Source organism: Schistocerca americana, chromosome X (genome assembly GCF_021461395.2).
Source record: "Schistocerca americana isolate TAMUIC-IGC-003095 chromosome X, iqSchAmer2.1, whole genome shotgun sequence".
Lineage (NCBI taxonomy): Eukaryota > Metazoa > Arthropoda > Insecta > Orthoptera > Acrididae > Schistocerca > Schistocerca americana.
In genome coordinates, this window is record NC_060130.1 from 312,857,348 (window position 1) to 312,929,436 (window position 72,089).

The 72,089-nt window shown below is 44.3% G+C and overlaps 1 protein-coding gene and 1 long non-coding RNA gene across 2 annotated transcripts in view; both read right to left on the reverse strand.

Annotated features, from left to right (window-relative positions):
* Positions 1 to 2,112: 2,112 nt before the first annotated feature.
* LOC124555590 lies at positions 2,113 to 44,654 on the reverse strand. Its single transcript, XR_006968567.1, has 3 exons — positions 44,448 to 44,654; positions 3,485 to 4,328; positions 2,113 to 2,934 (listed from the first exon to the last, which is right to left on the reverse strand). It is a non-coding gene; the product is annotated as an uncharacterized LOC124555590 (long non-coding RNA).
* An 18,668-nt stretch (positions 44,655 to 63,322) lies between these two features.
* LOC124555674 overlaps positions 63,323 to 72,089 on the reverse strand; it is a 14,094-nt gene continuing 5,327 nt past the window's right edge. The window contains exons 2-6 of the mRNA XM_047129669.1: positions 67,626 to 67,722; positions 66,582 to 66,662; positions 65,953 to 66,042; positions 65,743 to 65,844; positions 63,323 to 63,576 (exon numbers count right to left, since the gene is read on the reverse strand). Of these exons, the coding sequence (XP_046985625.1) occupies positions 63,391 to 63,576; positions 65,743 to 65,844; positions 65,953 to 66,042; positions 66,582 to 66,662; positions 67,626 to 67,722 (556 nt within the window). The 3' untranslated portion in view covers positions 63,323 to 63,390. The remainder of the gene's footprint in view (positions 63,577 to 65,742; positions 65,845 to 65,952; positions 66,043 to 66,581; positions 66,663 to 67,625; positions 67,723 to 72,089) is intronic.

Genomic DNA, 72,089 nt, shown 5'->3' on the forward strand with positions numbered 1-72,089 from the left:
GGCTGCATCAGAATGTAGCAGGTGCGAACACCAACTCAAGGTTTCTAATAGAGGACTTCTGGTAGCTGATTTCTACATCAGAATGTAATAGGTATGAACAACTCCAGGCTCCTACTACAGGACTTCTGATAGCTGTTTCAGGAAAGGAGTAAACACCTCTCAAGGCACAGAGGAGTAGTTGTAGCTGATGGCAGTGTCGGGGATATAGTAGGAGTGTGCGTCTCCTAATGGCCCCTAGTTAAAGATCAAGAGCTGCAGATTGAGTGGATGTGAGAAAGCAATGACTAACAGCTGCACACAAGAACAGTTGTTTCAGTACCTCTAAAATTTATTACGATAGCATAAGGAACTTCAGAAGATAGATGCAAAATCATCTGAAGCTGTTAATTTTTGAAACACAGAACAATAAGTAGTTGCTGTGTCATGTCTTCAGTATTATTACCACAGCTGAGCTGTTTGACCTATTCAACTCTGATAAATTCATGTGAATACTGATTTCTGTGTAAAGCAACAGAAGCAGCACAGTGCAACTGTATTTCGCAAGCACTGCCAGCAATAACACGCGAACTCTATTTTAAATCTCTAAATTTATTTACTATATTTTACATGTCCAGGACATTGAATTATTACAATACTGACAGAGCATTAACAACATACATATTGAGATTTAATACAGGGTGTTTCAAAAATGACCGGTATATTTGAAACGGCAATAAAAACTAAACGAGCAGCGATAGAAATACACTGTTTGTTGCAATATGCTTGGGACAACAGTACATTTTCAGGCAGACAAACTTTCAAAATTACAGTGGTTACAATTTTCAACAACAGATGGCACTGCGGTCTGGGAAACTCTATAGTACGATATTTTCCACATATCCACCATGCGTAGCAATAATATGGCGTAGTCTCTGAATGAAATTACCCGAAACCTTTGACAACGTGTCTGGCGGAATGGCTTCACATGCAGATGAGATGTACTGCTTGAGCTGTTCAATTGTTTCTGGATTCTGGCGGTACACCTGGTCTTTCAAGTGTCCCCACAGAAAGAAGTCACAGGGGTTCATGTCTGGCGAATAGGGAGGCCAATCCACGCCGCCTCCTGTATGTTTCGGATAGCCCAAAGCAATCACACGATCATCGAAATATTCATTCAATAAATTAAAGATGTCGGCCGTGCGATGTGGCCGGGCACCATCTTGCATAAACCACGAGGTGTTCGCAATGTCGTCTAAGGCAGTTTGTACCGCCACAAATTCACGAAGAATGTCCAGATAGCGTGATGCAGTAATCGTTTCGGATCTGAAAAATGGGCCAATGATTCCTTTGGAAGAAATGGCGGCCCAGACCAGTACTTTTTGAGGGTGCAGGGACGATGGGACTGCAACATGGGGCTTTTTGGTTCCCCATATGCGCCAGTTCTGTTTATTGACGAAGCCGTCCTGGTAAAAATAAGCTTCGTCAGTAAACCAAATGCTGCCCACATGCATATCGCCGTCATCAATCCTGTGCACTATATCGTTAGCGAATGTCTCTCGTGCAGCAATGGTAGCGGCGCTGAGGGGTTGCCACGTTTGAATTTTGTATGGATAAAGGTGTAAACTCTAGTGCATGAGACGATACGTGGACGTTGGCGTCATTTGGACCGCAGCTGCAACACGGCGAACGGAAACCCGAGGCCGCTGTTGGATCACCTGCTGCACTAGCTGCGCGTTGCCCTCTGTGGTTGCCGTACGCGGTCGCCCTACCTTTCCAGCACGTTCATCCATCACGTTCCCAGTCCGTTGAAATTTTTCAAACAGATCCTTTATTGTATCGCTTTTCGGTCCTTTGGTTACATTAAACCTCCGTCGAAAACTTCGTCTTGTTGCAACAACACTGTGTTCTAGGCGGTGGAATTCCAACACCAGAAAAATCCTCTGTTCTAAGGAATAAACCATGTTGTCTACAGCACACTTGCATGTTGTGAACAGCACACGCTTACAGCAGAAAGACGACGTACAGAATGGCGCACCCACAGACTGCGTTGTCTTCTATATCTTTCACATCACTTGCAGCGCCATCTGTTGTTGAAAATTGTAACTACTGTAATTTCGAAAGTTTGTCCGCCTGAAAATGTACTGTTGTCCCAAGCATATTGCAACAAACGGTGTATTTCTATCGCTGCTCGTTTAGTTTTTATTGCCGTTTCAAATATACTGGTCATTTTTGAAACACCCTGTACATATAAAAAATCAGTTACAGAGGAAATTCAGTAACATACAGATAGAAATTAATAACAGTAAAAATACAGAGAAAAATATGTACAACAAGAATTGATAAAATACAGACAGGAAGATTTAAAAAAACAGCAAGCTAATTCTCTTCAAATTCTGTGGAGAGCCCACTATTTGACAATTTTGGCTGCTTCCTTAGCTGCAGCAAGATCACTCTTAGTAGTGTGCACAGTAGGTTCCTGTTAACAGACTAATAGATGATGCTCCTGCAGGCCACCACAATGGCAAATTTCATGATCACTGCTGAAGCACTATTTTGTGAAGTTGACTTTGCATTGTGAAACCCCAGTGATCAATCTGTTTGGCATTTTTTCTTATCACATAAGGTAGGTCTGAACATGCCACTGGTTCTCCTCTGACATTTGTTTCGTGTGCTTTGGGCAAAAGATCTTGTCAAAGTTCCACTAGGCGAGCACCAAGAAATGAAGGCATTGCTGTAGTTATCTGCATGAAGCGCTTTCACAATTCTGGGTCCTGGTCGCCGATGCTCGTGGTCAAATAAGGGATGTCTGGAATCAGTTTTCTGTTTCTTCCTATCAATTTCTCAAGTTGGTTTCACGAGGATACATGTTGGAGCTGTACCCACAGTTCCGTAAAGTTTACTGACAGGAGCTGCCTCCACTGTGAGCAGATCCTTCCACTTCCAGGATCAGGATATCTAGAAAGAAACAGGTTTCTTGTAAAATTGATACTACACCAACATTTCTTAACAAAAATATGATTATATGTGATATCAGAAAAAAAACCAAGACTGAATTGCAGATTTCTCAGCAAGAAGAACACAGTCTGTTATTCTGGATGTAGAAGTAACTTAGGTGTATGCAAGGAAAAGTGTTGGGACCCTTGCTTTTCATGCTATATATTTATTACCTGGCACACAATATTATTAGTAACCTCAGAGTTTTTGCACATGATGCTGTTACCTCTGATGAAGTACCGTCTGAAGAAAGCTGCACAAATGTCCAGTCAGTTCTAGATAAGATTTCAAAGTGGTCCAATGACTCAACTACTTTTAAATGTTCAGAATAGTAAAACTGTACATTCATTCACAAAATGCAGGAATAAGACTACAATATCAAAGATTTAGAACTGGAATAAGTTGACTCATACAAATATCTGGGTGTAACAATTTCTAGGGATATGAATGGAATGACTGCATGATGTCATATCATTGTGCTCTCTTTAGCAACATAAAAAAAAATACATACCTGATTTCATAGGCGCCACAGTCCTCAAGTACTGACCTCTTACTTCTCCTTCTCCTTCCCTCCAGATTGCCATTCCAGATTATCTGCTACTTTGCTTGATGAAAGACATGCTTGTTCCATCTAATCACTGCTAGTTAGGTGCTTATAGTCCATCAAAACATCTCCTGCTATTGAAAACACTCCCAGAAAATTCCTTTCTGTGTTCAGCAGAAGAGTCGCTGATTTCTTGAAAACTAAGATCGACAGACAAGAGCAGAAGTTTTGAAATACTTCGAAAAGCTGCTAACTGGTGGCACCAGAAATAAGTTAGCATACTGACGGAAGGACCAGAAATCATGTACTCATTTGAACAATGCGTTCTTCTGGCATTGGAGTACCACAAGTTGGAACACAGTCCTACACCACAATGGCAAATTTCATCATCACTGCTGACACACTATTTTGTGAAGTTGACTTTGCATTGTGAAACCCCAGTTATCAATCTCTTTAGCATTTTTTCTTATCACATAAGGTAGGTCTGAACCAGCCACTGGTTCTCCTTTGACATTTGTTTCGTGTGCTTTGGGCGAAAGATCTTGTCAAAAGTTCCACTAGGCGAGCACCAAGAAATGAAGGCATTGCTGTAGTTATCTGCATGAAGCGCTTTCGCAATTCTGGGTCCTGGTCGCCGATGCTTGTGGTCAAATAAGGGATGTCTGGAATCAGTTTTCTGTTTCTTCCTATCAATTTCTCAAGTTGGTTTCATGAGGATACCTGTTGGAGCTGTACCCACAATTTGGTAAAGTTTACTGACAGGAGCTGCCTCCACTGTGAGCAGATCCTTCCACCTCCAGGACCAGGACATCTAAAAAGAAACGGGTTTCTTGTGAAATCGATACCACACTAACATTTATTAACAAAAAATATGATTATATGCGACATCAGAAAAAAAAATGAGACTTAATTGAGGATTTCTCAGCAAGAAGAACACAGCCTGTTATTTTGGATGTAGAAGTAACTTAGGTGTATGCAAGGAAAAGTGTTGGGACCCTTGCTTTTCATGTTATATATTTATTACCTGGTAGACAATATTATTAGTAACCTCAGAGTAACCTGCACGAGGTGCAGTTTTGTAACATGAGTTAATGTTTGGAAAGGACCTGATGGGAAAAGCATTCACAAGTTCTTCTCCAAATTCCAATTGACAGGCAGCAAGGTTGATGGTCTAGTGGGGAATGATTGGCTCAGGCAAGCTGTGGTTATTCCTGAAAACATCACAAAGGTTTCTAGTATTACTAAGCAAAATCCAAGGAAAACCATCCAAAGAATTGTAGCAGAGAGTGGTCTGAAGCATTCAAGTATGCAGAAAATACTGAGACAGAGCCCAAACATGTTTGCATTCAAAATCCAAAGCCAGCAGGACATACGTATATGAGCTGTGTGACAGACTTTGCAAACCAGATTTTCACAATAATTGATAATGAAGAAGGATTTGATGTTTGCTGCATCTGGTTCACAGATGAAGTGCACTTCCACCTGAATGAAAGTCATGAATAAGGAAAACTTGTTATTTTGGTGTTTCAAAAATTTCAATTTGCATGAAGCAAAACCACTGTATTCTCCCTAAGTTATTGCTTGGGCTGCAGTATGCAGCAGGGGCATTAGTCGCCCCTTTTTCATGCAAGAAACGATCACTAGTGAAGGTTACGTTGCAATTCTGGAACAATTAGTCTCTACACAGCTAGTTTTGGGAGTACTGACCAAGCACTGGGCAATCCATGCGAGATGGGGCCACACCACAAACCACTGAATGGGTGCTTTGCTTTCTTGATGAATACTTTGGAAACAGAGTCACTGCATTGGACAACTGCAAATTTACTGGTGCAGAGATGGAGTGTCCTCACTCCTTGTGACTACTTTTTGTGGGGCACACAAAGAAACTGTCTACTGTACCCATACTACCATGCTAAACAAGTTCGAATCGGCAACCTGTGCAGCATCTGAATCCATTGGCCATTGAGACATGGCAGGATATGATGGCAACTTTTTTTATTAGTATTTGAATTTATTGGCTTTCGGTTCATGCCCATGTAGCCATCTCAATAATAGAAAGATGATATGACAGCGTATTGGAGACAATACTCTTCTCATTTATGATGATACAAACATAAAGACAACACAACACCCACTCCAGGACTTGAGAAAAATCTCTGACCTGGCCATGAATTGAACCCAAGCCCTTTCAGTTAGCAGTATGCCTTGCTGATCGCAAAGGTACAGAGGCGGACAAATGATAAATTTCCTTGTTCTTTTGCGCCACCTCCATACTGCGAGTTGTGGACATTCTATAAATTTACAGTTTGTGAAAAATAATGATAACCTACATTAGCTATGACTGGAGATATTCAGTTGAAAAAGTCTCAAAAAAATTTTCCATGCAAGAGTTACCGACATTTTATTACTAATGTCACTTGTGTACACTGTTCAAAGACTTAAGCACGCAAATCAATGGCAAAAAATATGAACTTTGTATTAATAATGAGGTCCCATGACCTACAGTGGCAGAAACCAAGGGAGAAAACCACAAACAGCACATTCCAGACCAGGAAAAATGAAAACAAGTAAACAAACAGGTAAAAGGACCATTGGGGCAACAGGACAAGGAAACAACAGGAAAGTGGGGTGGAGCAGAGGATGGTAGATTCCTACTGAGTGAAAAATGTCATGTGGTGGGAGTCTCCTTGATTGCATGAAGTTTATTGGACAGGGGGTGGGGTTAGCCTCCCAAGAGTTGGCCCGCAACTGAGCAAAAAGGGATTTACCATACTGCTGCAAATCCACCTCTGGTGGTATAATGGGGCATGGTGGGGTAGGTGCCTACTACCCCCAGCCAGATGATCAGCCAGTTCATTACCCAAGACACCTATGTGGCCAGGAACCAAAAGGAAATCAACCAAACAAACAGCATCGCCAAGATCGACAATGTTGTGAATCGCAGATACCAAGAGGTGGCAGGAAAAACACCAAGTTATAGCCTGAAGGCCACTCATTGAGTCCATACATAATAAAACTCGGGTGAACATCATTTAATAAAGCAGAGGGGCCCAACAGATGGCTATCAATTCTGCAGTAAACACACCACACGTGGCAAGAAAGAGATGGTGTTCTGTGCCAACAGAAGACGTGAAGCCACATCCCACGTGATCAGCAGATTTAGAGCCACTGGTTTAAGAAACAATGGCACCCTGACATTCCCATAGGGGCATTCAGAACAAACAACACAATTGGGGTGATGGAGACTTTTGGACCCCGGAAGACATCCATCCGAATCCGGGGCCAAGGAACTAATCTGGGGTGGGGGGTTGGGTGGTGGAGAGAACATAGAGGAGAGGCCAAGGAGGAGAGATGGAAATCATGGCAGAAAGAAGCGAGGCACAGCCCAACCAGTAAACACACCCAAGGACAGGTAGTGAGGGCAGGCAACAGCCCAAAGCAGCAAAAAGAATAGAATAGAAGGGGTGAGCAGGAGAAGAGCAAATAGTGATGGTGTACGAAACCAGGAGCTCATACTGCCAAATCAAAAGGGGAGAGATGCAAGCATTAACCAGAAGACTTACCAATAGGGCTAGTGTGAAAGGCAATGGTGGCTAAATGGATACCGTGCTGGTGAATTGGGTCTAAGAGGAGCAGTGTGGAAGGGGCAGCTTATCCATAAACTTGAGAACCACTTTCCAGCTGACAGAACTAATGCCTGATAAAGGTGGAGAAGGTTGAATGATCTGTGCCCAAAGATGTGTGGGCAAGGAAGTGAAGGGCATTGAGTTTACGAAAACAGCCAATATTTAGATGACGGTCATGGAGCAACCAAGCAAGCTTGTTGTTAAAAAGGCCCAAGAAACAGAACTGTTGGGTGTCAAGGCAGAGCTCCAGATCAGGCTGGGCCATAGTATGGTGACAGAAATGCACCACCCTTGAGAGAATTGAAAACCATGCAAGTGTGTCCATGTTGAAGTGTGCCGGATGGACCCCTGGAGTTGTCGTTCCTCAAAGGCCACCGAGTGGGAGCTACCCCAAATACAGAAATCAGCCACATACAGAATAGGATGACAAACGGTCCATCAGAGGCCATAAGTCCATTAATAGGGATGAGGAAAGAAGTACACTAACACGGAGCCCTGTGGAACACCATTCTCCTGGTTCCACAGAGATTCGAGAATGGTGCCAACCTGAACTCTGAACAGCTGTTGGGATAAGAGCTGGCAAATAAAAATTGGGAGGGTGCGGCCTCAAAGGCACCACTCATGGAGTGTAAGGACGACGTGATGGCACCAAGCTGTGCTGTAGGCCTTACAAAGAGCAAAGAAAACTGCGACAAGAGGGTGGTGCACAGGTAAGGACATAAAATATCTAGAGGTTCAAGGATCCAACTTGCAGGGGACACTGATCAGGCTGATTGGCCTGTAACTATCAAGGGATGACAGAGTCTCACTGGGCTTACATACAGGACCCACAATACTGTTTTTCCATTGAGAAGGGAAAATGCCTTAAAGACAAATATGGTTAAACACAAGAATATTGGCATTGTGGAGGCATGAGGTGTTGAAGCAATTGATTATGGACAGAATAAGAGCCTGAGGCTGAATTGTGAGAAGAAGAAACGGCCTGAAGAAGCCCCCATTCAGTGAAAGGTTCATTGTAGGTTTCTGCCTGACAAGGAGTAATACATAGGCAGGAAGCTTCAGACTGCTGTTTCCAGAGGAGGAACAAGGCAACACCATACCATCACAAAATGGGTTGTGAGGTGTACCTTGAGAACTGATGGATCTGTACAAAGGCCACCTGGAAGGAGAAGGCCCAGAATGGAAGATTGCTGCTGACAACCTGGGAGGGTGCAGAGTGTAGCCTACACCCATGACGAGTGGACAGAAGAACCTACAGAAGAGAAAGCAATCCCAAACACACACACAATTGCTCCTTTTTTGTTTTTGTTATGGTTTTAGGGCGCAAAGCTGCTACGGTCATTAGCACTTGGTCTGTGACTTCGGGGGGGGTGGGGGGGGGTGGGGGTGGGGGTGGGGGTGGGGGGGAGACAACGAAACTGGAAACGAACAGCAATGGGAACAAAACTCAAAAAATTGGAAAAACTAAAAAGCTTTAAAAAACCACTATAGAATGGTGTTGGTTGTCCCCAAAAAGAGCTTCAAATGACTGACGTCATCTCACTGGCACTAATAAACTCGAGAACACGATCTGCTGAGCGCGTGTCATCTGCTAAAATGGAAGATATATCAGGCAACAGCTGTAGACGGGCACGTAACGGAGTAAAATAAGGGCACTCAAGTAAAAGGTGTCTTACCGTCCACAGCTGAGAGCAGTGGGGACAGAGTGAGGGAGGATCGCCACTTAAAAGATGTTGATGGCTAAAAAGACAGTGCCCTATCCAGAGTCTCGTTAAAATTACCTCCTCCCGCCGACGCGTTCGGGAGAAAGAGGTCCAAGCACAGGGAAGAGCTTTCACGTCCCGCAATTTATTATTGGGACGAGTCTGCGTGCCATAAGAAAGCAACACGACGACATAAAACACTCCGTAGATCGGCGAAAGGAATCATGCGAATAGCTGGCCGAAGAAGAGAGACTGCTGCCTTGGCTGCTATATTGGCCGCCTCATTTCCACAGATACCAACGTGTCCTGGGATCCAGAGGAATGCCACAGAGACGCCCCCCAAGTGGAGGCAGTCCTGAATCCGGTGGACCAGAGGGTGGACAGGGTACAGAGCTTGGAGACTGAGGAGAGAGCTGAGAGAATCTGAACAGATAACATACTGTATCCGCTGATGGCGACGGATGTCTTGGACAGCCTGGAGAACAGTGTAAAGCTCCGCAGTATAAACCAAACACTGGTCGGGAAGCCGAAATCGATTTGGGGTATCGCCAACAATATAGGCACTCCCAACACCTAACGATGTTTTTGAGCCATCAGTGTAAATAAATGTGGCATCCTTCATTTGTGCGCATAGGGCAGCAAATGCCCGACGATAAACAAGTGAAGGGGTACCATCCTTGGGAAACTGACAAAGGTCATGAGCAGGCAGGTCCGGGGATGGAGCCAAGGCGGTGCTGTACCCCAAGTTGTCAAGAAAGTTTTAGGAAAGCGGAAGGAAAGAGAATGGAGCAATTGACGGAAGCAATACCCTACATCCAAGGAGGCGTTGAAAAAAATGTCATGGGCCGGATTTGCAGGCATGGAAGACAAAAAAAAAAAAGATGGCTAGCATAACGACTCAGAAGGACAGCTTGCCGATTGGACAGCGGAGGTTCAGCAGTCTCAGCATAAAGGCTTTCCAAAGGGCTAGAGTAAAAAGCTCGACACTAAACGTAATCCACGGTGGTGGATAGATTCAAGACGACGAAGAATAGACGGCCGAGCGGAGGAGTAAAAAATGGTTCAAATGGCTTTGAGCACTATGGGACTTAACATCTGTGGTCATCAGTCCCCTAGAACTTAAGAGCTGCTTAAACCTAACTAACCTAAGGACATCACACACATCGATGCCCGAGGCAGGATTCGAACCTGCGACCGTAGCAGTCACGCGGTTCCGGACTGACCGCCTAGAACCGCTAGACCACTGAGGCCGGCCAGCAGAGGAGTAAACTATGCTTCCGTAGTCCAATTTTGATCGCACTAAGGCGCGATAGAGGCGGAGGAGGACCACTCGGTCCGCTCCCCAGGAGGTACCATTCAGGACACGGAGGGTGTTGAGGGATTGCAGACAGCGAGCCGAAAGATAGGAAACGTGGGAGGACCAGCACAGTTTTCTGTCAAACATAAGACCCAAAATTTAGTGATGTCCGAAAACGGAAGGTTGACAGGTCCTAGATGTAAGGAAGGTGGAAGAAACTCAGTACGATGCCAAAAATTAACACAAACGGTCTTACTGGGAGAAAAGCGGAAGCCGGTTTCGATGCTCCAAGAGTGGAGGCGATCGAGACATCCTTGAAGACGTAGTTCAAGAAGGCTGGTCCGTTGAGAGCTGTAGTAGATCGCAAAATCGTCCACAAAGAGGGAGCCCAAGACATCAGGAAGGAGACAATCCATAATAGGATTTATGGCAATGGCAAACAGTACAACACTTAGCACAGAGCCCTGGAGTACCCCGCTTTTTTGGGAGAAATTACGGGAGAGAGTAGTGTTCACCCGCACTCTAAATGTGCGCTCTGCCATAAATTCGCGAAGAAAAAGGGGCAGCCGACCTCGAAAGCCCCCAGGAGAGCAGTGTGCGGAGGATGCCTGTCCTAAAACAGGTATCGTATGCTCTCTCCATATCAAAAAATATTGCTACCGTTTGGCGTTTCTGGAGAAAATTGTTCATGATATACGTGAAGAGGGCAACAAGATGGTCAACTGCAAAACGGTGCTTCCGGAAACCGCATTGGGCAGGTGTTAAAAGACTGCGGGACTCCAGCCACCAAGCTAAACGGCAATTCACCATACGCTCCAAAACCTTACAGACACTACTCGTGAGAGAAATGGGGCGATAGCTAGAGGGGAGATGTTTGTCCTTTCCAGGTTTCGGAACAGGAAGGACGATAGCTTCCCGCCACCGTCTGGGAAAAGTACTGTTGGTCCAAATTCGATTATAAAGGTGAAGGAGGTAACGCAGACTATGGTATGGTAAATGCAGCAACATTTGGATGTGGATACCATGCAGTCCTGGGGCGGAATAGCGAGAAGAGAGTGCATGTTGGAGTTCCCCCATGGAGAAAACAGTGTTCTAGCTTTCGCGATTTTGAGAGGAGAAGGCAAGAGGTTGCATTTCCGCAGAGCGTTTCTTCGAGAGAAACGCTGGCGGTTAATTTGAAGAGCTCGAAATCTCAGCAAAGTGTTGACCCAATGAGTTAGAAATTGCGACGGGGTCCACTAATGTATCATGCGCGACAGTGAGCCCAGAGACTGGGGAGAAACTAGGCGCGCCAGATAACTGTCGAATCCGACTCCAAACTTCCGAGGAGGGAGTGAAGGTGTTAAATGAGCTAGTAAAGAAGTCCCAGCTTGCCTTCTTGCTATCGCGGATGACGCGACGGCATTGCGCACGGAACTGCTTATAGCAGATACAGTTGGCCAATGTAGGATGGTGTCTGAAAACGCGAAGAGCACGCCGCCGCTGACATATTGCGTCATGGCATGCCTCGTTCCACCAAGGAACTGGGGGGCGCCAGGGCAAGTCGGAGGTGCGAGGTATTGAACGTCCCGCAGCTGAAAGAATAATGTCTGTAATATGAGTGACCTCATCGTCGACACTAGGAAAGTGACTGTCATCGAATGTCGCTAGAGACGAAAAAAGTGTACAATCGGCTTGGGCAAACTTCCAGCGTCTCGGGCGCATATGTGGCAGTTGTGGCTGCAATCAAAGGACACATGGAAAGTGGTCACTCGAGTGTGTATCAGCAAGGGCGAACCATTCGAAGCGCCGAGCTAGCGGAACAGTACCGACCGAAAGGTCCAAATGAGAGAAGTTTGTCGTGGAAGCAGACAAAAATGTAGGGTCCCCAGTGTTGAGGCAAACAAGATCCGCTTGGTGGAAGACGTCTAGCAATAGTGAGCCACGCCGACAAGGATGTGGAGATCCCCAAAGCGGGTGGTGGGCATTGAAGTCCCCAACCAGCAAATAGGGGAGTGGAAGCTGACCAAGAAGATGAAGGAGATCAGCTCGTGCCATTGGTGTGGACAATGGAATGTATACAGTACAAAGAGAGAAGGTGTATCCAGAAAGGGTAATACGGACAGTGACTGCTTGGAAGGAAGTGTTTAAGGGGATTTGGTGATATTGGAGAGTATCATGGAGAAGAATCACGAGTCCTCCATGTGCTGGAGTGCCTTCAACAGAGGGGAGATCAAATCGGACTGACTGAAAATGGGGGAAAACAAAGTGGTCGTGGGGACGCAGCTTTGTTTCCTGAAGACAGAAGATGACAGGCGAGTAGGATCGTAAGAGGATCGTCAATTCATCCCGATTGGCTCGTATGCCGCGGATATTCCAATGGATAATGGACATAGGGTAGACAGAAAATGGAAGAATGGGACCAAGGTTGCCGTCAACTCAACGACTGCTCAGAGCTTGCAACCGACAGCGTGGAACAGTATTCAGCCGAAGGCAGAAGATCCTAATCCATAGGTTGTTCAGGAGCAGCTCCTGCCACCAGCGAACGGCCGGTTGATCGGCCACCAGCAGTGTGCCTCAGCGACACAGAAGACGGCCGAGGGCGGTTACTGACAGGTGGTGCTGTAGATGGGACACGCCGTGGCGGAGGAGAGGAACTGGGTTTCTTATTAGCCTTCTTGGAACCATGATGTTTAGATGAAGGAGGAACCGATGGTTGTGAAGTTGGGGTACGTAAAAAATCTTCACGAGTATGCTCTTTTTTGGAAGTCCGGGTGTCTGACTTTTGAGATCGAGATTTAGCAGAACCTGAGAACCCGATGAAGGGTGACCCATAGAGTGAGCAGGTGAAAGTGGGGATGTTGAACGGGCAATCTTTGCACTGGCCGATCTGACGACTGTGTCACTAAAGGTGAGATCACAAGTCTCCGTGGCCACCACCTTTGTTAGCCGAGGAGAGGCAAGGACAGTGCTGTATTTTCCTGTCTGACGCACAGTGGGCTTTCGACTGGCGAATAATTTTCGAGCAGCAAAGGTCGACACCTTTTCCTTCACTCTGATTTCCTGAATGAGCTTTTCGTCTTTAAAAATGGGGCAATCTCGAGAGGAAGCAGCGTGGTCACCCATACAGTTGATGCAACGAGGGGATGGAGGTGGACAAGCACCCTCATGGGCATCCTTGCCACACGTAACACATTTGGCCGGGTTGGAACAGGACTGGCTGGTATGATTGAACCGCTGACACCGATAGCAACGCGTAGGGTTTGGGACGTAGGGGCGAACGGAAATTATCTCATAGCCCGCTTTTATTTTCGATGGGAGTTGACTCTGTCAAATGTCAAGAAGACAGTATGGGTTGGAACGATGTTCATGTCAACCCTTTTCATGACTCTACGAACAGCCGTTACGCCTTGGTCAGACAGGTAGTGTTGAATTTCCTCCTCGGACAATCCATCGAGGGAGCGGGTATAAACGACTCCACGTGAGGAATTTAAAGTGCGGTGCGCTTCCACCTGGACAGGGAAGGTGTGGAGCAGTGAAGTACGCAGCAATTTTTGTGCCTGGAGGGCAATGACTGTTTCTAACAACAAGGTGCCATTCCGTAATCTGGAACAAGACTTTACAGGACCTGCAATTGCGTCTACACCTTTCTGAATAATGAAAGGGTTGACCGTGGAGAGGTCATGACCTTCGTCAGACTGAGAAACAACGAGGAACTGTGGCAACGATGGAAGAACTTTGTGGCTGAGACTCAGCGAACTTACGCTTGTGAGCAGACATAGTGGTAGATGAGGAAACCATTGCGGAAGAATCCCTCATGATTACCGGCGTCTCCGATGGCGCGCTCCTCCCTTGTGGGGACCCTATCTGAGGGCACTCCCGCCTTAGGTGATTGTTCACACCTCAGGTCACACCTCTCACAAAACGGACGGAGGGACCAATCGGCACTTTCGGAAGGTATCAGCTCGGGTAATCACCCCTCCCTGGGCCTGGCCGTTACCAGGGGGTATGTACGTGTCCTACCTGTCTACCCGGGGCGGGGAATTACGCGTTACCCCGTCACTGGCTACACATGGAAATGCGTGGGTCGGCCTTCAGACACGCACAGGGAGGAAAAAAGAGAAAGGGAAAAACAAAGAATGGGAAAGGAAAGAAGAGAGGTCTCAAACGCCGCAGTGGAGAAAGGGTAAAGAGAAGAGGTAAGGAAACGAGAAGGACAAAGGAAAGACGAAAACTTGCAAGCAGAGAAAGCGAAGAATGTGTTACATTTTCGAGCGTCCATCTCCGGACATAGGCACAAAACATACGCCCAGAGGGGGAGAAAGGGAAGGAAGGAGGCGGAGGGGGGCGGGGGGAGGGGGGGGTGCGAAGATGGGGGATGGGGAAGGATGCGGAAAAGGAAGGCATGCAGCCTGGAAAGGAAGGAGGGCCACATTAGCTCAGGGTCCCTTGTTCGCTACGCATGTATCCACAAAAGATTTGTGGACCCCCCGGGGGGGGACAATTGCTCCGTTTGATTAAGTAATGGACTTTGGTGCAAAGACATTTAAGGGTAATAAGACTGGCAGTGAACAGGCGCCGAACAAGATGTTGCAAGTCACGATGACGATCGCAGGTGGCGGTGGCAATGGCTGTGCTCCACCAGGGGACTGGCTGACAGAAAACAGGTCCCATCGAGTGGGGGACAGCAATATTAGCAGTGTGTATTATCTTATTGGACAGATTACATAATGACTTAATCAATACAATGTGACAAAGAAGGAGTAAACATGACCTGGGAGATGTATAGACACCAATCAGCATGATGAAAAGCCCAGTGGAGTAACCTGGCCATCAAGAGGGGAAGGAGAGAATCAACGAGAAATGGTCACTATCATAGAGGTCATCGCATTGTGACTCGCGTAAGGAAGGAAGAAGGGGAGGGGGAGAGAGTGAAATAGCAATGGCAGAGAAAGTGCCACATGCAGCACTAAAATTAGTGTGAGAACCCTCATTAAGAAGGCACAAGTTGTGGCCTACAAGAAATTGGTCAATGAGGAGCCCACAACTAAATGATAAGCACTACTCCACATAGAGTGGTGGGCATTAAAATCACCAACTTGGAGGAGGAGGAGGAGGAGGAGGAGGAGTAGTAGTTAGGGCACCACATGTAGGTGGACTGTTAGGAAGGAGATAAGAGACCGCAAACCACGACCGCAGAGTCTGAGTGGATCCGGACGGCAATTGCTCCCAATGTGGAACAAAGGGGGATCCATGTACTAATAACGCCCATATGGACCAACATGCAAATGCCAGCAGATGCCCTTGAAGTGCTGACCCAGTTCTGACAAAGCACAGAGCCCACGAAGGGTCGGTGAGTGAGCATCAGTAAAATGAGATTCTTTGAGAATGACAACTGCCAAGTAAAAGGCAATAAGGGATTAAGGCATTGCAACTCCAGGAGGTGATGGTAGTATCCATTACAGTTTGACTGAATAAGCACGGAGTGGGTATCCCAACAGGAGGCAAATGGGCTGGAGCCAATCATGCTGCCAGGTGTCACCATCTGTCACCGAAGATGATGTGGTGACATCCATACATAAGAGGTCAGAATCAGGTTGCGAGAAGGGAGATGGCATCTCCAGGGGCACCTAAGGGGGCGGGGAGGGGGGGGGGGGGGGAAAGTGAGGGAGTTTGAATGTCCTGTGACATGTTTCTACTTCTTCTCTTTCAGAGGTTGAGGAGGGCAGGGCACAGACAGAGAGCAGGTTTCTGCAAGGTCTGGCACTAAAAGAGAGGGGGAAATCTTGGGGCACACTGACTGTGTGTTACATGGCTGAGTCGTGGTAAGAGGCCTCTGACCCGAGATGCTGGGGCGAGAGGTCATGGGAGGGCGCCCCATCACCAGCAGATGCTGAAGAAAGGACACACGTCTCCAGCTGGGGAGTATGAGCAGCATCCAGAGGGGAGGTTGTGGGAACCAAAGGGGGGGGGGGGGGAGAGAGAGAAGAGGGGGGGATAGGACTTGGGTAAGGAAAACGGAGGAGTGGGAAAGGACATAACATTGGCAAATGCTGAAGTCATTGACACAGCGAAACCAATCATTTCTGATGAGACTCAGTGTAAGATAAACGATTGAGGGACTAATCTCCTGTATCTTCTTTTCCTTCTTATATGCCAGGCAATCTCGTGAGCGTGGAGAGTGATGGTCATGACAATTAACACACATGGACAGCGGCACACAGTGGCTTCCCTCGTGGAGTGGGTGTCCACATTCAGCACAGAGGGTCTGCCACACATTGAGAAGGCATGTGCCCAAAACACAAGCATCAAAAACATCTCATGGATGGTGGGATGTATGGCTTCACACGACACTGATAACACATAACCTCGATCTCCAGAAAGATCTCTCTTAAAAGCTAGAATTAGGGTGCCAGTGTCCTTACGGTCTTTCTGCACATGCCAAGCAAAATGAATGTCCTGTCATTCAAGATTGGCCCGGAGTTCCTCCTCAATGAGGTCCCAATAATAAAAAATGACTCCTTGAACCATGTTAAAAGACTGGTGAGCAGTGAGGGACAGGGGACATTGCCAAGCTGAGCATAATCACAAAGGGCTGCAAACTGGGCACCAGAAGTAGTTGTGATCAACAGCGAACACGACCGCATCTTACCAAGAGCCTCCACTTTGCCTAACTTTTCTTCGATATTTTCCACAAAAAAAGTGAATGTGTCCCCATCCATCCTAGTGCAAACCAGGTAGCCCCCAGGGTGTAGCCAGGAAAGGAAAGCTGCAGGGTCATAAGAAGCAGCATTCAATGATCCATTACCAACTGAAGAAATGGTCATAGAGGAACAGCCAGTTTTTTGGAGCTTAATAAATTTCATATGCATCCCTGATACCACCCACTCCAATCAAGGGCTTTCCCCCACGGGTGCCACACAGTCACAGCAAGGGCCTTCTGGCTCCATGGCTACTGCCAGGCAGTTCTTATGCTCCATAATGACAAGCAACACTCCTACGCATACATGGGGAGGCAAAAGCTCAGATATCAGAAGTGTAATCCCTTGCGTTGCCAGGGAGCTTAGTCCAGATGGGTACATAAAAGCCCCACCACACGAACTAGCTACATATGCTTGTTTTATTTTGTTTTAGGGCGCAAAAACAACCAATGTCATAAGCTCCCATGTCCTAACCCTAGAACATTAATAAGAAAAATAGCTAAAAGTGACTATACGTTAAGCCCAATCGACGGAAGGAAAGAGAGCTAAGAACAAGGACTTCCTTTTGGGGAAACATCCACAAAACACACTGTAGAGACAGCAGAGGTCCCGAACTAAATTAAATATCCTTCGCCATACTGCTACAACGGATAAAAAGTAAAACGTGGTCAACAGCCCATGTGCCATTCGCTAAAATGGCCGATAACTCAGATGGCAAATATACACTAGAACATATGTGGTTAAACAAGGGGAATTCGGTCAGGAAATACAGAACCATCAAAGGTCGACAGTAATGAACACAGTGGTGGGGGATCACTACCTTAGAAATGATTATGGCTAAAAAGACAGTGCCCAATAGGCAACCTAACTAAAATGATCTCCTCTCGGCAAGAGAAGGTTGGCCAAGCTACTGGGAGAGGTTTAATTCCCTGGAGCTTGTTCCCATGAAAACAAGACCAGTGCTGATGCCAAAGTGACACTACATGTCGACAGACGGCAACAATGAGCTCATCAAAAGGAAAGGAAGAGCCAGCAAGCTGAGGTAGGAGGACTGCAGCCTTGGCAACAACATCGGCAGCCTCGTTTCCTGTCAGACTGGCATGACCAGGAACCCACATAAACATCACAGCGGCTCCCTCAAGAGCAAGAAAGTGGAGGCTTTTTTGGACCCGTTACGCTAAGGGATCGAATGTGTACGACATACAGAGGCCCTGAATAGCACTGAGACAATCTGTGTATGTTCTTGTTGTCTTTAGTCTGAAGACTAGTTTACTCTATCCATGTTACTCAATCCGTGTGAACCTCCATCTCCGAATAACTACTGCAACCTACATCTTTCTGAATCTGCTAACTGTATTCATCTCTTTGTCTCCCTCTACAGTTTTTACCCCCAACACTTCCCTAAAATACTAAATTGGTGATCCCTTGATGTCTCAGAATGCGGCCTATCAGCCAAGCCCTTCTTTTGGCCAAGTTGTGCCACAAATTTCTTGTCTTCCTATACTATTCAGTATTTCCTCCTTAATTACATGATCGGCCCATCTAATCTTCAGTGTTTTTCTGTAGCACCACTTTTTGAAAGCTATTTTCTTCTTATCTAAATTGTTTATTGTCCATGTTTTATTTCTATATATGGCTACACTCTAGACAAATACCTTCAGAAATGACTCCCTAAAGCTTAAATATATATTCAATGTTAACAGATTTCTCTTCTTCAGAAATGCTTTTCTTGCCAGTGCCAGTCTACTTTATATCCTCTCCACTTGTTCCCATGAAAAGAAGACCAGTTATTTTGCTTCCTAAATAGCAAAACTCATCTACAACTATTAAGTGTCTCGTGTCCTAATCTGATTCCCTTAGTATCACCTGATTTACTCTGACTACATTCCATTATCTTTGTTTTGCTTTTGTTGATGTTCATCTTATATCCCCTTTCAAAACACTTTCCATTCTGTTCAACTGCTCTCCCAAGTCTTTTGCTGCCTCTGACAGAATTACAACGTCATCAGCAAACCTCAAAGTTTTTTTATTTCTTTTACCTGAACTTTAATTCCTACTCCAAATTTTTCTTTGGTTTTCTTTACTGCTTGTTCAATGTACAGATTAAATAACATCAGGTATATAGGCTACAACCCCGTCTCACTCTTTTCTCAACCACTGCTTCCCTTTCATACCCCTTGACTCATAACTGCCATCTGGTTTCTGTAAAAATCGTAAATAGCCTTTTGCTTCCTGTATTTTACCCCTGCTACCTGCAGAATTTGAAATAGTGTGTTCCAGTCAACACTGAAAATCTTTTCTAAGTCTACAAAAGCTATAAATGTAGGTTTGCCTTTAATCAACCTCATGTGTTCTTTGAGTTATCTGAAATCCCACCTGATCTTCCCTGAGGTCAGCTTCTACCAGTTTTTCCATTCTTCTGTAATGAATTTGTGTAAGCGTCTTGCAACCATGACTTATTAAACTGGTAGTTTGGTAATTTTTGTACATGTCAACAACTGCTTTCTTTGGAATTGGAATCACCACATTCTTTTTGAAGTCTGAGGGTATTTTGCCTGTCTCATACATCTTGCATGCCAAATGTAAGAGTTTTGTCATGCCTGGGTCCCCAATGCTATCAATAGTTCTGACAGAAGGTAATCTACACCCAGGGCCTTACTTCAACTTAGATCTTTCAGAGCTTTGTTAAAACTCTTACTGCAGTATCATATCTTCCATCTCCAGCCATGTCCACTTCCCTTTCTATAATACTGATTTCAATTTCATCTCCCTCTCTATACTCCTTCTGCCTTTCAGGCTTCCCTTCTTTGCTTGGGACTGGTTTATCAGTCCTACAATGGTAAACCAATCAGAGCATATGAGAATTAAAATACTCTGTATCACTACATGTACTGTGTGGCCTGATACAGGGTGAAGATCTCTACTGTAAATATTGACCAGTGTTCTGGAAACTGATACTGAAAATGGTCAGTGGCAATGACAAAGGCACACCGGACAAAGGTCAGTCTTAGAGCCATCAGCGTACACAAAGGTGCTATTGCTAATTTGTGTACGTAGGTGGAGCAACTTACAGCGACAGAATCAGGAGTAGTTTCCTTAGGAAGCAAATAAAGTCAAAGATGAACATGGGTGTGAATCTTTCACAAGCTCGGCTTCGCGCAAAGCCAAGGTTGAGAAGGTTCACACCCATCGTGAATGTGGCAGGTAGCATGAAGTTAAGCTGCTGGAGCAATAGCCAAAGGCAAACTCTGAGAGGTAACAGAGGAGGACACACCCCATACTGGTGGTAAAGGGAGTCATCAGAAAAGGAGGCATAGGATGAGTGGCTAGGCATGGCAGACAAACAGCCTGCATCTGGAGCAATAGCTAAAAGCGAACTCCGGGGAGAAGAACGCCATGCCCATACGATGGCAATAGTTTGGCAGCTTGTGCAGAGACTCAACAGGGCTAGTGTAAAAGGCGCCAGTGACCGAACGGATTCCATGATGCTGGATCGTATTAAGATGGCAGATGGATGGACATGAGATGAATTAACGAAACACCCACAGCGTAGTTTCGAACGGACATAGGATCAGTACAAACAGAGGACGGTGGTCTACCTGCTCCCCAGGAAGTACTGCTTAGGACACATGCGACACTGATGGACCGGGTATAGTGGGTGACCAGGTAAGACACATGGGAGGACCAAGAAAATTTTTTACCATGCATGAGCCCCAGAAATTTCACAGTTTCAGTGAATGGAAGAGCAACATGCCCAATATGTAAAGAAGGTGGAAGAAGTCCACTGCACCACCAGAAATTCATACAAACAGTTTTGTCAGTGGAAAAGTGAATGCCATTGTTGATGCTCCATGTGTAAAGATGATATAGACATCGCTGCCTCACAAGGAGGCATGTTCATGGAGAACTACAATAGATCACCAAGTTGTCGAAGAAAAGGGAGCGGCAGCTGCCCAGTGAGAGATACTTCCATAATAAGGTTAATGGCTATAGCAAAGAGAACACTGAGGTGAAGCCTTGAGACACACTGTTCTCCTGGGTGAAGGTGTCCAACAAGGTCGAATCTTCAAGTACCTTGAAACTTTGGTCTTTTAAAAATTCCTGAAGGAAATGGGGCAGGTGGCCTCAGAAGCCCCACATGTATAGAGTGGGGAGGATACCAGTGCTTCAGCAAGTGCCGTAGGCTTTCTCTAAATCAAAAAACATGGCCATAGTCTGGTATTTCCACAGAAAACCATTCATTACATGGGTTGACAAAGTGACGAGATGGTCAATTGCAGAATGGCGTGCTCAAAATCCAAAATGTGCAATGGATAGTAGATTGCAAGATTCAAGCCACCTTACCAGCAGGCCATGAACTATACATTCCATAACCCTGCAAACACAGTTGGTGAGAGAAATGGGGCGGTAGTTAGAATGAAGGCTTTTGTCCTTACAGGGCTTAGGTATGGGTATGACAGTGGCTTCACGCCAGGTTATGGGAAACATGCCATCAGCCCAAATGCAATCATACATATGAAGCACGATTTAGCTCCTCATAGTAAAGGCAGCATTGTAGCAGTCACGATTCTGAGAGGAGAAGGCTATCATCTGAGCCTCCTGCACTCATTTACAAGGGAGGAAGGTGGGGTGATGGGCGGAGTTCTAAATCTCCACAAAGTAGTGACCTAAAGTGTTAGAGATAGTAGTGACCTAAAGTGTTAGAGATAGCAACAGGGTCCACAATAACATCACCTGCTATAATTGAGTGGAAATTGGGGACTGGACCTTGGTCCCAGAGAGCCAACAGAGGTTGCCTCACATGACAGAAGAGGGAGTGAAATTGTAAAAAACCCTAGTAAATGAAATTTAGCTAGCTTGTTTGCTATCCCGAAGAATGAGATGACATTGCGCATGCATCTGTTATAATGAATACAGTTTTCCATCGTAGGATGACGGTAAAAATATGGGGAGCACGTCTCCACACGTGAATCACATCATAGTATACCTCAGTCCACCAAGGGACTGCGACACGATGCGGTAAAGACGAAATGTGAGGTACGGAACGTACTGCAGCAGTAAGGATAATGTTTGTAAGGTACTCAACCTGGTCATCACAACTGGCAAAATGTTGTTTGTCAAAGGTTGTCGAGTATAGCCTTCAGGTGGCCTTAGGAAGCTGCCAGTTGGGTTTTCATGTATGTGGGTTAGGCGTCAGCAACCGGATAGCACACAGGAAATTGTTACTTGAGTACGTGTCAGACAGAACGGAGCACTCGAGATGACAGGCAAGCTAGCCAGTGCAGAATGAGAGGTCCAAGTGGGAATAGGTGTTGCGAGGAGTCTGAAAGGAACGCGGCTACTCCAGTGTTCCGACAAATCAGGTTGAGTTGATGGAGGTCAGCCAAGAGGACACCTCTCAGACAGGTTATGGAAGAGCCCCAAAAGAGGATTGAAGTGCATTAAAGTCACTGAACAGCAAAAAAGGGATGGAGACTCGACCAATAAGCTGGAGGAAGCCTGCCCTGGTGACACCAAATGATGGAGGGATATAGGCATCACAAAGAGGAGAGGTGAAGCAAGGAACGATTAGGCAGACTGCAAGAGCTTGCTGCCCCAGGTTCAGTCAAATGGTTTGGCTATGATCATCATCCTGGATGAGCAGCAAGACCTCCTCTCCCCCCCCCCCCCCCCTCCCCATGAGATGGAATACCAAGCGGACCATAATGAAATGCAGACACGAGGATGCGATTTTGTTTCTCGGAGGCAGAAAACAAGCAGACATTAAGATTCCAAGAGCAGCTGTAATTCCTCCTTTTTGGATTTAATGCCACGAACATTCCATTGGAGAGTCATAATGGGGAAAGTGGAGGAGGGAACAAATAAATGAAGGGTTGTCACACCTCAGCAGTCGCCTTTGAAGACTTACTGCTAAAGGGTGCAGAGGCTGAAGGATCCTGTTCCCTGAGATCTACAGAGGCACTGGCATTCTCTCTGGGTCAGCCTGTGGATTCCAGGGTAGAAAAATGGTAGGCAGTGCACACCAGCGAAATGGAGGTTGGCCAGTTGAGGGTACCACATGGCGATGCCGTTTTAGAGGATCTTCGAGTCATGGTAGATGAAGATAGAGATGTTTGTTGGTTGGTTGGTTGATTGGGGTTGAAGGGACCAAAGAGCAAGGTCATCAGTCCCTTGTTTCAAAGGTGGTCCATTCGGACAGATTTACATCTCATCTCAGAAGAGTCATAACGATAAAAGGTAAAAGGCTGTTGTTGTTGTTGTGGCCTTCAGACCTGAGACTGGTTTGATGCAGCTCTCCATGCTACTCTATGCTGTGCAAGCTTCATCTCCCAGTAACTACCGCAACCTACATCCTTCTGAATCTGCTTAGTGTATTCATCTCTTGGTCTCCCTCTACGATTTTTACCCTCCAATACTAAATTGGTGATCCGTTGATGCCTCAGAACATGTCCTACAAACCGATCCCTTCTTCTAGTCAAGTTGTGCCACAAACTCCTCCCCAATTCTATTCAATACCTCCTCATTAGTTATGTGATCTACCCATCTAATCTTCAGCATTCTTCTGTAGCACCACATTTCGAAAGCTTCTATTCTCTTCTTGTCCAAACTATTTATCGTCCATGTTTCACTTCCATACATGGCTACACTCCATACAAATACTTTCAGAAACGACTTCCTGACATTTAAATCTATACTCGATGTTAACAAATTTCTCTTCTTCAGAAAAGCTTTCCTTGCCATTGCCAGTCTACATTTTATGTCCTCTCTACTTCGACCATCGTCAGTTATTTTGCTCCCCAGATAGCAAAACTCTTACCACTTTAAGTGTCTCATTTCCTAATCTAATTCCCTCAGCATCACCCGACTTCATTCGACTACATTCCATAATCCTCGTTTTGCTTTTGTTGATGTTCATCTTATATTCTCCTTTCAAGACACTATCCATTCTGTTCAACTTCTCTTCCAAGTCCTTTGCTGTGTCTGACAGAATTACAATGTCATCGGCGAACCTCAAAGTTTTTATTTCTTCTCCATGGACTTTAATACCTACTCCGAATTTTTCTTTTGTTTCCTTTACTACTTGCTCAATATACAGATTGAGTAACATCGGGGACAGGCTAAAACCCTGTCTCACTCCCTTCCCAACCACTGCTTCCCTTTCAAGCCCCTCGATTCTTGTAACTGCCATCTGGTTTCTGTACAAATTGTAAATAGCCTTTCGCTCCCTGTATTTTACCCCTGCCAACTTCAGAATTTGAAAGAGAGTATTCCAGTTAACGTTGTCAAAAGCTTTCTCTAAGTCTACAAATGCTAGAAACATAGGTTTGCCTTTTCTTAATCTTTCTTCTAAGATAAGTCATACGGTTAGTATTGCCTCACGTGTTCCAACATTTCTACGGAATCCAAACTGATCTTCCCCGAGGTCCGCTTCTACCAGTTTTTCCATTCGTCTGTAAAGAATTCGCTTTAGTATTTTGCAGCTGTGACTTATTAAACTGATAGTTCGGTAATTTTCACATCTGTCAACACTTGCTTTCTTTGGGATTGGAATTATTATATTCTTGAAGTCTGTGGGTATTTCGCCTGTCTCATAAGTATAGACCCTCCATATCCTCCTTCCACTTTTGTGCTTTCCCTTCTTTGCTTATAACTGGGTTTCCTTCTGAGCTCTTGATATTCATACAAGTGGTTCTCTTTTCTCCAAAGCTCTCTTTAATTTTCCTGTAGGCAGTATCTATCTTACCCCTGGTGAGACAAGCCTCTACATCCTTACATTTGTCCTCTAGCCATCCCTGCTTAGCCATTTTGCACTTCCTGTCAATCTCATTTTTGAGACGTTCGTATTCCTTTTTGCCTGCTTCATTTACTGCATTTTTTATATTTTCTCCTTTCATCAATCAAATTCAATATTTCTTCTGTCACCCAAGGATTTCTACTAGCCCTCGTCTTTTTACCTACTTGATCCTCTGCTGCCTTCACTACTTCATCCCTCAGAGCTACCCATTCTTCTTCTTCTGTATTTCTTTCCCCCATTCTTGTCAATTGTTCCCTAATGCTCTCCCTGAAACTCTGTACAATCTCTGGTTTAGTCAGTTTATCCAGGTCCCACCCCCTTAAATTCCCACGTTTTTGCAGTTTCTTCAGTTTTAATCTACAGGCCATAACCAATAGATTGTGGTCAGAATCCACATCTGCCCCTGGAAATGTCTTACAATTTAAAACCTGGTTCCTAAATCTCTGTCTTACCATTATATAATCTATCTGAAACCTGTCAGTATCTCCAGGCTTCTTCCATGTATACAACCTTCTTTTACGATTCTTGAACCAAGTGTTAGCTATGATTAAGTTGTGTTCTGTGCAAAATTCTACCAGGCAGCTTCCTTTTTCATTTCTTCCCCCCAATCCATATTCACCTACTATGTTTCCTTCTCTCCCTTTTCCTACTCTCGAATTCCAGTCACCCATGACTATTAAATTTTCATCTCCCTTCACTATCTGAATAATTTCTTTTATTTCATCATACATTTCTTCAATTTCTTCGTCATCTGCAGAGCTAGTTGGCATGTAAACTTGTACTACTGTGGTAGGCGTGGGCTTCGTGTCTATCTTGGCCACAATAATGCATTCACTATGCTGTTTGTAGTAGCTTACCCACACTCCTATTTTTGTATTCATTATTAAACCTACTCCTGCATTACCCCTATTTGATTTTGTATTTATAACCCTGTATTCGCCTGACCAAAAGTCTTGTTCCTCCTGCCACCGAACTTCACTAATTCCCACTATAACTTTAACCTATCCATTTCCCTTTTTAAATTTTCTAACCTACCTGCCCGATTAAGGGATCTGACATTCCACACTCCGATCCGTATAACGCCAGTTTTCTTTCTCCTGATAACGACGTCCTCCTGAGTAGTCCCCGCCCGGAGATCCCAATGGGGGACTATTTTACCTCCGGAATATTTTACCGAAGAGGACGCCATCATCATTTAACCATACAGTAAAGCTGCATGCCCTCGGGGGGGGGGGGGGGGGGGGGGGGGGGGGGGGGGAAGTAGGCAACCCCAAGGCTGTGCTAGAGGCAGTAAATATGCCACCTCTGATGCAGTACAGGCAAGACCACCTGCTATTCAAAAGCATTCAACTGCTAGAATGTAAAAGTGTGTATTGTGAAAGGAGACTAACCAAATCTAAAAAGTGATAAAAATAGAGTAAAGGGGAGAGAAAAGAGGATCTTGGCCAGGGAGAGGAGTCAGGAATCTCCAAACACAGCTTACAATGGGAGACACCCCAACCCTCACCACCCTGCCCCTACTCCAGAGGGAGATTACAAACCTTAGAACTGAAAATAAAAACCACTTTCACGAAGGAAACAGAGAACCAGTTCAACCATCTGGGAATCGTCTGCCAATATTAAAGGTAAAGTGCGGGGAAGTCTGTACTTAGTACGCAGAGCCAAAAGAAGGGGACATTGCACCAAAATCTGGGCTACTGACTCGAAGGCTCCACAACCACAAAGTTGGGGTGGCTCATTACGCAAAAGAAAACCATGGGTCAGCCTGGTATGGCCGATGCAGAGACGACACAGGATGGTCGAGTCCTTTTGGGAGAGGCGGAAGGAAGAACGCCATGGGACAGGTGTCTCACCTTAAGCGCTCGAAGTTTATTAGACAGGGAGGTAGCCTCCCAAGAGTTGGCCCATGACTGTGCGAAGTGGGATTTGATATGAAGCCGTAAATCTGCCACAGGAGGGGTTACAGAGAAGGGGCGGGGGGGGGGGGGGGGGGGGGGGTAAGTGACTGCTCCCGCAGCCAAATGATCAGCAAGCTCATTACCTGGGAAACCCACATGGCCAGGGACCCAAAGAAACTCAATGGAACAAGCAGCATGGTGAAGATAAGCGAGACGGTCATGGATGGCCGAGACCAAGGGATGGTGGGAAAAACATCAGTCAGTAGCCTGAAGGCCACTCATTGAGTCCGTACATAACAAAACGCAGTTGTGTTGGGACTGTTAAATAAAGATAAGGGCCCAGGAAATTGCCATCAATTTTGCAGTAAACACCCCACATGCAGTTGGCAGGAGATGATTTTCCATGCCAACAGAGGACGTGAAGGCATATCCCATATCATCAGCAGACTTAGAGCCATCGGTGTAAAAAACAACAGCATCTCTAAACTCCCATAAAATTTGGCAGAAAAAACAATGGAACACCATCGGGGGAACGGAATCTTTCGGACCTTGGTGGAGATCCATCTGAATCCAGGGATGAGGAACTAACCGGAGGGTGGGGGGGAGGGAATGTGGGAGACAGGACAAAGAAGGAAGCTGAAAATCGCAGTGAAGAGACGCAAGGCGGAGCCCAACCGGTGAACTTGCCCGAGGGCGGGAATTGAGTGGGTGACGTCCTTGGTCTGGGAACAGGATAGAATAGGAAGGATGAGTGGGAGAGGAATGGACAGTGATTGCATAAGAAACCAGAAGCTGGGACCGCCGAACAGAATGAGGGGCGGGGATCCCAGCTTCAACTAAGAGACTATCAACAGGACTAGTAGGGAAGACACCAGTGGCCAAACAGATACCACAATGGTGGACCAGATCCAGGAGGCGCAGTGTGGAAGGAGCAGCTGAACCATAAACTTGACAACCATAGTCCAAGCGAGACAGCACTACAGCCCGATAAAGGCAGAGAAGAGTGGAGCAATCAACACCCCAAGAGGTGTTGGCGAGAAAGCGAAGGACATCGAGTTTACAGAAACATCCTATCTTCAGAAGCCTGATATGAAGCAGCCAAGTGAGCTTGTTGTCGAATAGAAGACCCAGGAAATGAAACTGTGGGACCACAGGTAATCGTCGTGCATCGAGGTAGAGCTCCGGATTGGGATGGACCGTAGTACAGTGACAGAAGTGGACCACCCATGATTTTAAAGGAGATAATTGAAACCCATGTGAGAGGGTCCATGCAGAGGCATGCCGTATAGCAGCACCCTGGAGATGCCGCTCTACAGAGGCCATCGAAGAGGGACTAACCCAAATGCAGAAATCATCCATATACAGAGCAGGGGTGACCAAAGGACCGACAGAGGCCACAAGTCCATCTGTAGCAATGAGGAAAAGAAGTACAATCAATACGGAACCCTGTGGGATACCATTCTACTGGGTCCATGGAGAACTAAAAACAGTACCAACCCGAACTCTGAACGACCGAGGGAACAGGAACTGGCGGATAGAAGTCAGGAGTGGGCCCTGAAGACCCCACTCATGAAGTGCAAATGGCGACGCTGGGAAAAAGCCTGCCGAACTGTGGATTCCAATTGAAGTAAATGATCAATCTGAGACCGTACCCTCTCAAAGCCACCCTGGTAAGGGGACAATAGATCCCGAGATTCGAGGACACAATTGAGCCAACGGGTTACCATCTGTTCAAGTAACTTGCAAACAACGCTTGTCAGACTAATTGGCCAATAGCTTTCGACAAACGGGGTTCTTACCAGGCTTAAGAACGGGCACCACGATGCTATCCCTCCACTGACAAGGGAAATCACCTTTGAGCCAAATACGGTTAAGCACCCGGAGAAGATTTCATCGTCATGTAGCAATTGGGTATGAATGGAGTCTGGACCAGGGGCCATATCATGAGAAGAAGAAAGTGCAGAAAGAAGTTCCCATTCAGTAAAAGGTTTGTTGTAAGATTCTGACTGACAAGGGGTAAAACATAAGGCGGAAGCATCGGCCCGCTGTTTCTGGTGAAGAAAAGCAGGCGGATAGGAGGTTGTGCTGATGCTGTTGCAAAATGGGTCACAAGATGTTCCGTCAGAATCAACAGGTCCGTGCAAAGGCCATCTGGGAGGGCAAGGCCCGAGAGGGTAGACTGCCAATGGCAACCTTGGAGAGAGCAAAGTGTAGCCCATACCTGTGACATAGGGACAGTAGAACTGCGGGAAGAAACAAAGTGTTCCCAACGCACCCGTTTGCTCCATTTAATTAAGTAACGGCCTTTGGTGCAAAGGCGTTTAAAGGTAGTAAGATTGGCAGCGGATGGGTGCCTCTTAAGGTGTTGCAAAGCTTGACGGCAATCATGGATGGCAATGGCCGTACTCCACCATGGGACTTGCCAGTGGCAAAATGGTCCAGATGAGCATGGGACGGCAAGGGTAACAGTGCGAACAATCGCATCACACACATGATGTAGGACGTCATCAATACAACCCAACAAAGAGGGAGAAAAAATGAACTGTGCAGTATATAGAGGCCATTCGGCATGTTGGAAAGACCAACAAGGTAACCTGCCCATCAGGGAGCGAGAGAATCAATAGGAAGGGGTCACTATCATAAAGGTTGTCGTGTGGCGACCAGTGTAATGAAGGGAGGAGGGAGGGAGAATTTTTTTTTTTTTTTTTTTTTTTTTTGGTGGGGTTTAAGGGCGGTCAACTACTGAGGTCATTAGCGCCCAGTCACTGTTGTTAGAGCACATGGAATCTAGTAAAACTCAAGGGGATGGGGGGACACCAGAAGGACCTGACAAAGATGCAGATAAAATAAGTAAGAAGGTTAGATGTCTTTGGACAAGCCAGTCAAAGTTATAAAACGCAGAATACGAGCAGCTGCTCGAGCGTCATCAGCTAAAACAACTGGTAAAGTAGATGGCAGGGACAGGACAACACGAAATTGACTAAAACGGGGACACGACAATAAAACATGGCGCACTGTTAATGCCTGACCACAAGGGCACTGCGGGGCTGGGTCACCGGAGAGCAGGTAGCGGTGGCTAAACCGGCAATGCCCAATCCGCAACCTGGTCAGAAGGACCACCTCTCGCCGAGATGGTCGGGAGGATGTTGTCCAAGCAGTTGGGAGTGGTTTTACTGCCCGGAGCTTGTTTCCTTGGAGGGATGACCAAGCATCCCACCACAACGACACAAGCCTCTTACATACATCCCCACGAACGTCAGATGACGAGAGACAATGGGAGGCTGGCCGAGGCAGGAGGACGGCAGCCTTGGCTGCAGCATCAGCAGCCTCATTCCCAGGCACTCTTACATGTCCGGGAACCCACAGAAAGCTGACAGGAGAACCATTATCAGCAAAAGAATGGAGGGACTGCTGTATCCGTTGAATCAAGGGATGGACTGAATAGGGAGCTCCAAGGCTCTGAAGAGCACTGAGTGAGTCAGAGCAGAGTACATACGATGAATGGCGGTGGCGGCGGGCATGCTGAACGGCCTGATGGAGAGCAAAAAGCTCGGCCGTAAAGCTGGAACATTGGTCGAGGAGCCGGTATTTAAAGGTGGCGGCCCCGACGACAAAGGCACAGCCGACACCATCGTCAGTTTTGGAGCCATCGGTGTAAATAAAGGTGTGACCGGCAAGTCGAGCACGAAGTTCGACAAACCGTGAGCAATACACTGCAGCTGGAGTACCCTCCTTCGGGAGTGAGCTGAGGTCGAGATAAATATGAACCGGAGCCTGGAGCCAAGGTGGTGTCGGGCTCTCACCTTCTCTGAAGGTGGTAGGGAGGGCAAAATCCAATTGTCGAAGCAGGCGACGGAAGCGGACTCCGGGGGGCAGCAGGGCAGACACATACAACCCGTACTGACGGTCGAGAGAATCGGCGAAGAAGGACTTGTAAGAGGGGTGGTCGGGCATAGACAACAGCCGGCAGGCATACCGACACAGCAGTACGTCGCGCCGGTAGGTCAATGGTAATTCGGCAGCATCAGCATAAAGACTCTCGACAGGACTAGTGTAGAAGGCTCCGGTCGCAAGACGTATCCCCCGACGGTGGATGGAGTTGAGCCGGCGTAAGAGGGATGGCCGAGCGGACGAGTAGACGAAGCTCCCATAATCCAGCTTCGATCGGACTATGGACCGATACAAGCGAAGCAGGACAGTGCGATCCGCTCCCCAAGATGAACCGCTAAGAACTCTAGAGGACATTAAGGGAACGTGTACAACGGGCCGCCAAATAAGAGACATGTGGAGACCAACACAGTTTCCTTGTCCAACGTGAGCCCTAGAAACTTAGTTGTTTCCACGAATGGGAGAACAACGGGACCGAGATGTAAGGATGGCGGAAGGAACGCTTTATATCGCCAAAAGTTGATACAAACCGTCTTCTCTTCAGAGAACCGGAAGCCATTTGCCACGCTCCATGAGTAGAGGCTGTCTAGACAACGCTGAAGGCAGCGCTCCAGGAGGCATGTTCTCTGGGCACTGCAGTAGATCGCGAAGTCATCGACAAAGAGAGAGCCTGAGACATTAGGTGGAATGCAATCCATAATTGGATTGATCGCGATGGCAAAAAGGGCTACGCTCAAGACGGAGCCCTGAGGCACTCCGTTTTCCTGGAGGAAGATGTCGGACAATACGGAACCCACACGTACCCTAAAACTTTCGATCCGTTAAAAAGGAATCAATAAAAAGGGGCAGGCGACCGCGTAGGCCCCACCTGTGCATAGTGCGGAGGATACCTCCTCTCCAACAGGTATCATAAGCCTTCTCCAAGTCGAAGAACACGGCTACCGTTTGGCGCCTTCGCAAAAAGTTGTTCATGATGAATGTCGACAAGGTCACAAGGTGGTCAACAGCGGAGCGGTGGCGACGAAAGCCGCATTGGACATTAGTAAGTAGCCGTTGAGATTCAAGAATCCAGACTAACCGAGCATTAACCATGCGCTCCATCACCTTAAAGACACAGCTTGTAAGAGAAATGGGGCGGTAACTAGAAGGGAGGTGTCTATCCTTCCCGGGTTTGGGTAAAGGAACAACGACGGCGTCACGCCAACGCATGGCGACCTGACCTTCGGTCCAGACGCGATTGTAGGTACGAAGAAGGAAGCTTTTGCCCGCCAGAGAAAGGTGTGCCAGCATCTGAACGTGAATGGCATCTGGCCCCGGAGCAGAGGACCGGGACAGTGCAAGCGCACGTTCGAGTTCCCGCATAGGAAAGGGGGCATTATAAGTGGAAGGAAGGTCGCCGAGCCTCTTCTGCCTCTTTCTTGGGAAGGAAGGCAGGGTGGTAATGGGCGGAGCTTGAAACCTCCGCGAAAAAGCAGCCAAAGGCGTTGGAGACAGCCACAGGATCAACAAGGACCTCATTACCTGAGGTCAGGCCAGGTACCGAGGAGTGGGCCTTAATGCCAGACAGCCGGCGCAGGCCACCCCAAACGACGGAAGAGGGAGTAAAACTGTTAAAGGAGCTGGTGAAAGAGGCCCAACAAGCTTTTTTGCTGTCTTTGATGACTCTACAGCATTGCGCTCGGAGTCGTTTGTATTCAATACAATTCGCCAACGTAGGATGGCGGCGAAAGGTGCGTAAAGCACGTCGTCGAGCACGGATAGCGTCCCTACAAGCCTCGTTCCACCACGGGACGGAAACGCGACGTGAAGAAGAGGTAGTACGAGGAATGGAACGTTCAGCAGCATTGATGATAACAGCCGTGAGGTATTCGACCTGACTGTCACAACTGAGAAAATCGTGGTCCGGAAAGGTCGCCAGGGAGGAGTAAAGTCCCCAGTCAGCTTTCGGTATGTTCCAGCGCGAAAGACGTGGGGATGGGGTGTGGTGCAGGAGACGAACGACACAGTGGAAGTGGTCGCTCGAATAGGTGTCAGAAAGGACATACCACTCGAACCGACGGGGCAAGAGTGGATCGAGAGGTCCAAGTGGGAGTAGGTATGAGTAGAGTCCGAGAGGAAAGTCGGGGCGCCGGTATTGAGGCAGACAAGATTGAGATGGTTGAAGACATCCGCCAAGAGTGAGCCTCTTTGACAGGATGCAGGAGAGCCCCAAAGGGGATGATGGGCATTGAAGTCGCCAAACAATAAAAACGGCGGGGGAAGCTGAACGATCAGGTGCATCATGTCAGCCCGACTAACAGCAGATGACAGTGGAGTGTAGATGGTACAAACTGAAAAAGTAAAAGCAGAAAGAGTAATACGGACAGCTATTGCTTGGAGTGGGGTGGTCAATGGGATGGGATGGTAATAGACATCGTCCCGAACGAGCAACATGACCCCACCATGAGCTGGGATATCGTCCACAGGGGTGAAGTCATACCGCTCCGAGGTATAGTGGGTAAAGGCAATACGGCCAGTCGGGCGCAACTTGGTTTCCTGGAGACCAAGGACAAGCGGACAGTGCAGGCGGAGGAGCAGTTGTAATTCCTCCCGATTAGATCGAATACCTCTTATGTTCCAATGTAACAAGGCCATCGCTAGTCAAAAAGTTGGGGGAACAAGACGGGGGAAGAGCTGGTCACCTCGACGGCCGTGGAGGGCCAGGTTGCGAGGGAACAACGCTACAACCGACGCGAGGCGGATCCGGTTCCATCGAGTCGTCGCCAGCTGCGGCCGCTGTCCCTGGTTGTGTAGGAGGGGCAGCATCATTTGCCGACGAGAGGCCAGCTGAGCGCCTGGCAGCAGAGCATCCCGGCGAAACTGAGGACGGCCGGGAGCAGCGACTCACGGATGGAGCGTCAGACGAAACGCGCCGGGGTGGACAGGGGGATAGAGACATCTTCTTGGAGGCCTTCTTGGAAGGCCCAGGAGGCACAGGGATGGTGGGCTGGACCCGAAGAAGGTCCTCACGCGCGGGGTCCGTTTTGGAACGCCGGACCTCGGAAGCTGGGGTCCGGAACATTTCCCTGATGGACGCCTGAGAAGAGGATCGCTTCTCAGGTGGCAGGGGGAGAGGAGGAGGAGGAGGAGGAGGAGGAGGAGGAGGAGGAGGAAGGGTGGCCCCTGGGGCCGAGGGGGCGGGGGCCACGGGGGAGGATTTGGAAGGGAGGGATTTGGGAGGCGGAGGCAGAACCCCCTGATGGGTGGAGGAGGCGGAGGGGGGACAGGATAGGGGTGAGGATACCGCGGAAAGAGTGGACACAACTGAGGCAAACGAAGTTGTCAACGTCACGGGATGGATGCGGTCATACTTCTTCCTGGCCTCAGAATAAGAGAGCCGATCCAAAGTTTTGAGTTCTTGTATCTTCTTCTCCTTGTGATATGCGGGGCAGTCTGAGGATCTAGGCGAGTGGATGCCAGGACAATTAATGCACCGAGGTGGTGGGGTGCATGTATGTTCCTCACGAAGAGGACGTCCACAATCGCCACAAAGGGGCTCAGCCTCACACCGTGACGACATGTGCCCAAAGCGCAAACACCGAAAACAGTGCATAGGAGGCGGGACGTAAGGTCGCACGTCGCACCGGTAGCACATCACCTTTACCTTCTCTGGGAGAACGTCCCCCTCGAAGGCGAGGATAAAGGCCCCGGTGTCGATGCGACGGTCTTTGGGGCCGCGCTGGACTCGCCGGACGAAATGCACGCCTCGGCGCTCCAGGTTGGCCCTGAGCTCATCAGATTGTAGCAGGAGGTCACGATGAAAAATAACCCCCTGCGTCCTATTTAGTGCCAGATGCAGGACAATGGACACTGGGATGTCCCCTAGGTGGTCGCACGCCTGGAGCGCTGCCGACTGTGTGGCGGAGGTGGTCTTGATAAGAACGGACCCTGAACGCATCTTGCTGAGAGCCTCGATTTCCCCGAAGATGTCCTCAATGTGCTGAACACAGAACATGGGCTTGGAGGTGGCGAACGTCCCCCCATCGGTTCGAGAACAGACCAAATAGTGGGGGAAGTACTTCGCCCCAAGCCGGCGGGCCTGTCCCTCCTCCCAGGGAGTGGCCAAGGGGGAAAGGGCAGGAGAACCAGAACTAGAAATGGTACCTTTTCTTTTGAAAGACTCGGCCGCAGAGCGACCTGATACGTGTTGACGTTTCATCTGCGAAACGTCCGCCCCGATACCACCCACTCCGACCAGGGGCTCTCCCCACGGGCGCCACCCATCCTCAGCAAGGGCCACCTGGCAGGATGACCGTTGCCGGGAGTCCTGATGCCCCAAGGAGACGGGCATCTACTCCTTGGCCGACGTGGGGAGGGTGCAGCTCAGGTATCGGCAGTACGATCCCTGTGTTGTCAGGGGGCTACAACCTAGAGGGTACATGACGACCCCACCACAACGGGCTGGCTACCGTGCTGGATTTCTGGTGCCATGGAAAGTCCATCATGATCGCTGGTGCAGATGGGGACGCACTATGGGCGTAACTTGTACAACCCATCAGGCGTTTAGGCCCAATTTGAGGAATAGTGGGTATGGTTACAACGCCGGTACAATGCTGAGTGCCAAGGTCTTAGCGCACTTAGGACCAGTGGTACACCACGTAAGGTGTCCTTCCCCAAAAGGCTCGTACTGCTGTAGAATTTTGAAAAATGGAGGCCAAACCCCAAGGGGGGCCATCACATGGAAGGCCGAAACGGTTGAAACTCCTTTTAGTCGCCTCTTACGACAGGCAGGAATACCTCGGGCCTATTCTTACCCCGGACCCGCAGGGGGGAGGGAGGGAGAAGAAAGACAAAGATCAATGGCAGAAAAGGAACCATCACTGGCACTGAAATGGGTAGGTAAGAAGGCACATGTCGTGGCCTGCAAGAAACTGGTCTATGAGAAGACCCCGACTAGATGGAAATCCACTGCCCCACAAGGGATGACGAGCATTAAAATCCCCGAGAAGGAGGAAGCTGCTGAAGAAGGGCAGTTAAGGCAGCAGGTGTGAGAGTCCTGCCAGGGGGGAGGTAAAGATTGCTAACTGTGACCCCATAGTCCAGGTGGACCCTAACAGCAACCGCTTCCAGAACCACACAAGCTGCAGAGTAAAATGAAATAAGAGATTTCAACTCCGGAAGTTGATGGTAATATCTATTACAGTTCCAATGGACACCCACAGAACAATGATTCAAATTTGGGGGGGGGGGGGGGGGGACAAACAGGCTAAAGCCAGTCATGCCACTGGGTCACCATCCACCATCCATCACCAACAAGGAGGGGGCGACATCTAGCAACAGCAGGTCAGAGTCAGGTTGCAAAGGTGGGGACGGGACCCCTGGCAACACCAGAGGCTCCTTGTCCTCAGACTTACGTTTTTTCTTCTTTTCTGTTTGAGATCGAGGAGGGCTGTGCTGCAAAAAGGAGCCAGCTGCAGCAAGATCTGGAACAAGAAGAGAGCGGGCGACCTGGGGGCCCACAGACCGTGGTTCTTGTGTTTGTTGCATGGCAGCAGACCTTTTGCCTGGAAGGTGCCTCGACCAGCAGACGCCGAAGAAGTGGGACACTTCTCCGGCTGGGGAGGGGGAGCGGCACATGGAGGGGAGGGGGGAGAGGAGAGGGGTGAAGATGTAACTAAAGCATAGCTAGACATCACTGACACAGGATGAAGACGTGCATACTTCTTACGAGCCTCGGTGTAGGTTAGATGATCAAGGGACTTATACTCCTGTGTCTTCTTTTCCTTCGTATAAGCTGGGCAATCCGATGAAAGTGGAGAATGACTGCCATGACAATTAAAACACACAGGAGGGGTAACACAGGAACTCCCCTCATGGAGTGGACATCCACAGTCACCACAGAGAGGGGTCTGCGAACAGTGGGGAGATGTGTCCAAAACGCAAGCACTTAAAACATCTCATAGGTGGTGGGATATACGACTTCACATCACATCAATAAACCATTATCTTGACATTCTCAGGGAGGGTATTACCTTCAAGGGCCAAGATAAAGGCACCAGTATCAATGTGATAGTCCTACAGGCCATTCTGAACATGCCAACAAAGTGAACACCCTGCTGTCCTAGCTTGTCCCCAAGTTCCTCATCAGTTTGAAGGATGAAGTCCCTGTGAAAAATTACATCTTGAACCATATTCAAAGACTTGTGGGGGGTAATGGTCACAGGCACAAAGTGCCACAGACTGGGCAGCTGAAGCAGTTTTGATCAATAAAGGACCCGACCACATCTTGTTCAGAGAGTCCACTTCACCAAACTCGTCTTCAATGTGTTCCACAAAAAAATAAAGGTTTGGTATTGGTGAAAGTATCCCCATCAGTCCTGGTGCAAACCAGATAGCGGGGAAAAGGTTTTGCCCCTAAGCTGACAAGCCTGACCCTCCTCCCAGGGGGTAGCCATGGAAGGGAAGGCCGAAGGGGCAGGAGAAGCAGCACTAAAAGAATCATTTCAATTCAAAGAGACGGCCATAGAAGAACGGCCAGAGTTCTGGACCCGCATGCATTTCATTTGCATAGCATTTGCCCTGATACCACTCACTCTGACCAGGGTCTCTCTCCACGGGCACCACCCAACCACAGCAAAGGTCGTCTGGCACGGCGGCCATTGCCGGGAGTTCTGATGCTCCAAGATGACAAGCAACCACTTCTAGGATTACATAAGGTGGTCACGGCTCAAGTATCAAGTGTGATCCCCGTGTTTCCAGGGGGCTCAACCAAAAGGGTACATAGCGACTCCACCACACGGGCTGGCTATGTACCCTAGCATCAGACAACTACGTGAAGGAAAAGATGGAAGGACTAGGAGGGCACATGCTGGAGACACTAGGTAAGGTGCTCTTCCCCAAATGGCTCACATTACAGAATAGAAATTTAGTAAACAAGGTCAAACCCCAGAGGGGGACCAAAGAATGCCAAAAGGATGAGGTAATTAGTCAACAAAACCAACTCGCAAAGCCAACATAACCAGGAGGGTAGCAGGGCCAACATAAACAAGGACACCAAAAGAGGGAGAGGAGAGGGTGGAGAAGGAGCAAGGAGGGGAAGGGAAAGGAAAGAAAATGCAGCCCAGGAAAGGAAGGAAGGCTGCAATAGCACGGGGCCCCTTAGTCACCACACATGTACTCATGAAAGGACCGTGAGCCCCTTGGGGGGGGGGGGGGGGGGATGTGTGTTGACTGGAGGGACATCATAGGAAGTTTCACGAGTGTGTTCCATTTGTCCTTTCCGGCCTGCTGTTGCGGAAAAGATTAGGTGGCTTGTTGCACATCTGGAGGAGGAGGAGGAGGACACTGGAATGATATGGTGATACTGGGCTACTTTACAACTGCAGTGCTGAATTTGAAGTTTCAAGCCTGTGGGGCCATGTCCTTCATGGAGCTAGGAGCAAGGAGTAGCAAGAACGGTACCTGATGGTAAAATGCAGGGCTTTCAATTAGCCAACAACTTGCAAGCCACAGGGTAAGGTACTTTTTCCTTCTCCCAGACCTCCTGGATGGCCTGCTCATTGAGATACATGGGACATTCTCAGGGTGAGGCTGGAAGGTCACCACTGCAACTCACATAGCGGGGAGAAGGTGGCAGGCAATAGCCCTCTTGAGTATCCTTCCCAAAAGTAACACATTTGTCCATGTTTTCAATAGGACATGTGAGTGTGGTTCTAACACTGACACTGGTGGCAATGCATTGGGTTTGGAATGTACGGGGTTGGACCATGATGATTTCATAGCCTGCTTTGATCTATAATGGAAGTACTACTTGATCAAACGTGAGAAAAAGACTGTGTTTAGGCAGGAAGGGTGCACCAACCTTTTTCATTACCCAATGGACTGCAGTGACACTGTAATGGTTCTTTATTTACGTGACCATTACGGCCCCAGTTCTCGATACCAATAATATCTTACTACTTTTCTGCGAAGTAACAGACATATTTTTGGGACAATATTCACATTTGGTTTTATTAATGTATAGGTACTACGATGTATCGATATATTACAGTGATATGGTTCTTGTGTGTATTCATTTCTGTGAGACTGTCATAATCTTTGACTTACTTGTAACCGTCTTGGTGCGAATGCGCACAGAGCAGTTTTTGTTTCACTTTGCAGAAGTTAAGTTGTTATTTCGCTTTGTAAAAGAACAGTCAAGTCTTGTGTCTGGTTAAAGTGGAAATTCAATATATGAAGATTGATACAAAACTGTTTTCTTGATGAGGTGGCAATTAAGAACTATATGTGAATTTACAAGAAGTTTAATAAAAATGTGGATCGTGAACACCAAGTCAAAAATTATTTCTACCATACCATAGTTCTGATCTGGGATTGTTTGATCATTAAGAATTTCCTGAAAAACACATTTGTTAGGTCTTCAAATATTGCTAAAATACAGATCTGGACCTTCTAGCAGTCAAAGTGGAATCATTCTAGAATCAACAAGATGAGCCATAACAACCTCGACGAAATCTACGTGGGAATCCACTCAAGATAAGTGCCAAAATTAATGACTTTTTTTTTTTTTTTTTTACAGTGACTTTTTCTGACAATACCATCCACAGTCAATAACTTTGTTGTTGCCCGATAAAGCGAACATATGCTGCATGAGCAACATTATTAAATCTTATTTCTAACCTACTTTGCAACTGGTGGTACTGTTAGAACACACTGATCAGAGAGGTTAGTTTTGATTTCTCCCTCAGTCGGACCATCAAGCAGCCAAGTGTAAATAGCACCTCACAAAGAATTCAGCATTCAAAGAGCCTCAACGTGAACAGGATAGCCACGGAGGAGCAGAACTGTGAGCAGTTGTTGGGCTTGAAAATCACAACTGGACTCCAGAAGCAGAGATATATTATGTAAACGAGAGCAGCACATCACAGGACTGGCAATTGCATGAACAGCTTTCTGAATAATAAACAGATTAACCATAGCAAAGGACTGACCTCCTCCATTATGTGATACCACAAGGAACTGAAGTGCAGCTGGGAGATTCTTTGAATCTTTAGCCCGATTCCATTTATGTTTAGAAAACACTGAGAGACTGAGGCTGAGATGATGACTGGCTCATTGTGACAAAAATCCCCACGACTGCTAGTGTCTCCGATGGCCCGCTCCTTCCAATTGGCGGCCCCTCACAGATGGGATAACCGGTCTTAGGTGATTGTTCACACCTCAGGTCACACATCTCGAACTCCTGACAGAGGGCCAAATGGCAATTTGGAAAGGCAACAGCTCAAGCAATCACCCCTCCCTAGGCCTGGCTTGTACCAGGGAGTACGAATGACTTGTACCTGTTACCCCAGGTCTGAGAATTACACATTACCCAATCACCTGTTACACGTAAAACAACATGGGCCAGCCTTCAGGAGCGCACAAGGAGGAAGAAGAAATTGAGAGGAACCTCAAACAACGATGCAGGGGAATGGTAGAAGATGAAGAACGAAGGAAGAGAATCTACATGACGGGGTTGTTCTCATGTCATGCTATTAAAACCTCAGAACACATTCCCAAAAATGTTCCAGACGTGTCCCTCCAAGGAAGAGGAAGAAGAATACCAGAATGATAAACATGCAGCAGGGAAGGGGTGCTGCAAATGTTGGGGCCCTGTGGTAGCCGAGCACGAACTTACCAAAAAGTGGTGAGCCCCCCCCCCACCATAGGTACTAGGAAAGGAGTTATTCCCCAAACGGCTCACACTATGGAGAAGTGGCAGTCAAACCCCAAAGGGGAATCAAAAATGAAGGTGAAAAAGAAAAGGCATAGGGAACAAAACCAGGTGGATAGCCAGGTCGACATAAGCAAGAACGCTAAGAGAGGGGAAGCAGGGGGCAGAGGAGAAGGAGTGAGGACAGGGTAGGGAGGGGCATGGGGAAGGGAAATGCAGCCCAGGAAGGAATAGCCTGGGCCGCCATGTGCGCCACACACGAACTCTTGAAAGATCCGGAGCCCCTGGCAAGGGGAGGGGCCTTGTAAAGGCAATCATAGTACTCAAGAAAGAGTAAGTATATTCCATTTCCCACATGATGAAAATGCAAGGAGAAAATGGGTAAGTGCAGTTCATCACAATAATTTTATGCCTACATACGATTCTGTGGAAAGCAGCAGCTTCAGTAAACAAATACATTAAATATTTTTAATTAGTTCAGGCATTAACTGTAATTTATAAACATAACCTATATATGGGAACTGTTTTGTCACACTAATGCAAGCTACTCTATTATTTTTAACAGTTTTGTGAGTGGCACTTTCATGCACACGATACAGAAAGAAGTACATCAGCATATGAGGCTAAGACTCGAAAATTTATTACAGCACCTCTTGACCATCCACAGCTAAGGAAAGGTTTGCTGGGTGTTTACGGACTGTGTTACGATAGATAATTAGTGAATTAATCTGTTGACCTTATAACGTATAAGGTAAGATAATGGCAGTTAATATATTTATTACAGGTGCAGTACCATCACTATTACTTGGAGGTCCTGGATATTTATCTACACCTTCAACATCAAGAGAATCTCCCGAGGACTGAAGACAGCATATAGAAAATGCTTACATCATTTGTGTTCTAAAGGAAAGTTTGACTAGTCATGAAGAACATATGAAGTCTGTATCCTTCTCAGCCCTGAATGAATCAATTATAAAATTAATACTTTTGATTTGAGTGAGTCGATCTGTGTTAAGAAGACTGTTGTACATTTCCTTTTAATTAGTGAAGTGTCATTTCAGAAAGTTTTTTTTGTCATATTAGGGCAAACTTAAGTCTCACTGTTCATGTAAATGATCTGCAGACTGATCAAATTGAGAATTTCAAGTTCCCAGTAACTGTAAATAATACGACACACTTAACTACCATGCTTAATATGGCGAACTTACAATTTAGCAATAGAGAAGACAATAATACTACTGAGAGTATTCATTTTATATTTACTGTTTTGAACAATTTATTTGAAAAGTTACCAGATAAACAAGAAATAATTACATTTTTGAAAGAACAGCTTTCAATGCTAAAATGTAAAAAGAATAGGGCAAGATATTCATGGGATATTTTGGTGGTATGGTCATTAGTTCGCTCAATTTCTCCTCACTGTTTGTCTTTAATAATGATGCCTTGTCCAGCTACTCTGACTAGAATATGTATTGGATTTTCTATTAATCCTGTTCTTAGGCAAGTTTCTGCATATTTTCTAGAATACACAGCTAACAAAGTGTCATTTTTGACTAAACAAGATTGAACAGTCCTCATCTTGATGGAAGGCATTTAAAATCACTAATGCATTTCAAAAGGTGTTATATTGTGGGTCAGGCCCAAAGTAGCAGTAGTAGTAGAAGTGAATGTGCATTTACAGCCTATGTATCTATGGTGTGTCATTTGGATACACAGTACAATGATGTAGCTCATGATCCACCTGTCAAAGCCATGCAGGCCCCTGCTCTTTCCACCTTTCTTAAAAAGGCTGTATTGAAACTGCAGAGCATATGGTATGATGTTCTTGGTAACGATAATGACATCAATAATAAGGCTGTATCATACTTCAGTGATCCACCTGAACTTAAAATTAAGTACTCAAACCCTTCTCCAGGTGCTGGATGTAGCCTTTTGTATTTTCTGTTTGATAGTGTGCACCTATTGGAATATATACATAACAACTGGCTAAATCAGAAAGAAGAGATTATAGTTTCCAGATTTTAACAATGAGGCTTATGGCAATTTGCATTTTTAAGCAGTTGGAAATCTCTTCAGTCACTTGAAAAGGAAAATTTATTGCAATTTGCCAACAAACTGTGTCTTAAATCACAGTATCCATCAACCACAGAAAGGGAGAATGTAAAACTTGCTCTTCATATTTTTCACCACAATGACAGTGCAAATTTCATTGAGATAATTTGCAAGTGGTGACATACAGTTAACATTCAAACTTTGTTAAAAGGTCAGAGGTAATTAAATATGTTCCAAGAGCCAATAACCAGGAATTCTAAACACACACTAGAGTTGCTACATCAGTTTGCAAATTGGTTAATGATGGAACATTCAGGTCAACCGAAGCATCCAATTCCACTCATCTGCTTTGACACATGACGTAATGGAGTGGTGTGTGATGTCATTATGATGCGGAGTATTTGAGTTGGTTGTGTCTGTAGAGGTTGTGTTGTATTTGATGGTGCCCTCTGGTGGTAGTGGTGGTGGACGTGCTGAGTTTAACTTGTGGCATTGGGTTCATTTGAGTTTTGCTTGTCATTGTGCTAACATGGTTTAAGTTTAGGTACTTGGTGCGGTAACGAGGGTTGTGTACGTGTTTTCAGCGAATGATTATGGTTCTTTTTTGTTTATGTGTTTGGCATTTTTATTAGGCCTGATTAGCTTGGTGTTTGTTGTGCAGAAAGAAGTCAAGTTTTTATTGCTGTTTCATTTGGTATGGATATTACAGTGAAGTTCATGGGGGTATCATTATGTTCTGAGATGTGTGATGATACAATGTCTGTCATTCAGTTTGCAGATGTTCGGTCTTATGCTGAACATGTTAGGTATTACGTTTGGAGGGGGGGGGGGGGGGGGGGAGAGAGAGAGAGAGAGAGAGAGAGAGAGAGAGAGAGAGAGAGAGAGAATAGTTCCTAACAGGCAAGGTTCAAGCTGATGATCTAGAAAGCAGGTTTGGGAAGTATCGTTCATTGAATGGTGGTAATTACCATGTCTCAATCAGAAGATTTTTGAGACAGAAAGTAAATTAAGGGTACAAAGCTGTGTGTCATTAGTATTAAAGTCACAAAAAAATAAGTGAGGAAGTTTTCAAGAATGATATTTGGTCTAATGAGCGAGATAAATGACCTTTCACAAGTGACATTTAATTAAGAATTGAATTTAGTTGTAGATGATGCTAACAAACAGAGGTTAGATGAGGACATGCGGCCTGTACTTCAGTACATAGATGGCTACTGCTCATATTGTCATTAAGAAAAATAAATTTAATTATTGTAAACTGTATCTAATAGCACACGATGAGGATGTGAAAGATAACCAAAATCATTAAACAGCTGTTATCAGTAGAGGTGGACTGTATTATCCTCATCAGGATGTTTTAACGTGTAGAATATACATATGTTGCTGCACAGAAATTACTTACACACAAGAGAGAGAGAGAGTTGTTTCTTCACGAAAGATGCCAAAGAAATGTATTGTTTTGTGCATGTTGTAGCAACTTGCCTGGCGATATATTTGTTGGGTTTGATTGTACTGCAAATTGCACAGTACATGAAATCATCGACTGTATACTTGGTCCTGAGGTCAATATTCTTTAAAATAATAAGGGGCTTATTTTATAAATAAGGGTTACTGATACTGTAAATACCAAGTGTTACAACACCCTAAAGAGTATGAGAAAAATTACTGAAAATTTGGTTCTGTGAAGATTTTTGTATTTTTCGGCACAAATAAAAAATAAATAATTGTGTAAATATAAATACTAACTCATTGCTTATCGAATTTCCAAACATTTCATTGATTTCCCGAAACACGTATTTGTACAGATAATTCAAAATTTCACTTAACTTCAAATTAAGTTTCAATGTGATCTTACGAAAGAGAGACAGTGTATCGTAAAAATAAGAGAAAAAAATATTATTTGAAGTATCGGATTATTTTTTTATTTATTTTAGATAAGAATTTGATGAGCGTCACGATCAATATAGGCTAGCAGCTAAAAGCTCCTCGCGCAGCAGTACGACCACTGGCGATGACGTCATGCACGGTTGTGGACCTTTTCCTTTTAGTCAAGACATATTATTGTATAGAAAGTGCAATCTGAAAAAATTCTGTTAAACCAATAACTTCATGTACGAGTATTTTCTTTTTTGCTAACAAAATTGATTTACACGACAGAAAGTAGTTGTATAGGTGTATTGACAGCATCTTAGTATAAAGGGCTTGTAAAACAGTTCAAGACAAAAATAAAAACACATAGCCTAACCACCCAGCACAAAGGTAACGACATCCAGCAAATAACATGTCAAAACAACCCTTACCTCGTATATACTGGTATTAATATTCGTAGACTCTTCCATCTCCTGGTTTGAACTGGAATCTGAATCATTAATGTCGGCATTAAAACTGTCGGAATCACCACACAATTCAATTAAAATTGAAGAAAGACCACAATCCTCTCAGCTATTGCCTCCAGTTTGAAGATATGGTTTCTCGTCTCTCACCAGAGTGTGTGGGTTCTCGTTCGACCATAGATACTGGTAGACTGGCCTTGCTGTGCAGAAGCTATAGGGCTGGTGTGGCTCCAACATAAACCACGTGACTGTTGGCAAAACGTGGCGGGATTTCAAATCAGCGGTCTGCCATCCTATGTTTGTATCGTATTTTACCCACATTTCTCAGTTCACTGCCAAACGCTTCCAACAAAAATTACTTTTTTATTTGCGAAAAATTACGTCAGAACTACATTTAACCTTGATTCCATTTGTAAAATCTAACAAATTCATCGAACGCCCCTGTGGTGGGCAGAGGGACGAAATTACTATAAACTATCAATTAAAGTAAAATGTCGTTAAAATTCTATTAAACAGTAAGAGTGGGCTCGTGTCAAAACTTTAAATATTGGATTCGCCGCGTTTTGAGCTATAGTCACTTATTAGAAAATGGGATATGGGAATTATGTCAACTATAGGTGCCAAAATTGTCGACTTTACGAGCAGGTCCATTTTAGGGTATCAATTTTAGGTGCACTTCAAAGGTTCAGTTCCTACTATTTTTACAAAAGTTTAAACTAACAGTTTAAAAAAATGATATTTTAGATGAAAGGTGAGACTTTGAAGTTTCAGAAAATAATTTTGGAGCCTACATTTATTTAATAGTATTAGAAGGTAGAAAAAATTCTCTTCATGTGTCGACTATAGGTGCTCTTACCTTATTATAATCTCACTTGTATATACAAAAAGGCGCGTATGTGCAGAGGGCTTAAAGTTTTCCCGTTTCAGGGCCTGTATCCAAAGCTGCCTTCAATATTCATCCTTAGTGAACCTATGCGTAGGAACGAGAAACGGTTATACTTACTTCTGTAACCGAATTATCACAGATACTTTCCAAAATGTAATATGAGTCTGACTTTACAGGCATCACTTTCAACACTTTAATTTACGTGATACTCTATTTCAAGTGTGAAAAACATATAAAAGTCACTTCAGCAGATTTCAATAAGCGCATCTGCACTATCACAGAAACACACGTGAAAGGTAATGCCATTTCCCCCGACAAAACGCTGAGTACAGCCACAAGCGCAAGACGAAACAACCATGTTTTGCCAACATTCACGTGACTTTAGCCCAGAGTTGTTGGAGCCACGAAAATGACGTCAGGGCCAGTCTGTTATATTTATGGTCGAAGGGGTTCTCATAGAAACGGAACAACATTGTGCTGCTATCTGTCATCAATTAGACAAAGTCGTTGCATCAACTTGTGTACATCGGGGTTATCTTTGCTTTACTGTACTTGGTTTGAAAAATTCAAATTTGAGTGTTACCGTTCTCTTTCCCCATATCCTTCAAATACTGTGATGTGACTGCAAACACTATTTGCAGAGGAAGACTTAAATAATTCACGCTGATACTGTTCGAGCTGCATAGCGGACAGCGTCATCTGTTAGCAGCTTTTTGAACTACTTCGAAAATTTTTTATAAAATTCACAATAAAAGTACCTTTCATTGCAGTCGTCCATCGATATTATTTTTTGACATATTTAATTTTGAAACAGTGACTCATTCGCTGGACACCCTGTATGTCAACGCGCCTTCTATGCCAGGAGCGACTTCTTCTGCCTCTGTCCCTCTGAAAAAATTGTTTGAGGTATTAAGTTAAACGTGGCTTCGCCTTCTATACTAATGCGTGCCATTATCAATTAATGATGCAAATATGTTGCACGTTCTCCACAATAGCGTCAATAAAAGATTAATTTGTAGGATAGCGGGAAAGTGCTGTCGGTCTACAAAGGAGATTGCAGACAAATCACTCGCAGGTCCAATTTTAGAATACTGCGCAGTTGTGCGAGACCCATAACAAGCAGGACTAACTGCGGATATTGAACATCTATGAAAAAGGCAGTGAGATTGGTCACAACTTAGTTTGACCCATAGATGAGTGCCAAGGAAATGTTAAATCACCTGAATTGGCAGATGGTCGCGAAAGCCCGCTAAACGAAATTGGCTGTTTCCACATTTTTGTTTAGAACAAGTACTTCCTTTATTGACATTACCATACACCTGTCTGCCCGTTCATAACGATATGCCAATCTGGAAAATAAATTATGGACTATGTAATTGGTTTTGTGTTCAATGTTATTGCAAGTCGTTTTGCTGTTTCACTCGATAATTAATCTAAAAAGATTACGAGACAATCAGAAAACTACTTTGTCAAGTGCAGAGCTCTCTGTCGAGTTAACGCTTCTCTTTGCACTAACATACGGCGATCACACACGTAACTGCATGCTTGACCGTCTTGGCTGCTCAAGCGTGCTTGAGCAAGCATGCACAGATTTCTGGCGCTTACATACGGTTCAAGCATGCTTATATAAACATTAGTTTGTTCACAAGAAAATGCCGAGCTGAGACGACGATGAGCTGGCTTTGGCAACCTTTTTGCTTGTGTTAAAAGAAAGGGGAGAAAACGAGATTTGTGGACCAGAGTGGTTAAAGAAACGAAAACATCATTCCTGAATTAACTATTCGTAGTAGACACGCTATGGAAACTACCTCACAGAACTGTTGATTTTCTTCTTTCTCCATGTACGAGTGATATTGTATTCTATGACCTGACCTACAATACAGTACAACCTTTGTACAGAACGTTATTTAACAGGACCAAATAAAAATTAAATCAAACCAGATCACCGACAAACGCTTGCACAGGCCTCCCTATTATTGGTACACACACTCAAGCATACACACGCTTGAACGCTTGCACAAGCATGCAAATTTGATCAAGCATCAAGGTGGTTGTACAGTACTGATGCTTGCGCAAATTGATCCCAATCACTATCAAGCATGCTTGGGCATGCCACACTAGATGGGGCCAACGAAACACTGTACTTGGCCCCGGTTTCTTCAGTAGACGAGATGGGGGGAAACCAAGCAAAAACCTAAGAAACACCTTGTCTTGGCGTACAGCCACAGCAATGCATGAAGCTGACTGTTTAAAGTTTGTGATATTGTGCCGTTGTAATGCTCTGTGCCTTGATTCTTGCCGAGTGTTGTTTATTGGTGTTTACGTTACTGTTATTTTAGGTTCTTGGTACCTGTCATTGTGCTTCGGATGTAAACGTCCACTGAATTACTGCAGAGTCTGCACTGTATTCTAAGCTTGCAGTGCCATTCTCAGATCCTCGAAACATGGCTGAATATACTTGCGTGGGTTGTTGTGCAACATTCAGTATCAACAGTAACTTGCAAAAAGATATTAATACTAAACATCTGAGTAATGGTGCTTTGAAATTTGCGTGTAACATTTGTAATTCCAGTACCTCTAGACATGACAATTTCAGCAGTCACTGTCACCAAAAGGTACGTGAAGATAGCATTTTGTGTCCACTGTGTAAATACAAGTGTGCAAAACTAAGTGAGATGCATCAGAATTATTCCGTTTACCACGAGAAACTCTTGGATTTTCTAACGAAAACGAATTTGAATCTATGAAAGGCTGAAATGACAGTTAGATGTCACGAGAAGTAGATGTACCAGTATAAATGAAAGCAGGAAGTACGCAGTGTCAGTAGCTAAGCAGTATCAACAGAATGGGTCGGTGTGGATTAATCACTGGATGTCACCTGAGTAACAAATCCATCGGGCACATTTCAACCCTTCTAAAGCTGTTGATGTTGTTGTTGTTTTTGGGGGAAGAGACCAAACTACGAGGTCATCGGTCTTATCGGATTAGGGAAGGACGGGGAAGGAATTCGGCCGTGCCCTTTCATAGGAACCATCCCGCCATTTGCCTGGAGTGATTTAGGGAAATCACGGAAAAACTAAATCAGGATGGCCGGACGCGGGATTAAATCGTCGTCCTCCTGAATGCGAGTCCAGTGTTTCTAAAGCTGTCCAAGTCGAATGCTGGTCATGAATAGAATAGAATCTTTATTTGCCTTTCGATATATTTTCCATACAACTGGTTTCATTGGTGTGTTTAATACATAAAACAATAAAATATAATTACATAAATATGCATGTGCAGTACAAGTAGATATATATGCTAAAATGATGGCGATACTATACATTGTTAATATAATAGTAATAACTAGGAATAATACATTATATTAATCACATATATGATTGTATCATTAAGCAATTATGTTTTAATTTAAGTACTATGTAGAAAAATGTGTAAACACTTATACTGTAACACACACATATAGGCATACTTGATAATGTAGTTACTGACTGCTTATTTTGTGCCTCCTGTGTGTCACTGTTTAGAAACTCATAAATTGAGTAGTATGGCATACATTTGAACCAAACTACTCTCGTATACTTAAAACTATTCATGGGTAGATCGTTCATTGTCTTTGAGAGATCGTTGCAGAATTTCAAACATAGGAACTTATGGTTCTTATGTGTTAATGTCAGTCTCGAGTATGGAAGATCTAGGTCACTATTACTTCAAGTATTATGGAAATAGACTTGAGATATTAACTTAAAATTGCTTGCGTTTTCTTGAGTTTGTTTTAAACAGTTGTAGATATACATACTAGGCAGTGTCGTTATCTTGAGTTCTTTAAACAGGGTTTTTGCAGCCTTGTGCTGGTTCCTGGTCTAATATACATCGAACTGCTTTCTTCTGGCACTTCAAGATGGCACTGGAACCCACTGAGTTACCCCAAAGTATTAATCCATAGTGCAGTTGTGTTTGAAAAAAGCAATGCATGCAGGAATTAATAAATTTTTGCTAATAATGTGTCTCAGCTTGTGCTGTAGGAACAAAGTACGAGCAAGTTTGCAACATAGATAATTTGTAAGCTTATCCTATGCACCTTCTTGATCCAAATGAACCCCAGTAATTTTTCTATCTTATTTGGATGTATTTAGGATGAAGCAAATTTCTTGAGCTTTTATTCTATTTATAGCTAAAAGACTGGCCCTGCATCAGTCACTGCTCATTTCAGTTACCACTTTGTGGTATTCTGAGACATGTTGCAGATTTTCTTCATCTGTAATTAGTGTCATGTCATCAGCATCCAGGACTTTGTCACATGGCATGTATATTGGCAAGTCGCTGATATACACAATGAACGGGAAAGGCTGAAGCACTAACCCTTGTGGAACTCCTATCTTTATTTTCATGGGTGTTGACATTTAGTTGTTTACCTTTACTAATTGTATCTTGTCGCTTAAGTATGACTGAAATAGTTGTTATGGCTTATCTACAACACATAATGTTCTACCTTTTTTATCATGTATGTCACATGTGACAGAATAAAAAAAAATGCTTAAATCTAACAGTGTTGGGCAAATCAGTTTCTTGTTATTGAATGAAACAACAAGTTTACTGTTAACAGTCGCTGTTTATTTATATCCACGAGGTGTTTCAAAGATTTAAATCTCCATTTACAGGTGGATTTACATGTGTTAGTATGATATATCTGTGTGCTGTGTTACGATTTTGGGGTAGCTTGTGGCACTGTCTCCAGTGGTTACATGTTCTTTTCTCTGTGGTAACACATCATGTGTAAACTGACATATTTTGTAAACAAAGATGGTGTCTGGAAACTGCTAGGTGTAAAGAACCACCTATTAGTTTCCAGAAACCATATTTGTTTATAAAATATGACAATTTACATGTGATGAGTTATCACAGAGGAAGGAACCTTTGCCCAAAGCAGACAGTGCCACAAGTTACCCCAAAATCATAACACAACCCACACATGTGTCACACTAACACATGTAAATCCACCAGGTGATGGAGGTTTAAACCTACGAAAAGGGATTGTGAATATGAATAAACAGTGAGTGGTAACATTGAACTCGTTATTTTACGAGGGTAAGTCCATTATTATCCGCAAAGTAGTTATAAAAATTTATTGTAATCAAATTAGGAAACTTGCAAGAACATCATTTTTCGACATAGTCTCCTTGGGTTTAAACGTACTTGGTGCATCGCCGTACAAGCTTCCTGATGCCCTCATGAAAGAAGATTCTCGGTTGAGCTGCGAGCCAGGAATGCACGGCTTCTTTCACTGCTTCGTCAGAGGCAAATCGACGGACCGTTAATGCCTGTTTGAGTGGACAAAACAAGGGATAGTCAGAAGGGGCAAGATTGGGACTATATGGAGGATGATAAAGTACTTCCATTTTTGAGTTTCTGGAGTGTTTCAGCAGTGTGGGCAGCAGTATGCGGACGGTCATTGTCGTGCAACATCACAACACCTTCTTGACACCAATCCTCGGCGTTTGCTTCGAATTGCGGGCTTTAGCCTGGCAGTAAGCATCTAACGTACACTGTTTATTGCTGTGCCCCTTTCCCCATAATGTTCCAGTTCTGGACCTTGTGCGTCCCAAAAAACCGTAAGCATCAGTTTTCCTGCAGACGTGTGGATCTCGTACTTTTTCTTGCACGGCGAATTCGGATGTCTCCATTCCATACTCTATCGTTTACTCTCCGGCTCGTAATGATGGACCCATGTTTCGTCACCGGTAATGAACCTGTCTATGAAGTTGTCCCCTTCGTTACCATAGTGACCCAAAAGTTTTTTGCAGATGTCCAAGAACGTTTGTTATGCAACTGTGTGAGTTGTTTTGGGACGCATCTTGCACAAAGTTTATGGAACCCAAGTCTGTTGTGGATGATTTCGTAGGCGGAACCGTGACTAATTTGCAAACGATGTGCCACTTCGTCAATAGTTAATCGTCTGTCTAAGAGAATCATTTCAAGTGAACGCTCAATGGTTTCTTCATTTGTGACGGTGAACGGTCGTCCGACTCCTTCATAGTGCGGAAGGAACACTTGTGCGACCATTTCGGAATTTTTTAATCCATTCGTAGACACTCCGTTGTGGCAAATCACTGTTCACGTACTGTACCGAAATTCTTCGATGAATTTCTGCCCCTGATACGCCTTCCGACCACAAAAAACGAATCACTGAACGTAGCTCTTCTTTGGTGCAAATAGACAGTGGAGCAGCCATGATTGACAGCACGGCAGCGATAATGAAACTAACCTAGCAGCTTGAAAATTGCAAAGATATAACAACAAATAAACAAAGCATGCCGCATCAACGTAAAACGACAGTACTACCAAAATAAACAAACATATAGCTAAATTGCGGATAATAATTGACTTACACTAGTATTTGATACCAATAACAGTCATGGTAAAGAATAACCTAGCAGCTAGAAAAGGCAGTTTGATTTTCAAAACAAGTAAATAACCTAAAATGTTCGCATTTAGTGTTTCTTGGTCTCAAATCCTTCGTATGTGTTACTGAGGAGACACTCTACTGCTTTTGTTGTTGGTAGCTGAGATCGAAAGCCAAACTGTCTGTTACTCAGTAGTTTATTACTTTCAGAATAATAGTAATTTTGCATACGTATACTGTTCTCTATAACTTTTGATGTAATAGGAATTATTGATATGGATTTATAATTGTCTGACTTTTTTTTCAACTTTCTCATACAGGGTGAGTAACTAACTACTGCCACGTACAATAACTCCGAAAGTATGATAGTAGCTGAAAAGTTTGTGGGACAAATGTTGCATGGGACAACGGGGGTCAGAATATGACGTTGGTTTTTTGTTGCTGGGTGGGGTCGCGTCAGAGATATGAAGGTCAACTTTGTTTTTTTAAATGGGATGCTATAATTTGGTACTTATTTTCTGATAGAGGCTATCGAGACGAATCCAATGATGTGTCACAGTAAGGTCTTTGATAGTCAACGAAGGTCAAAAAGGTGGCAGGAACGTCCGTTTACAGAAGGTGTTCGACGTGATGACCACTGGTATCAATACAGTGCTGCAATCTTCTTGTCATGGATTGAGTGGTATTCCTTATGACATCGGCACTTATCGACTCACATACTCTGACAACGCTCTCTCGCATATCGTGCAAATAGTAAATATTCGCCAAATACGTGGTATCCATCTAACGTGCCAATGACATGAAACACCATTTGGACGGTTTCGCAATACAACACTAATAGGGACGGTAAGACTAGTATCGTCGAATCAAGCGAATGTGAGTGATGTATTCCTTCGAAGAACAAGTCGATATGCTTCTCATTTACGGAGAATACCCACGAAATTCAGTGAGAGCTAGAGCCTTATACACTGAAAGATATCCTCAACGTACTCACCCTACACGTCGTACATTTAAATATGCTTCGATAAGTGCCGGTGTGATAGGGAATACCACTCTATCCATGATAAGAAGATTCCAGCACTGCATTGATATCACTGCTCATCTCTTCGAACACCTTCTGTAAAGGGACGTTCATGCCACCTTTGTGACCTTCGTTGACCTTCAAAGACCTTACTGTTACACATCATTGGATTCATCTGGATAGCCGCTATCAGAAAATAAGTACCAAAGTATAGCATCCCATTTAAAAAAGCAAAGTTGACCTTCATATCTCTGACGCGACCCCACTTAGCAACAAAAAACCAACGTCATATTCCGGCCCCCATTGTCCCATGCAACTTTTGTCCCACAAGCTTTTCAGTTTCTATCATGCTATTCTTGGTGGCAATAGTTAGTGATTCACCCTGTAAATTGGGTGTGTAACCATCATTTTCAGACATTCAGGGACACACCTTCATTGAGAATACGATTCGCCAGATATGTTAGTGGCATCACGATTTCAAAGGCAATATTGCCACTAACCCTATAGTAATCCTCTGTTTTTGAGATTTAAGTTTATTGATAGATTTGATGATGTTACTTCAGGTGAGTTTTGACCAAGAGAATTTTTTGGTTGCTGGTGTTCGTTGCTTAAGTTGAGAAACAGCAGCTGAACAATTATTTGTGGTAAATGAAGAATGGGAACTGGTATAGCTTGTAAAGCATTGGTTAAGGGCACTGCAATCTATTGGGGCTGTGGTTTTCCCTTTGCCCATATTGATTTTATAATATTCCAAGTTGATTGACAATTATTTTTTGAGCTTGTGATATATTCATCATTTACTTTACATTTAGCTGATTCTGTTTCATATTTGAACAGCTTCATATGGGTCATATAGTGTTCCCTGGCTTCCACACTTTTAGTAGTCTTATTTTTGTGCATAAGTAGTAGTATCCTTATTTGTTCGAGCATTTGAGAGTACCACTTGTTAGAGTGCTGAAGTTTCTGTCTGTTGCTAGGGATGCCTATTTTTGTGACAAACGGACGATGCCCATCTACTGTATTTTTAATTATAGATAAAATGTAGAGAATCATTCATCAAGATTTTTTATTATATTCGGCCAATCTTCTACCTTCAGTTCATGTTTCAATTGCTCAAAACTGCCCTCAGTTAATATACTATATGTGACTAACGGTTTAGTACTCTCAGGTTTCGTGCTGCCTATTCTGACCTATATTCCTTTACAATCAGAAAACGCGAACTTAATGTGACTGTGAAGTGGAAACGCGAAGGAGCAGCCGAATCTAAACCAAGACTAGGAGACCTCAAGTACTGACAGACAGGAACTGCGAAGGGCGGTTGTAAAAAATGGCATGAAATCAGCGGAAGGAATCACTCGTGAGTTCCAAAATGCTACTATCAGTCCATCTAGCATACTGACAGTGCGTAGGGAGTTGAAAAGAATGGGGTAGAATGGTCGAGCAGCTCCCAATAAGCCACGTCACTGGACAGTGGATGACTGGAAACGAATGACTTCGTGTGGTGAATCACCATATGCACTGTGGCAAACCGATAGGAGGATTTGACGGTATATTGATAATTTTTACTTATGTACCGTAATATTACATGAAACTGAGGAACACAGGACTACAAAAGTGGAGGAGGATTTGAATTTGGCACGTGCATGGGGAACATTACCAGCCGTCATGTGTAGTGTCAACAGTGAATTGGAGAAGAGGTGGTATTACTGTATGGGCATATTTTTCGTAGTTAGTGTTACCCCCTTGTTGAGCTTAACCTGACAGCACTAAAGGGGGGAAAATGTTGCATTGCTACTAAAACATCGTAAATTCTACGACTCCAAATTTTATTCAAAGGAAATCATAATTTATAGGCTATGCACTAGTTAATTACAATTATTAGAGCTCCAGTGGTATGTTATATACAAAATAAGTAGAAAATGTCCTGTTTTATGAACTACAATGACAACTTCACTGCTTGAAATATTACAGGAAAAGAAGTTACAATTAATGTTATATGTTAGTTACCAATTACTATAACTCCACAGGTACACGAAATGAGCAGAGAATCTTCAGCTGTAGAAGCTATTATTACTCTCTAAGCATGACCTAGCTCGGTCTTCCACTGTCACCCAAGGACTATTTTTCTGATGCCTTATTCTCCTCATTTGCTGCTTCAAAGCCTGGGTCTACATCACTGTCATCTATTTACAGATCACTATCTTCCTTTCCACTAAATTTTCCATTGTCTGTGACTTTGTCAGCTTCTTCGAGCAAACCACAAAGTATGTTAGTATCAAAATCAAACTGAGCACCATCCATATGATGCTAGTTTCAGTAGCAAAAGACGTGATCAACACTGAATTGGGGCAGTGTGATATAAACTAACACTATTCTAACTGTGATTGCTTGATATTTCACCAAAGATGCCACACTAAGATAAATTCTAAGCTATATAACAAAAATGCTGACTATAGAAAACTGCCACACCATGACTAAACATTGTTAATATTTACGACAAGAGCATCAGTGTCACCAAACCACCAGAGTCGGTCAATAAATAATTCAACCATTGCTAATAGCAATGCTTGCTATGAAGGTACTAAAGAGCACGTGTCGCTCATGTGTTCAGGTTAGCGGGAAGAGCGAAGGGATGCCAGCTGCAATCGTAAATTTTACGAGGATTTGACAATCTAAGGTCAAGAAAACGCTAACTGCGATAGAATATGAACACATTTTATAGCATTATGTACTACATACAGAAAAGGAACAGTTCGGAGACGATGACTGAGTGTATCAGCATGATTGTATGATTGTCTGCCTCTACGTACATACTCTGCAAGCCGCCATATGGTGCATGGCGAAGGGTACGTTGTACCACTACTATAGTTCGTGTCATGTAGGACAGTGGCCCTATTTTCAGCCGTTCTGCGCATCCCCCGAAATTAACTGCTAGCAGCTAATAAGACTTTTCCCCTTTTTGAGCGGCTAGTCGCAAGTTACAAAGTAGACTGCGAGACTCTCTCCATCGTGCTGCGCTGTTGCCATATTTAGCGACAATGGAGTTTCATTCACAGAGCGACCGAATTATTCACTGAGACGTCGATGTGACATTGGTGTAGTGGAATAGTTGTGAACGTGTATCTGTAAATGTTTTAGTATGATTTCCAAATGAATATGTCAGGTGACGGCAATAAACGTGAAGTTCCTCACAAGTGTGCCTATGAAGTCTTAGCTGAGCGACTGGATTCGTGATTTCCTGTCAGAAAGATCACAGTATGTAGTAATCCACGGAAAATGATCGCGTAAAACAGAAGTGATATCTGGCTTTTGCAAGGAAGTGTTATATGCTCTCCTCTGTTCCTGATCTAATAAACGATTTAGGAGATAATCTAAGCAGCCTCTTAGACTGTTTGCAGATGATGTTGTGACTTACCGTCTTATAAAGTCATCAGATAATTGAAATAAATTACAAAACGACTTACACAAGACGGCTGTGTGGTGAGAAAAGTGGCAATTGAGTCTAAATAATGAAAAGTCTGAAGTTATCCCCATGAGTACTAAAAGTAATCAACAAAATTTCGGTTTACGAGATAAAACACACAAATCTAAAGGCTGTAAATTCAAATAAATACTTAGGGATTACAATTACGAATAACTTAAATTGCAACTATCACATGGATAACGTTGTTTGGAAATCAAACCAAAGACTGCGATTTATTGGTAGAACATTTACAAAATGCAACGGCTCTATTAAAGAGACCACTTACACCACGCTTTTCCGCCCTTTTCTGGAGTATTGCTGTCCAGTGTGCGATCCACGGCAGGTAGGATTGATCCAAAAAGTTCAAAGAAGGGCAGCTCGTTTTGTACTATCGCGGAATAGGGGAGAGACTGCCGCGAATATGATACACTAATTGGTGTGGCTGTCATCAAAACAAAGGCGTCTTTCATTGTGGCAGGATCTTCTCATGACATTGCAGTCTCCAGCTTTCTCCTCAGAGTGTGAAAATACTTTACCTACATAGAAGGAATGCTCACAATAATAAAATAAGAGAAATTAGAGCTCACACGGAAATATTAAAGTGTACGTGTCACCCGCGCAACATTCGAGAGTGGAACAATAGAAAGTTTGAAAGGTGGTTCTATAAACGCTCTCCCAGGCATTTATCTGTGAATTGCGGAGTAGTCATGTAGGTGCAGATGTAGATGCTTCACAAGGAGTCGAGGAGATCTGTGTCCCGCGTTTATAACTGTTTGAAATGTGAACCTGAGACCGGTACATCTATTTTTGACATTCTGAAGACTCAAGAAGGAACTACAGAAGCACCTATCGGGAAATGAACTGTACCGAGAGTAGTAAACGAAAGTGTCGGAACTATAGAAACCTCAGGAAAATTCTTTTTCGTGTCGCCAGACAGCAGCGAAATCGCGATAAGGCTGTAACACAAGTAGTTGGTTTTGACAACGATTTTTTAAAGCTCTCCGTGTCTGAAATGTATACAAGGAGGAAATACCTAACATCACGAAAACTTCTTACAATTATGCCTGAGCAAACTGGCCTCAAAGGTAGCACTTCGTAAATGCAAAGAATTTTGAAAGACATTGGTTTCAAATGCGTTAAAAAATAGTTTTTATTTGAATGAAGTGACATAGAAGCTGCACGAATCATGTCCCTTATAAAGATGCACTACACAAGATGACGTGGTAGTTCTATAATGTTATCTTGATGAAACATGGGTCCATGAAGACCCGCTGGAAATTGAGTTATGGTACTGTCGGTTTTAAAGTACACATAGGGAAACGTTCTCGCCTAGTTATTCTGCATGCTGGTTCTTCTTCTGATTTGGTTTCTGAGAGTAAACTCGTATTTAGGTGTAATAAAAACTGTAGTGACTACCATTCGGATATGAACGCTGTCACTTTCAAGAAGTGGTTCACTGAACAATTCTTGCCATACCTTGCTTCCAAGTAGGTCGTTGTAACTACCAAGCCAGTTATGGTACAGAGAAATGACCAAGTACGAGCACCAGGAAAGGGGTCATTGTGCTCTTGCTGAAAAATAAAAATACTCCAGACAATATAAGCCAGACTAGTGCTGAACTCCTGCAGCTCATTAATTTGTAAAAGTCACGCAACAGAATGTACAAACTTGACTTTCTTGCATGTGAATGTGGTCACAGAGTTTTGCGTTTATCCACAAATCACTGTCAATATAATCCGATAGAATTAATTTGTGCACAGGTAACAAGCTATGTGGGAAAAAAAACAATCAAGATAACAGACACTGAAACGCTTTTGCCCCTTCAGTGTGGGCACGCTGAAAAGTTTGCGAAGTAAGACTTTGACAGGGAGGTGAAGCCTTGAACCTATCATCCTAAATTTACGGTCACATGGTTCGGACATGGGCTCGATTGGTAAATGGTATTACGACGTAGACTTCGAAACAAAGTAGAGTAATTATCTTTCTTGGTTTTAAAGGCCCATGGTTTGAAAATGTTTATGTCAGCATATCAATTGCATATACATACTACATGAGAACTTCCTAACTTTTATTGATTAGGAATACTTGTCCTATGATGTATTCAGACTACAACGTTCAACACATTGCTCAAGGAGATATTAAGCTTTTCTTTAATTACTCGAGAGAATGCAGCCGGATACATTCGTCATAAACTCCAATATTTCGACACGTAAACTCCAGTCATTTTCAAGGCACGAATTGTAAAACGCCTTAAAATGAAAGGGAGGGATACCTGTTGAGATATCGGTGGTTTTCTGCGTTATCGGTCAGCGTTCCGTCGAGTTATTTACAAAAGGTGATTAACTGTTAGCCTGTTCAATGGATCATAAATGCTTTCTCCCACTGTAATGTCGAACAAATTAGTTTAAACTGTTAATGCCCATTGACACAGAAAAATATGATAACATACTGACAATTTTACGATAGTCTTTTGCACTAGTCTTTGCTAACAGTAATTCTTTTTTCCACGTACATTTACATTGTGCTGCAGTGAAACACATCTACATACGCGCGTTATACACACTGGAAAAAAATTATATTTAGTAGAAGCAGTTGTCCAACAAATACAATGATTTCGGTTTCAGTCTGAAGATTAATATAGTCCAAATCGCAATAAATGGCAGTTATTGCAACCATTTTCGATGACCTTGTCGTTAGACAGTACTCGTTTGGAGAAAAATTGTACTTGACGTCTTCAAAAAGCTGCGTCAGCTGTTCTCACCTTCCGACGTAATACAGACGATTACTATGAAGCAGTGGACACAACCTCAAGACGTAAAGTAATATTTATTTCATGTAGACGTCTGATCGAAACCGGCTTTAAAATGTACTATTCCCTCGTAGATTTGAACGTATAATACGATGTACCAAAGGCAAATGGACCTGCCTGTTGTCCGCAGTAACACAGTTTGGCAACACGGACTTTTGTTTGCCCGCTCTCTGCCGTCAGCCATGCGCAAACCTTATCCCCTCCACGCTTCCCTCTCGTTCCATCTCTATGCGCGGAAGCGACATTCTACGTGACATGGGCTATAGTCATTTTGCTTGCTGTCCCACTCGCAAGTAGAGCGAGAGAAAACCAATTTATCTTTTCATATGTTCTCGGTCTGTACGCAAAAAGAAAATAATTAATATTTCCTGCAAATGCGAGCTAAGGTGCCATGACTGTCAAACCTGTATTCATATTTTCGCACACAGTTGTATCGATTCGACAATAAAGATGAAAATTTGTAAACACGCCCATCTTATTTGATGAGTCACAGCTACCTAAAATGACAGTGATGCCGAATGTTCGAACAGCAGTTTGGTTATAAATTAATCGGGCCGTTCTGAACACCAAAGCATAATAATGAAACAGCTACAAAATACAAATACGGCGAAAGCATCTACAAGCAAGGGAGCTAAACGAGAAAGATTGGTTTGATATTTTCTTCAGCTTGCGAATGAAGCTGAATCTGACGAAGAATTTGAAATTATTAACAAAGCAGAAAGACCCCTATTACCAAAGATTCGGACCCTGAAATCCTCGTCGACTTTTGCACCACTTTCGCCGACAAAAAAAAAAAAAAAAAAAAATGTAAGTTCGAACCTCAAAGAAGGTTTGTGTCTACGAAATAATCACGCAATAGGCCACCTGTGTCGGTTGTGAATCCCGATGCCTGTGAACAGGAAGCAATTACAACTTAATTGTGACTGAAGAAACATAATGAGGAGGAGAAAAATGTGCCCAGTTCTTAGTGTTGTCTTACCGAAATAGACCAAGAAACTTTCGAGATGGTAATGGGTAGAGAGCACTTCTTCATGCGGTAAGTAGAAGCGGTTCTCTAGACTTGACTATTTTAAGTAAGTTACTAGTGCAGAGAAATAACACTGTAAACTGTAGTTCTGTCGTACGTTCGTGGTTGATGGCGCGGACCGATCTAGGCCAAGGTAACGCAGTTTTACAATGCTACATGAGTTATGTCACTTTTTCCAATCTGGTTGCTCTGCATTACTCCCACAAATTCCTTAACTTTCATCAGATCGTTTCTCTGTGCACCGGTGATAAAATGTACTTGTTGCTAGAATATTCTGTAATCTAGGTTGTACGAAAGAAATGCCAATGTCCTTGTCTCGTTGGACACACCGGTTCTTGTCAGATCACAGAAGTTAAGCAAAATCTGTCGTGGCCAGCATGTGGTTGGGTAACTGCATGGGTACACCAATTACTATTGGCATATAGCCTACCCCTCACGGCTAGTCGATACCGAACTTAACGTCCTCATGCGACAGACGGATCACAATCACTGCCAGCATCGGGTTTCACCCTCTCCCTTCTTCATCATTATCCAAAATAAACATGATACCACACTACACACACCGGTTACAGTCACCTACACTTCTCGGATACACTTAAACACACAACTCTCACTCTTTGCGAAGGATCGAAAAAGTTCAAAGAAGGGCAGCTCGTTTTGTACTATCGCGAAATAGGGGAGAGACTGCCGCTGATATGATGCGCGAATTGCGGTGGCTGTCATCAAAATAAAGGCGTCTTTCATTGTGGAAGGATCTTCTCATGAAATTACAGTCTCCAGCTTTCTCCTCAGAGTGTGAAAATACTTTACCTACATAGGGAGGAATGCTCACCATAATAAAATAAGAGAAATTAGAGCTGGTATATAGTACTATTGGCCTTTACGGCAAAGGGGAGGAAGGAGTGGCGTAAAGATCCTGATCATCAGACTTTGTGCCAGTGGCTTGCATTAAATTCAGAGACCTTTCCGGAGTGTCTCATGTGATACTATGCCAGCTGACGGATAAAAATGTTTTTGTTTATAAAGTCAGTACTGCACTTAACGACTGAGTGTCCGCTTGAAATTTGCACATTAGTTGAACAACGTTCACTGATCCGTATTTTGCTTTCCGAAGATGAAATGTTTCCTCGAATAATTTTACATTATGGTGAAAGTTGAATGAACGGCGAACATTTTTAAAAGTGGATAGAAGAGTTCAAAAACTGCCGAGCCTCAGTGACTGACGAGCAACTTTCTGGCCGGCCAGAAGTGTCAACTCCTTCGCTTGAAACCCGCATTGATGACGTTATTGGTGAAGAACGACATGTTACAGTTGAACACATAGCAAAAATAGTTGCAGTAAGTGTTGCCACAGTTCACAACGTTATCAGTAACAAGCTCAAGTACAGCAAAACAAGTGCAAGGTGTACCCCCGAAAGGGTTTACGCAACAACACAAGGAAACGGGAAAGATTATAACGTGTGATGAAACTTGGGTTCACGATTTTGGACCAGAGTTCGAAAGAGAACGCATGGAACGGAAGCACACCAATTCACCTGTTCGAAAGAAATTCAGAACGCAAGCATCAGCGGAAAAGTCATATTGACCGTTTTTGGGATGCCCAAGATGGCGTCTTTTGTGATTACTTAGAAGATTAGTTTACAACAAACACTGCAAACTACCCAGACATGTTGATGAACAAAGTTAAGCCAGCAATGAGAGAACAAGAAAAGGCGTGATATCGCTACACGTGAGTGTTCGCCCTCACACAGCACAGTTGGCTCAAGAACCATTGAAAAAATGGGTAGGGAGGTACTTACTCATCCTCCATTCATTCCAGGTTTGACGTCCTTGGATTTTCATTTTATTGGTTCACTCAAGGAGGCATAACGTGGTAAAAAAAATAGCAACGAGGAGGTCAAAGAATTTATGGGAAAGTGGCTCAAACTACAGGAAAAATACTTCTTTGCATCAGGTATAAAAATTAGTTCATCGTTGGGACAAGTGTATTAATATTGGTGGGGATTATGTTGAGAAGTAGTAAAGCCTCATCTTGCAAAAATATACAGTTTTTCTACATCAATGCGTCTAATTACTGAATGTCCCTCGTATAAATATTCATCATTGCCATAGATGTGGAATTTGAAACAACAGGTGGCTTACAATATGTTCATGTTATTTGTGTGTAAGGTGGTGACGTATTTTCAACAATATATGCTGCATTATGAACTGATCTGGAATATCAGAAGTTTATAAATACGTTATTGTTAAGCTGTGCAGTAAAGTTACTGCTAACACGAAGCACATTAACGAATTAGTTGTGCTCTACTGTATTTATCTACTTTAGAACTAATAGTGAAGATGTTTATTACATAATACTACTCCTGGTTCAGAAAAAACCGTAAATAAGTTTTACAGAGACAATATGGTCGCGTGCGCAACAGTTGTACCATTCAGTTCTGAATTTCTTCATACGTTTCTCGTTAAAATGCAGGACTCAGGCCGTCTTGCAAGCTGGTAACAGTCTTCTAACTTTACTACTTACTATCAGTGGTGGCTGCAGACATTCTTTTGGGTGTTATAGCCGGCCGTTGTGGCCGAGAGGTTCAGGCGTTTCAGTCTGGAACCGCGCTGCTGCTACGGTCGCAGGATCGAATCCTGCCTCGGGCATGGATGTGTGTGATGTCCTTAGGTTAGTTAGGTTTAAGCAGTTCTAAGTCTAGGGGACTGATGACCTCAGATGTTAAGTCCCATAGTGCTCAGAGCCATTTGATCCATTTTTAGGTATTATAAGCGCCAAATAACAAAGCACATGGCGAAAAGGAAACACAACAGTTATGTTAGCCGCCGTAATTGTCGTCCACAGAGCGATATGTCAACGGGGAACAAAACAGAAGGCGCGCCCAACACTTTCTGTGGTTGATGATTGCTATGGTAGCTCTCGTGTAAGCAATGAACTGTCAATCTCTTTCTTGCTCTGATCCGGGTATAGTTCTGGGATCTTTCCACTGTCGCTTCTGCAATTAAGTAATACTATATTAATATTCTCTTTCTCCAGTCTGCTATGACAAATACTACTCCTGCATTTAATGGAGCTTAACTAAGTAGGTAAGAGCGCCACCTGCGAAACACAGGTTTCAGTTTTGAGCCCCAGTCCAGCATGCAGATTTAAACGACCACAAATATCTGGAGCTGCCATTAATTGTTCTGAAAGCAAAGGTTACGATTTCGATGATAGAAATGAAATATACACAGAATATGGTTAAGCCTTTTAATAGTTGAAGGATAATTTTGTTTTACATTAAAGGAAATTTGTTGCGAGGTGTTATTTTCCCTCGGGCCCGTCGGCCGAAGCAGGAATCGGCCCGAGTGGGGAAGGTGAGGGCTCGCAGCTGAACTGATCGTTGGCGCCCACGTACGTCGACATCACACGCAGCTCGCCGGCCTCCGTCACGTACAGCGCGTACGCCTTCGGACTCGAGAAGCCGCCTGGGTATCGAGGTCCCGACAGCTGTAAGCAGACAACCTGTGTTACAAGCACGTCTGAACTCCGCAAGTTACCGTACGGTCTACATCAGTCTACATACAGCATCAGCCTCCCCCACCCCTTTCCCCTAGCCTTTTCCATTCGCAGAGTTAGACTGTGTACACCCCTCTGTATGGTTCCGAATTGAGATTGTGCCGTCTACGTACAGTGATCAGCCAGAACATTACGACCACCTACGTAATAGCCGGTATGTCCATCCTTGGCACGGATAACGGCGGTGACGCGTCATGGCACGGAAGCAATGACGCCTTGGTGGGTCGCTGGAGGGAGTTGGTACCACATCTACATACAAGTAACCCAATTCCTGTAAATTCTGGGGAGGGGGGCGATGAGTTCTGACGCTACGTTCAACCACATCCCAGATGTGCTCGATCGGGTTCAGATCTGGCGAGTTGGAGGGCCAGCACATCAACTGGAACTCGCCACTGTGTTACTAGAACCACTTCATCATACTTCTGGCCTTGTGAAATCTTGTTGAAAAATACCACTCCCGTTGGGGAACACGATCGTCATGAGGAGATGTACGTCATCTGCAACCAGTGGCCGGCCGGGGTGGCCGAGCGATTCTAGACGCTACAGTCTGGAACCGCGCGACCGCTAGGGCCGCAGGTTCGAATCCTGCCTCGGGCATGGATGTATGTGATGTCCTTAGGTTAGTTAGGTTTAAGTAGTTCTAAGTTCTAGGCGACTGATGACCACAGCAATTAAGTCCCATAGTGCTCAGAGCCATTTGAACCATTTTTGCAACCAGTATACGATACTCCTTGGGCGTCAGGGTGCCTTTCACGAGCTCCACTCGGCCCATGGATACCCACGCGAATGTTCCCCAAAGCATAATGGAGCCACCGCCAGATTGTCTCCGTCCTGCAGTACACTTGTCGAGGAGCTGTTCCCCTGGAAGACGACGGATTTTCGCCCTCTCATCGGCATAATGAAGGAGGTATAGGGATTCATCAAACCATGCAAAAATCTGCCACTGCGCCAACGTCCAGTGCTGATGCTAACGTGCCCATTTCAATCGCAGTTGCCGATGACATGGTGTTAACAATGCATATAAATGGATCATCGGCTGCGGAGGCCCATTGTTAGGAGTGTTTGGTTCACTGTGTGTTCAGATACACTTGTACTCTACCCGGTACTAAAGTATAATGTTAGGTCTGCCACAGTTCGTCGCCTGTCCTGTTTTACCAGTCTGCCCAACCTACGACGTCCGACATCTGTACATGAGCGGTGGCCGCCCAACCTCACAACGTCTGGACGTTGTTTCGCCACGTGTTGAAGAGTCTCACAGCCTTGGAAGAGCAAACTATGCAAAACTATTCCACCTGGTGTGCAAGATGCATTAAGATAGACGAATTACGCATAGACTTTAAGAATAACATAGTAACATAAATTCCAGGCCCGCCCGGTTATCCGTTCGGTCTAACGCAGTGCTTTCTGAGCGCGAAGGCGTGCCAGCCCCCGGCACGATTCCGCCCGGCGGATTAGCGTCTAGGTTCGGTGTGCCGGCCAGTCTGTGGATGGTTTTTAAGGCGGTTTTCCATCTGCATCGACGAATGCGGGGTGGTTCCTCTTATTCTGCCTCAGTTACACTGTCAGTGATTGCTGCACAAATACTGTCTCCATGTACGCGTACACCATAATTACTATACCACGCAGGCTCTACAACGCAACTCGTCTGGTATGAGACGTTCCCGGTGGGTCCATTGGGGGCCGAACTGCACAATAACCCTGGGTTCGGTGTGGGGCGGTGGTGGAGTGAGTGGACTGCTGTAGCCTGTTGTGGGGTTGTGTACAACTGAGGGCTACGGCGGTAACGAAACCTCTCCGTCGTTTCTAGGTCCCCAGTTCAATACAACCTAAATTCCAAAAATGGCAGGCAGGTCATGACAGGTTTGAATACTACCGAACCATCTATACCTACATATCATTTTCCGAATGAGTGAGTTAGTATTACATTTTTCCAAATTGTTGTTTGTGAGATACAGAAAATTATCAATAGCTCCATAAATAATAGTTTACGTGAAAAACGGTCCATAACTCTTCGAATGCATTCAGCATTATCTGTACATAGTTTGCTTTTCGATAAGCATCACGCTTTTTTTGCTTTTTAGTTAGCTAAGTACTTACAAATTTGCGTCGGCGCATTTCTTCAAGAACGCAGGATGTTGTTTGTACGTACTTCTCCACTTCAGATTTGGAATTGTCACTCTGTCTGCCACATTCATCGACCTAAAAAAAGCAAACAAATGATGAAAGATAAAGAAAGTTGTTTCAGAAATTTTCATAATTTCTCAAACAAGGCGCACATGTACATAAGTTATTGTTCGTCACACTTACCAGATGCAACATGTCCCGCTTCCTAACGCATTTTTCAAAATCGCAGAATACATTCGACTGTCCGCTTTGACTGCCTGTAGCATCTCCGATCTGAAAATGAAAGAAAAAATGGGATGAAGCAGTCACTTTTACATTCTCACAGAGCATCAAGGTAGTGTAATGTTAAAGCGCGTTGGTCTCTCACGTCGTGTTTCAACTCACGGGGAAGTTTTCAACAGCAGCACACCCTAGATCGTCACCTAATTATAATGTCCAAGGCAAATTAATATTTGTGGAGTGTTTAAAAACGACCGTTTTCTTGCCACTCGTTTACAAATTGGGACTGCTGAAGCGTGAAAGAGACGTTTGGATTTAATTTCTCCTTTTACTGCGAGAAACTACGTACAAGACTCTCGCAAGAATAAACCTAACACTACTGTTCGTGAATAATTCAAGCATATTGAAGCTAAGTTGACTATCGACGTGACAGTTATATAGAGCTACAGAGCTATAGAAGATGCACGGGCTAAACAGCGATTCGGAACTGCCTCATTACGGGTATGTTGTGCATAAACATTACCTTAAAGGGCAGTTTAGACTCGGTGAACTTTATATATTGTTATCATTATGAAAATAATTTATTGACTCACCACTGCCTGACATTCTGCATAGGATGTACCATTCAAGTAGTCCCTGGCGCACTTTTTGAGTTCATCGTATGCATCTGGTACCTGTAATTAAAAAGTAATTAAAATACAGCTGTAGTTCTTTTCCGAAAAACATGGGAAAACATAACTATTTATCTTATTTGTAAGGAAATATGATTTGTCTATTTCGCCTGAAGTAAAAGAAAGCGAAACAAAATGATAAATTTCTGAAACATATATTTGAAACCGGAGTGGATCATATGGCCTCGACCGCGCGGGGTAGCCGCGGCTCCCCCCGTAGGAGGTTCGAGTCCTCCCTCGGGCATCGGTGTGTGTGTTGTTCTTGGAGTAAGTTAGTTTAAATTAGATTAAGTAATGTGTAAGCCTAGGGACCGATGACCTCAGCAGTTTGATTCCATAGGAACTTACCACAAATTTCCAAAAAATTCATATGGCCTCAAATTTCCGTGAAAGGGAAGACGAGCAGTAGAAGAAGAAGTTTGATTCAGCTACAGCAAAGGATGTCGCGAGCACTGAACGGAGATTAGATATTACATATTAGTAGATCATGTAATTTAGGAACATTTGCACAACAGGGAACCAGTGACACACGAGGCAGCTAACTGGACCAATTCATCCATTCTTGCCCTGAACATACTTATTTGAGTCTGCTGATACCAGGACGCATTAGAAGTAGAAAGCGCAATGAATAATTAGATATTACATGCAGATTAAATTTATTTCATATAAACGTTTGTGATATATCACTCAGCAATTTCATAATTTATATAGCATATTCTAGAAATACAATAAACTAGTATACCTCTCTTTTTTCTGTCGTAGAAAACACACTTTTCCACAGCCACTAGAAGAGCAACACTTGCGTATGATCACAAATAAATAAAAACTATGTAAATAAATGTTCGTTAACACACAAAGGAGAGAATACTATTTATAGTTTGTAATATTATCTCGTAGAAGGCAGAATGTTATTTTTTTGTTAGAAAGATGTCACATTTTTCGTGTCTGTCAAGCTGTATACACTACCTGCCTCATCCTGGCGTAGCGCGCGAAGCAGCCGTAGCACGCGTCATTGGTCGTGGATTCTGTGCACAGCGGCTGCACTAGGTCGTCGAACAGCAGGCTGCCAACACACAAGCAAAGCGTCACTTTGTTAGCCACTTCCTTACGAGTGCAATAAAAACAGTGCGAATTCCCACACGTGACAGGCCTGTAGAGGTGAAGCTACACTAGTATCCACAAACTAGGGAAAATTATTTTACTAATCATTCACTATCATCAAGACGGTAAAGCAAAATTTTACTTCCAACTACACTACTGCTGTACTGTAGATACATGTATATTCAGTACAGAAAGTTGAGTAAGTAGAGTCCTTTGCTAATTGAGACTGATTCGGATGAAACAGCACTTTTCATATAACAAAAAGACTTGAAGACATGACATGTCATAGAGAGATTTCCACTAACAGCTGCTTGAGACATGAGGCAACTGGCTAAACTTCCACAAAGTGTACCTGACCCAGTACTGTACTAATAAGAGAAAGACATGAAACATCAACACAAATACTGATGCATTACCTACCGTTTGAATCGATTACTCTACTCAATAACTGAGACACATTTGTGGAAAGTTGATGCAGACAGAAGGTCATCATTCTTAAGTATTACAAGTACATTACGTTCAACATAGTACAAGATATAAAATGTTGATTCAGCCATTTTAACTGACCTCTTTCTACCACCTTGAATTTTTTAAGCAACACTTGTTGGCTAAATCCCCCATTTTGGAAGAAATATGGCAATGCTGCATGTGAGAAGAGAGAGGGGGAGTTGGTAGGAGAGGAGGGGGTGACCTTGAAGAGGAAAGGTGGAGAAGGCGACATTGTGGGTGGGGGGAGGGGGCAGGGAGGGGTCAGATCCTCATGACACTTGTTGTTGGGTGGCCCTGAACTGTCCTGGAAATCACCTTCATCCTTTACTAACTTGGGTGCTAGGTCAGCAGCTACTCGACTTTCAATGAGCACTCAGTCTCATGTGTGACAGCGCCTTAAGCTATACTTAATTTAATGTATGGCAAGAAAGGGACAGTCCAGAGCCACTGTCAACGATAGACCGTTTCAGGCAACCAGTGTAGCACACTACACTTGGCACTGTGAGACCAGTTTTTTACGTCAGGTGATAGAGTGTATTCAGAATTAAAATATATGCTCAGGTGCACGAAAAATCTTGCCAACCCCTGGAGACATCACGCTAATACATTGTAGCACCGCCTCTAGCCTTGATATCAGCCTCATTATGACAAAGAGGAAAATCCAAAAGTTTCTTCATGTACTACATATCCAGCTGAAGCTGCTCATTGATGATCAGATCACATAGAGCTACCAAACTGCGGAGATGTTGATTGCTACATTTCACCCTCCATTCCCAATTGTTCTAGACATTTTACATGGGATTAAGATCAGGTGATCTGGCGAGCCAGATGAGGTGTAGTAGGGATCTTGAGTGTTAGACAGCCCAAGAATGTACACGTGCAGCCCTATGAACACAGCTGCTAGCGTCTTGGAAGATGGGAGTGTTTTCAGAAAACTCATCATGAAGATATAGAAGAAAGGGCAAAATCGAAAATGTTGAAATAAACACAATAGACTCTTTTTATGGTCACTGTTCACACGCCAAGTTAAATGACTGCCAGTAGTACACCATTCCCTGTAGACATGTTAGACAGCCCGCATTGATGCTCAAACATATCGGCCAGTTTCAATCATTGGTGTTCATGGGCACATCTAAACACAACAGCTCCATTCTGCCCTTCTGTCATGCCTCCACTTCGACACATCTTACTGCACTTACTTCCATACAACCGACTGGCACGAATATACCTCACTGTCCTGACTTACGCCAGCGTTTGACGAGTACATGACAGCCTGGTGCCAACTGAACGTCGTATACAGCTCTCCAAAGTGACTAGTGTGTTCTTCTAAGGGTGTGACTAACGTTTTTTCTGGTGAGCTTATATCAAAATGGAGCAGTCTTCTGACACAGTAATAACCACGGATGAAAATAGACGCTAATAATAGAAACAACACAAAAAAGACTGCCAGTCGAACATACTATAGTCAGGGAGACCATGAGGTATAATTTCAGTTGCCTTATTAAAAAAAAAAATGTATGTACATACAAAACCCCCTCTCGTCGCTCACCAATTTACAAAGCCCATCACAAGTAACATATTTCCTTACAGTAGTTTAAAAATCTATTACATTAACCTAGCGAATGATAGTTGAAAGATTATTAACAAATCACTATTGACAGCAGAAAGTAAGATAATGGCAGTACGTACATAGCCCAACACAACAAAACAGGGAAAAAAGCAATGGTTTCATTTTAGGCCTAGAGCCTGATAATGTAAACATACAGGGCGTCCCAGGAAGAAAGGTCAACATGCAGCGATATGACAGGAATGAGCATTCGAAACAAAGAAGTCTAGAAAACTTCGGTTCTTCGATACTGTGAAACAAATCTCTTCTACTGCAAGCTCTTCACTTTCCATATTTTAGGAGTACGGTACCAAACAAGAATAAAATTGTATAGTAAACGTGGTCTCTAAAATGCATACCTTAAGAGCTATGAACACTTGTTCAGTATAAGATTAAACAGTGGAATATCCAGGATGCAATATAACAATTGTATGAAAAGGGAAGTTGCTACTCACCATATAGCGGAGATGCTGAGTCGCAGATAGTCACAACAAAAAGACTCTCACAATTAAAGCTTGCGAGGTGCCGGGGCAAGCAGTGTATTTAACACTAAATTCTTCTAGAATCTACATATGTAAATGATGCTCTAAGCCCCCCCCCCCTATTCTAACTCCGACTTTTGCTGTTGCACATGGATTAAAAAATATACGCGAACTGACTGTAATCAACCCTGCAAGTGGAGTAGAAAAGAGTTTGGCACCTGCAATAATTTAATTTGATAAATAAGTTAAATAAAGGAAGGTTTCATTAACATAGTGAGAAATGATGGGTTGCTCTACCGATTAACAGAATGAAAGTTCTGTCCAAAATAACAATATGATTTATTAAGACTAAACACAAAATAATAAACAAAAACACATGAAACATTTATAATACATCAAATTGGCTCAAATTGGATACTCAAACAAACGCTGTGAAGGTGAAGTTGTCCCTAAACTAGATTGTGAGGTTTATGACGAAGTGGTATGTGGAGCCAATTCCTTGCCACTCAAATCTTAAGAGAGACACACAGCTAACCCAACATTAATTGCTGCTACTCAAGACAGAACAAAGTTAGAAAAAGACGAACAGGCGCGCTCTGCTGAGCTCTGATTATCAACTAGGAAAATCCCTATCTGCTGGTGCTGCGGACATACATTACCAAACTGTCTTCTTAACTGCCAGAACACGATCTGGCGTACCGGAGGCGATGGCTGGTTGCTTCGACGTCCTTGACCGAAAGGCGAGAGCCGACTACCTAGAGCACCCGTACAGGCCGAACACACAACATTCCCGCCCCCACGACAGTGGCCGTGGTTAAACGTTCCAATCAGCAACTCGAAAACCGGCGGAAAATTCCACTCCATTGCCGGAACACTACCATTCCCCCAATGGAGATTCTTGGCGCCAATTTCTGCGCTGATTTTGCTACGTCACGGAGCTATGCCCTGACCAAGCCAATCACAGTTACTATTTTGCAGAAAGCGCGGGAATTTTCCCGCCACAGCTGCCTGGGTACACAAGTCATTTCCACGCCTCGCTGGTAGCCAGCCAGAAAGTGTTTTCGCTAAGATTCTGCGAAGTAACGGAACCTCTAGCCCAACCGCTACTTCAGACCCCTTCGGGCGTGTCTTTTGACAATGTCGGCGTCTGCAAAGCATTCACTCGACTTCCTCACTCCCGTCGGCTTAATCCTTTCCAGATCAGCGGAGCTCGCCTGTCACCGGACCACCCGGGTGACGAGAGACGGTGCGTGGGAAGTCCGCGTGTGAAGGAATAGCGACTTTTCACTGCATGCAATTAGAGAGGAAAATCGTAAGATAGAAATATGAGAGGGGGCTCATGCCACCTCTCAAGCTTTCGGCCAATAAGGCCTTCGGCAACAATACACGACACACACACACACACACACACACACACACACACACACACCTGTTCAGAAGTCAATTTTTTGCAACAAGTTTTGAGAGTGGATTAACAGAAGACAGAGAAACGTTAAGATGGTGGTTTTAGTGCTTCAGGTGGTGTACACAAGGAATATACATGTAACAGTGTCAGAAAAGTATTTCTTTGACATATTGTTCAACTCGCACGTCATATTGGCTTCAATGGCGGTTATGTTGTCAAGGCGTTGATCTTCCATGTGAATTTCTGTTTTTGCATATCAGATAAGTCTAGTTTCAGTTGCCTGAGACTGCAGTCGTATGTGTGATTTGCGTTTGCGAGACTGTCTCTCTCTCTCTCTCTCTCTCTCT